This window comes from Callospermophilus lateralis, chromosome 12, assembly GCF_048772815.1.
Source record: "Callospermophilus lateralis isolate mCalLat2 chromosome 12, mCalLat2.hap1, whole genome shotgun sequence".
NCBI lineage: Eukaryota > Metazoa > Chordata > Mammalia > Rodentia > Sciuridae > Callospermophilus > Callospermophilus lateralis.
This window is the reverse complement of record NC_135316.1, coordinates 71,321,779-71,393,867: the sequence shown is the minus strand read 5'-3', so window position 1 is coordinate 71,393,867 and position 72,089 is coordinate 71,321,779. Positions and strand designations below refer to the sequence as shown.

The 72,089-nt window shown below is 37.0% G+C and overlaps 2 pseudogenes; both read right to left on the bottom strand.

Moving 5' to 3' along the window:
* Positions 1 to 43,318: 43,318 nt before the first annotated feature.
* LOC143388420 (serine/threonine-protein kinase Nek7 pseudogene) lies at positions 43,319 to 44,438 on the bottom strand (annotated as a pseudogene).
* Positions 44,439 to 46,978: 2,540 nt separating this feature from the next.
* LOC143388421 (thyroid receptor-interacting protein 11 pseudogene) lies at positions 46,979 to 50,284 on the bottom strand (annotated as a pseudogene).
* Between the last annotated feature and the right edge of the window lie 21,805 nt (positions 50,285 to 72,089).

The window sequence follows — 72,089 nt, the reverse complement described above, 5'->3', positions numbered from 1 at the left end:
ATAACAGCTCTATAATAGAAATAGGGAAACTTTGCTGTCCATAGAATTTTGGAATTGAAAGGAAGCTTTAAAGATTGTCTAAGTCAGTTCTCCCACACGTTAGACAAGAAAAGTGAGGTTTAATTAATTGTCAAGGCTAGCACGGTAGCAGCAGACAACTAGACAGGATACCCATTTTCCAAGTGTTTATGATATGAATTAGAAAAACTCCCTATTACAGATTATACTTATTATTTCTCAAAAAATGAAATACAAATCATTAACAAATATATGAAAAAATGTTCAACATCTCTAAGAGAAATTAGAGAAATGGCATCCAAAATAGCAATTATCAAGAATACAAGTAATAATAAATGTTGACAAGAATGTAGGGCAAAGGGTACACTCATACATTGCTGGTGGGATTGCAAATTGGTGCAACCACTCTGGAAAACAGTATGGAGACTCCTCAAAAAATTATGAATGGAATCACCTTTTGACCTACTTATCCCACTCCTTGGTGTATACCCAAAGAAGTTTAAATTAGCATACTACAGTGACACAGCCACAATATAATCATTAAATGGTTTGTCTTTGAATAGGAAACATGGGCTGGAAGCAGGTACTTAATTCCCATTGCTTTATTTCAGGACCTCATCATTTTCTTCCTGATTGGTTGCAACAAGAACATTTTATTTAGTTCCCTAACTTGCAATCTTACTCTACTTTCAATCCATTTTTCACATTACTAAAAGAATAAGCTTATTAAGACATGTATTTCATACACTACTTCCCTGATTAAACATTTTTAGTGGTTTTACAGAGATAACACAGACTCCCTTACTGTAATAACAAAACTCTTTATAAACTGGCTTCTGCATTCCACATTCATCTCATCACTACTTGGTGCTTTCACCTCAAGTACTGTGCTGAAGTAAGTAGTAAGAGTTCCCAAATGTACCAACCTTTTCTCAGTCTTTCCAGGGGGTTTTATCCTTCTCTGAAATGTTGATCCCACCTCAATTTTGTCACCAACTGTCCTCTTCCCTCCAGGCAACTTTCCTTTTAAGTACCCTGTGCTCACCTTGATTCCAGCATCTTGTCATATTTATTAATCTGCTTCTCTTTCATGACCATGTCTTTCATGACTGATTCCAACGGCCAATTTTGTAGGCTCTCACAGCCCCATTTGCCATCAGGCATATTAAATTTAATTTCAGATGCCTTCATTTATTCAAACTTTGTCCAAGTTCCTGGGAGATATAAGACAGCACAAGTGGAGGATTAATTCCAAATTATTTTAGTATGTAAACCTTGAAAAAAGTAACCTATTTTTATATTTTAAGGAAATTTCTTCTCAATTTTTTTATATGTATTAAGTCCCATAAAACCTGAACTTCCAAGGAAGAGACTCAATAATGTTGATGGAATTAATTAATGAATAAATTTTCAATGATATACTTATCTCTACATTTCCCAAATATGTAGTTCTAAGCTAATGTACTTTTTAAATCTGTAGCTTTCTCTGTAAGAGACAGAGACAGAGATGCATACTTAGTATATTTCATGTTGCAAACCAATAATAAGAAAACTCTCCAATATAAGAGTGTAATAAGTGTTATATCACATCTGGAGGACGGTGGATTGTAGTTCCAGATTAACAGGGTTGTCACTGAAGTATGGCTTTAGGGCACTTTGATTGGAGTTATTACAGATAGTGCAAGGAACTGTAGAGAAGACAGAAAACAGACAGAATTGTGTAGGTTCATTCATTCATTTATCTTATGTTTGTTTAACACATAATATATGCCATTAACTAAGAACTGAAGGCTGTGGTAAACCCTAGAAGCATACATTCAAATAGGGACAAAAATAAATGTTGAAATGGAAAACTTCAGACTGAGGTATCAGATAAAGTGGCAGAATTAAGTAGAAATGTAATCATTCAGGACACTAAAGGTCGTCAAAGAAAGTTTTATTAGGGTTATAATTAGAAAGTCATTGCAGGAGTTCAAACAAGGGACTGACAAGTTCTGATTTTTTGAATTATTTATCAATAAGAACCTTTAAAAATAAAATAAATTTGATGTGAAAGTGAAAACAAAATCTATTTACTTTAGTGGAAATGCTTTCCTAATTGTAGGTAAGAATAGAGATGGAAGACTAATTATCTGCTTATCTTGAACTAGTGAGTTCATAAGAGTTTGGACTAAGGTAGTGGAAGTGGAAATGGAGAAAATTGATTTTGAGATATACTTTAATGTAGAACTGACAGACTTTGGTAATGGCCAGACATGAGGTCTGATGTAAAGGCAGAAATCAATGGTGATTTTCAATTTTTTGACATGAGGAATGGGGATGCCATTTTATGAGACAAGGAAGCAACAAATAGGAGAAGTATCAGAGTTTGGTTAGATGAACCAGGCAAGTCTCATTGAGAAAAGCAAGGTTTCAAAATGCTTTATCAAGCTCACAGTCAATGATAGCACTTCCAATTAAGTCTACTCCTCATATGCCACGTGGAATATCTAGAAGGACAGCTCTTGAGGATTCTTTCTTCCATTTACTTCAATGTCTTTTTTAAAATATAGCTTTTGTACTGGGCTACAATTCAGCTGCTATGTTTAGCCATCCCATGATCTTTGGCATTTCACGTTCCATAATTTAAGTCCAACATTGTGTCTTGCTGATTTTCAGTTGTCTATAATTTATGTGTGAGATAAGTGAAATCGGATTCCTATAATGAACCAGGAATACTATTGATAGGGAAACTGCAGATGCATTCTAAAGCAATTAGCTGGGAACAAAGGAAAGCCATTATGTAAAAAAAGCCAAGATATTTATCTTTGGGTTATAGCTAGCTATTCATAGCAATCATTAGTTAGCACATGGAGAATTTTAAAAGTTTCTGTCCTTTACATTGTGTACGGATATTTCTAGTGCAACATATTTATAAACATACATGGAACCAACTGTTTATGCCATTCAGTACAATACTACTCTGATACTCGGATATTGTACAGTTAAGAGTTTATATGAACTATAAAAATATAAACTCATTATACGTGGTAAAGTGCCATGATAATGATATTGATAAAGGTACTAAGTTATTATAACAGTGATATTGCTGCTGATGATTCAAAAATATATATTTGCCCTCATCACACTTTTATACTAAAGCTTTAGCACTGTTGGGGGGGGGGAAACCCCTATGCTCCCAATATCATTATCTGACACAGAAAAGATAAGCAAAGAAGAGAGAAAAGGAAGTAAAAGACTAATTTGATACCTTTTCAGCATTGAAATATGGTGTGATAAATGAGGAAATTCTAGAAGGTGTCAATTGTCCTCCTACTACAGGACTTTCTGCTTATTCCTTCAGAATATTCTGTCTTTCCCTACACTTCATGTGTCTTTAAGACATTCAAATGTATTTATTCAGAATATTACAAAAGAGGCAAAGATTGAAAAGAGAATGAATCATAGTAGAATGTAGATCATTTCAGTATTGCCTGCTGGCCTCACTACTTGAACTTATATGAGTGTATCTTAAGTGAAAAGCTCCACTTTGCTCTGTCCCTTAACACTCTGTTGTCTCCTAGAAATTATTTTGGGTCTTGTTAAAACTAAAACAACAGAAGTACAGATAATATGGTCATCGTTAGAAAAAATTGTAATGTTTCTTCCTTGTCGCATTCCTAGTGACTAAAACACTCAGGGTCACTCCAGTGGAACTGGGTCTGCATGAAATAACCACACAAGAGACGAAGATACCTTTTTCTTTGGAATTCTGTGATGGCTCCTCTGATCTTAAGGGTCCACAGAAAGAGAGAGAGCTCCAGCCAGTGCTGAACACTTTTATTGAGGAGAAGTCATTCAAATGAGGCAAGGGGTCAGATTTCAGGGGGTTGAGTCTAGCTTCAGGATGTCTTGCTGTCCGCAGATTGACTGACATCTAGGAAGCCCACACCCAAAGACAGAGCAAGAGAAGGGGACACACAAAGGGTGTTTCCATGGAACATTCTATCCAAAACAGGGCAAAGGGAGTAATATCACAAAGAGGTGAGCATAGCTCAATCCATAGCGCTATATGCCTACATCTGAAGACACATTCTGCTACTTCAAGGATGGGACAATATCCAGGTCACTATGAAAGTGACCGACAGAGCCTCTCCGATCACAGGGAAGGAGTATGTGAATTCATTCAGACTGGCTGCCCACACTTCCTTTTATCAAACTCACCACAATTATTTACTTTTTTTGGGTACTTGTTTTAGGAAGATCGTATAAAATCAGGCATAAGGTTAGCATGTTGAATTAAAATTATGCTTTTGATTTTTAACTTATTATATGTATGGGAAAAAAGTATGAAAACAAGATTCCACTTAATGCCTTGGGTGAATAAGGTTGGACCTGTTAGAAAGTTCTTATGTTGATCAGCAGGAAAATAGACCAAAGTAATGGATTCAGCATTGTATTGAAGAGTATACTTTTGCTTTTTAACTTACTATATGTATGTGACACTTTAATTTCCTAAGTCATTCCTCTAGCATACAAAGGAAAAGCATATTTTAAATATTTATTGCATACTTAGAAAGCATGCTCCCATTTATCTCTTTCAATTCTTCTCCACTGATATCTAGTATCCACCAGTCTATTTTCCCTCCATTTTCTCTTAGGCGATTTCCTGAGGTCAGTCTGCTTCTTGATAGAATGAAGTCTGAAGTGAAGCCAAATAAACCAGATTCCATTGTTCTTGCACTTGTTTTTATACCAATTTTCTATGCCTTAAAGGTAAAACCTTCCACTTGTGACTCATTCTTTCTTAGTAATCCACCTTTTAACAATTTCCTTATCAAATGAAGCAGATGCAGTTTTGGGTGGTGACTGCCAGAAAGCTCTTGAGAGAATAAAAATAGACCATGCCCTTCTCCCAAAGCAAGTACTTGTATAATTATAGGACCATGTTCCTATTTGTGAAGTTTAATTTTAAAGAACATTGTTTAACTATATATTTAAATAAGATACTTTATCTATTGCTAAGATTATATATGTATATATAGTCTATATATATTTTTTCTAACTTTATATACATCAGAAAGGAAATTGTGTGTGTGAGTGTGTGTGTGTGTGTGTGTGTTTCTAAAGGTCTCTTTTTTATGCAGCCTTACTATTTAAATTTTACTTCAATGTCAGTATGCTTAAACTGATATAGTGTTAGAGCTTAAAACTGAGGTAAGAAAAAAATGATTTTCAATGAGAAGACCACCAATTGACTTCAGAAACATCCCAAATTAGTCAAATTATGTAGCATTCTTGCCTACAGAGACAAAATACTAAAATTATTTCTTTTAAAAAATAATGTCTTTTAAATCTCACCTGCCATTCTTTGGAATCTTTGCTTAAGAAACAAGAAATCTTTTAGAAACCATTTGGCTCCATGTTACTTGGTAGTGGGGTCAATGTCCAGCATCTCATTGGGAGTGTGGGGGGGGGGGACTTCTTCCTGCTGAAGAGGGAGTAAGCCACCTGAAAACTTAAAGTCTAAAATAACTAGTGAAGAACAAAAAGACAAAGAGTCAGAATTATATTTACAAAAGTGGAGCCCCATACATCCAGTCCACAAAAGAACTAGACAAAGGAAAGATGATTCCAGTGATTTATTTAAGGGGGTACATCAAAGGCAGGCTTCAAGGGCAGAGTCTTCCTTCTGATGTCTTGTAGTCAACAGGTTGATTGGCACATTGCAGGTCACACCTATCTCAGGTGCTATATGGGACATGGCAGAGAGAGAGAGAGAAATTCACCATGTCCCTGGGAAATTGACCAGAGAAATGTCCATTGGTCATTCCCAGACACCAGAGGTTTGTATCCACTAGGCTTTGATGCACAGTGACCCCCACACAACCCATGAACATTTCATTAACACTTGGAGATACTACAGGACTTAGTTTTCTCTCTCTCTTTCTCTTTCTCTTTCTCTTTCTCTCTCTCTCTTTTGCATAAGGAATTGAACCCAGGGGCACTTAACCACAAAGCCACCTCCTCAGCGCCTCCCCCTGCCTTTTTTTTTTTGTATTTTATTTAGAGATAGGGTCTCACTAAATTGCTTAGGACTTCGATAAGTTGCTGAGGCTGGCTTTGAACTTGGAATCCTTCTGCCCCAGCCTCCTGAACTGCTGGGATTACAGGCGTGGCTCGCTGCACCCAGCCAGGAACAAGTTCTTAAGCCTCCTTTATTATTTCTTTCAGTATAGAATTTTGGTATTTGAATGCCACCTACTTTTTTACTGACCAGAGGTTTCTATGAGGTTCATCTGGATTTTAAAAAAAGGGGGAAAAAAAACTCAAACAAATAAACAACAACAACAACAAAAACTAAAGCCAGGTGCAATGGTGCAAGTCACCAACTCTTGCTGAGGCAGGAGGATTGCAATTTGGCAGCTTCAGAACATAGTGAAGACCTAAAAAAAAAAAAGTTTGGGGATGTAGCTCAGTGGTAAAGTGTTTCTGGGTTCAATCCCCAATACTAAAACCAAACAAACAAACAAAAAATATACAAAGGCAAAAGGCAAAACCTAAAACATAAGAGCTAAGTAATTCACTTAGCTCCATAACTACATACAATGACTCACTATGAAAGAAAAATATTATTTTATTTATAGAAAAAAAAGTCAATACAGATCAAATCAGAAGGGAAATGGTTTTATATGTAAGAGAGAAGTCTACCAGTGAGTTGGCTATAATACGGGATAGGTTGTATTGTAAGATTGTGTGATTCTACTCAGCCCTCCGCACACACACAACAAGCTTAATGTTAACCTTGAATATGCAGGAGAGAGATGATGGCAATCAAATTCAAGGTTTTTGTTTTCAAAACTACCAGCCACTGGGTATTCATTGTAGTATTGCCTCCTCTACCGCCTTGCTCCCTCTACTCTGAAATACCTACAACTTAAATACTCTAATGTAGGTTTACTTTAAGCACTGATATTATCAATAATATTACATGATGAATGAATAACAGGAGAGAAACAAGCATGTCATCGTAATGCATGTGTAAATATGCACAAACATATTCTTAACAAACTAGGAACTGTAACTGGTCACGAGGGGGGTATAGTTGGTATTTGTAACTACCTTGTTCTATGCATTCTTTATTCCCTCTACTTTCAGCAAGGACTCTTTACAGGATTGTTGACAAAAGATAAACAAGTAAACTAAGATAAAATTGACTATCAGAAACAAGAAAACTGATCCAATTTTCCAATACTTGGTAAATACAAAATGATAACCAGATGAGGTCACTTTAGCTACTTCTAAAAGAACCAATAAAAAACTAAACACATAAAATTGTAAAAATAAAATAAAGCAATACACAATGAATAAAAATGCATTCTACCGTCATATATACCTAATTAGAATAAGTTAATTAATTAAAAAAATAAAGCAATACAATAGTTAGAGGAAAACAAGTATGAAAACAAGATTCTGAAAAACTAATGTGACTCCATTTTTAAAAATAAATAAATAACAATAGTTTCTACCTCAAGGCCTGTCCAAAGGAAGGGGCATGACCCTTGTCCTTGGAAAAACCCACAGCGCCCTCCTAAGTACATACTCACCCTGCTGAGTTGTTTGTCTGTAAATAACAGGAGAGGTCTGTGGTGCCAGGTGCCCCTGACTCAGTTAGGTTAGATGAGAACCCATAGCAACCCCCCTATCATCCTCCAATCAGCATGAGACAGAGAGAATACCTGGAATGCCAGATGACCCCCAAGTAGTTTATGGTGGTTGATAACAAGTTGGAAACCATGTAGTTTAGCATGTACACCCCTAAACAATCAGTTCAAATGAATCCCTCTCTTGTATTAACCAATCACCCCTTCCCAAATTGTTCCCGCCATTGAATGTGCTAATCAATGTTAAGAGTTGTTGTTTGAATTTCCCGCGGTATGGAATGATTTGCTGTGTGATGTTGTGACGCATAGAGTATCCCCCCCAAACCTATAAAATCTCACTGAACAAAGGACCCCGGGACTCACTCCCTGGGACCGCTGCATCAGGAACGGTTATGAGGCCAGGCTCAAGCTTGCAATAAAGACTCTTGTGTACTTGCATCAGATTCTGCTCCTGGAGGTCTATTGGGGTCCCACAAATCTGTCATAACAATTCCACTTAGGTGAATAAGTTGAACCTGATAGAAAATTCTTATGTTAATCAGCAGGAAAATAGACAAAAGTAATGGATTCAGCATTGTATTAAAGTGTATATTTGCATTCATGATATGCATGTGATGATATCTCCTAAGCATTTTATAGTTGATTTATAGATAGTAAAGTTTTGGGATCATTTTATGAGACAGCACTGATAGAAAATCAGCTTCAATATTGGGCTCCAATCTGAAGTGGAGGTATTTATTGGAAACTCCTATTATTTACTCCAAGAACTAAATCTTAACTGGTATTTATACTTGCAATGATGAGACAGTAATAATTATTTTACATCTGTATAGTATTGTACAGCATATAATATAGATGTATATTTTATCATCTCCCAAACTCTGTTATATTGAGATAAAAATTATTTATGACTTTTCTGCTAAATATTATAAAACTATTCAAAAAACAAGTATTTTTGTTTTCATGAGAAAAATCAAGCATAGAAAAAATGATAACTGACTTACTTCTGATTATGCAGACCAATAACTTATTTGGTTCTGACTATCTACCTAACCTCCTCCTTTTTTTTTTTTTTTTTTTTTTTTGCCTAGATTCAGAGACAGCAGAGAGCCCCAATGTTCTTTGTTGTTGTTTTTAGATATACATAACAGTAGAGTTTATGTTTTGACCTATTATTGTTATGCTCGAATTCAAGACCCCCAAAAGACCACCAGAGACCAAGATTGATTTAAGCAGCAAAGAGGTGTTTATTTCGAGCTAGCTCGGTCCTCCTCCGTATGCACACAGCAACTGGTGATGCTGAGAGGCCCCAAGCCCAGGGTTTGCAGCAGTTTTGTTCACTCTTTGGGGGAAGGCAGGGACTTCACATACATCTCTTAGAAAATTATCACACACCGCGGGAAAATCATAAAACAACTCTAAAACATGATTAGAACATTCACTGGCGGGAACAAGTTGGGTAAGAGTGATTGGCTAGTACAAGAGGATGATTCCTTTGAACTGATTGGTTTCAACCACGAGGGGTGTACGTGCTAAACTACATGGTTTCCCAACATGTTATCAACCACCATAAACTACTAGGAGAGTCATCTGGCATCCCAGGTATTTTTCCTGTCTCATGCTGATTGGTGGTTGCTAGGGGGTTGCTATGGGTCCTCACCTAGCCTGACTGAATCAGGGACACCTGGCTCTGCTGATCCCTCTTGTTACTTCTAGATAAACAACTCAGCAGGGTGGGTTTGTGCCTAGGAGTGCTCTGTGGGTCTTTCCAAGGACAAGGGTCAAGCCCCCTTCCTTGGACAAGCTTTGCTCTGAGGTAGAGGCTGGTTTGTCATTATATGTACATGGAGTATAACTTATTCTGATCCCAGGATTCTTAACTACTTCCCTAAGAAGTTCAGGGAAGGCAGTCATCATCTTTTTATTTAATCTTCTGACTAATATGTTGACTTACATGCTTATTCAAATGCTGGGAGATGATAGTATCCACACTTTATTCTTTACCCTTAAGGAATCTTTTCTACCTAGTGCTTTGGGCAATGGGCTGAATCCCAGCTACATTAAAGAACAGTGTGTCTTTATCCACTGGGGTGGAGAGGAAATTGCTGAATGTGCTTTAGGAATTAGAGTCTTAGTGTGAACCTGGTGGTAGTAAGTAATGACAACAGGGAAGGTAATCAGCACCACAAAGCAAAACAAATGGGAACCAAATTCTTCTCTTCATTCCAAGTCTTTTAAATTGTTATAAAAAGAAGGAGAAATTCCCTCCCTAGAAATTATCAATTGAAAATATTTCTTAGTGATGAATAGCGACCATGTTATGTTCTTATTTCTTCCAGAAGGTCAACTGCTTGCTTACGTTAATTTTCCATGAAAATCATTTTTTGAACTGTTTGCTGGGAGAAGTATCACTAACAGCTGTTGGACAAACCAGTTTTCAGTCTATGTGGTATCAAGACCATTAAGTTGTGACAAGTCAGTGACTCAGGAGGCTGAGGCAGGAGGATAGCAAGTTCAAAGCCAGGCTCAGCAAATTAGTGAGGCCCTGTCTCAAAATAAAAAAAATAAAAATGGTCTGGGAATGTGGCTCAGTGGTTAAGGGCCCTTAGGTTCAATCCCTAGTATCAAATAAATAAATAAATAAAAACAAAAACAAAACACCTGTGACAGCTACAGATTATTGAAAAACCAGCTTCTACCTCAGAGCAAAGTCTGTCCAAGGAAGGGAGCATGACCCTTGTCCTTGGAAAGACCCACAGAGCACTCCTAGGCACATACCCACCCTGCTGAGTTGTTTATCTACCAATAACAGAAGAGATCTGAGGAGCCAGGTGTCCCTGACTCAGTCAGGCTAGGTGGGGACCCATAGCAACCCCCTAGCAACCACTAATCAGCATGAGACAGGGAAAATACCTGTCTATGGTGGTTGATAACATGTTGGGAAACCATGGTGGTTTATGGTGGTTGATAGCATGTTGGGAAACCATGTAGTTTAGCACATACTTCCCTCGTGGCTTAAACCAATCAGTTCAAATGAATCCCCCTCTTGTACTAACCTATCACCCTTACCCAACTTGTTCCCACTAGTGAATGTGCTAATCATGTTTTAGAGTTGTTTTATGATTTTCCCGCGGTGTGTGATGATTTGCTAAGAGATGCTATGATGTATGTGAAGTCCCCGCCTTCCCCAAAGAGTGTATAAAACTGCTGCAAACCCTGGACTCTCAGTGTCACCTAACTAGCTCGCAATAAACACCTCTTTGCTGCTTACATCGATCTTAGTCCCTGGTGGTCTTTTGGGGGTCCGGAATTCGAGCATAACAATTATAATGTTGAGAGCAAGCGGAACCTTTGTGCTTTTCTCTTTCAATTTAGTTTTTGGTTATTTTGGCTACAACTTGTCTTTATTTGTAGATTTCAGGTTGGTTGAAATTCAATAGAGAATAGGCTCTCAGGCTTTTCATTTATGTGATTTTTCATACAATTTATGTTTCATGGACTAATGCAGAGTTCATGAAACCATTATACTTAAAAATTTTGTTTATTTGTTCTATTGAAACTACTATACTTTAAGAAATGATTCTCATTAAATGTTTATTAGACATTACACTGTTAATCAATTTCTAACAAAATTTCCAACTACTTCAAAGTTTGAAACTTGATGTTATCCATTTTATTGATCACATTTGGGAGGCAAATTTCTTTTACTTTATTACAAAATACAGACATTTTAATGTTTGAAAACAGTGATATTTCAAAACTTTTCACCATAAAGTTAGATAAGCAGTTGATAGGAGAGCCAGACATAGGGCTTAGAACAAAAGGTCAGTAGGGTGATATCTGTAGATTCAGTCCTGAATTTGCATAAGAGAGAGCTGTACACCACATTCTCTGAATGTGTTCAGGGCAAGAATTGTGTCTTATTAAATTCTGGACACCCAGAGCCCAAAGTTCTACTATTACATAATGCTTGCTTAATATTTATTAAACAAAAGAACAGATGTTACATATAAATATTTATCCTCTTTCAATGACTTTGAACATTATTCATAAAATGTATATTGGCAGTTTCTTATAAAGGCATTTGTCAAAGAGAAATGAAAAAAAAATGCAGCCAAAACTTGTAGATAAACTTGTTCATCATGGCTTTAATAATAATAGCCCCAAACTGAAAATAATCCAAATATTTACCAAAAGATGTATGGAAAAATAAATTGTACTTCTATATGATCTGCATCTTGACTGACAATTGTTTTGTTATGTTTGTTTAAGCTTACTGAATTATATATTTTAAAAATGTAGGTATTTCATTGCGTATACATTTCTCAATAAAGTTGATTTTAAAAGTAAAAAGAAACGTAATTTTTTTCTCTCTCTTTTGTTTTTGTTTTTGTTGCTGTTTTTGAGGGTTAGGGATTGAACCAGGATCTTGCACATGCTAGGCAAGTGTTCTCAAGTGATCTGCCACTGAGCTATAGCCCCAGCCCTCTATATCTATATGTAACAAATGTAAAATTACAGGGAATAATTGATATCTATTAATATCTTCTATTAATATCTTAATCTGTAGTTATGAGTATGAGTCATTTAACTGAAGCCAAGGAAGAAAAAAATTGGAAATATTCTTTCCAATAAATTTAGTGACACATAAAAAGCACATTAGCAGATACATATAAATGGGACAAGCAGTGTAATGTCTATTTTAAAATATCACTCATTAAATCATACGCATGACATTCTTTCTAGTGTGTTATTGCTTTGATGATGTGCTCAGCTGCTAAATACATGTAAAGACAGTCACTCTTTCCTTATCTAGGAGATGATTATCTGGAAACTTCAAAGACTTCTATTCTTACTTTTTTTTTTACTGAAAGCCCATTAACTATGTCATGCCTTGTCCCACAAGTTTCCTAGCACAGTAAATACAACACTTTACACCTGAATAATGCTAATCCTTTAGAATTGAAAGACGGGAATAAATTAATCTCTCTCTCTCTCTCTCTCTCTCTTTCTCACACACACACGTGCACACACACATGTGCACACACACAATTTTCTAAATTGAGAGATTGCCAGTTACTAAGAATAAAACTCAAAATATATTTATCAATTATATTTAACAGAGCACATAAACTAGGAGTTGACAACCTGGATGAGAACCAGTGACCCACTTAAAGAAGTGTTATGTTCATGACAAACTCCTCAAGAGAAGAGACAGGTCTTTAAAGGGTACAATTTTTCTTTTTTATAATGTGGATTTTAAAGTTAACTATATCAAGTTTGGCTCAGTAAAAATTCAAGGCTTTATTACTCATAAATATAATCATATCTTTAAAAATAAAACCATTCTTTTCTTTTTTTCTTTCTTTCTGCTTTTTCTTATTGTTATTATTTTTATTGGTAGTTGGGCACAATACTTTCATTTTATTTATTTATTTACTTATTTGTTTAAGGTCCTAAGGATGGAACCCAGGGCCTCACATGTGCTAGGCCAGTGCTCTGACACTAAGCCACAACCCCAGCTCCCCAACTTTTTTTTTTTTTTTTTTTTTTACTTTAAGTGACTGAAAGAAATAGGATTTATTTAAGTGAAAAGAAAAGAAACAGAGTTTTAGTGGGGGAAGAAGAGACCTGACACCAGGTTGCCCCTAATTAAAGCAACAAAATGACTACAAAAGTGTAGTTTAATTTGATTCTGGAGGGATAAAGATATACTTCTACCCTTAAACTAAAATTTAAGAGCATAAACTTTGGAGCCCAAATACCTGAATTTAAATCACATCTCAATAGCTAGCAAACTTGACTTTGGTTAAGTTTCTTGGTCTATTCATGCCTCACTGTGTTTTTCTATAAAATGAAAATCATAATAATAATATCTACCTCATAGAGTCAAATGAGTTAGTATTTGTAAACTTAGCATACTGCCAGGCACCACATAAACACTAAACAATATAGATTTTTTTGTCATTGTTGTGTTATGCTCGAATTCGGGACCCCCAAAAGACCACCAGAGACCAAGATTGATGTAAACAGCAAAGAGGTGCTTATTGCAATAGCTGGGTCCTCCACGCGCACACAGCAACTGGTGACGCTGAGAGGCCCTGAGCCCAGGGTTTGCAGTAGTTTTATACATTCTTTGGAGAAGGCAGGGACCCCCACATACATCATAGCATCTCTTAGCAAATCATCACAAACCTCGGGAAAATCATATAACAACTCTAAAACATGATTAGCACATTCACTGGCGGGAACAAGTTGGGTAGGAGTGATTGGTTACTATAAGAGGGGGATTCGTTTGAACTGATTGGTTTAAGCCAAAAGAGGTGTATGTGCTGAACTACATGGTTTCCCAACATGTTATCAACCACCATAAACTACTAGGAGGGTCATCTGGCGTCCCAGGTATTTCCCTGTCTTGTGCTGATTGGTGGTTGCTAGGGGGTTGCTATGGATCCCCACCTAGCCTGACTGAGTCAGGGAACCTGGTGCAGCAGATATCTCCTGTTATTTGTAGATAAACAACTTAGCAGGGTGGGAATGTGCCTAGGAGTGCTCTGTGGGTCTTTCCAAGGACAAAGGTCATGTCCCTTCCTTGGACAGGCTTTGCTCTGAGGTAGAGGCTGGTTTTTCAGTTGTTGTTGTTTTATCTAACCACTCATAACAATGTCCAGCATAAAGCAAGCACAATATAAATACTTATGGAGAGAACTGTCTGAAAGTATAAAGGCATGCAATTTTATGTTAGGTGGGAAGAATAAGGATGTGTCTATGAGCATGAAAGGCAAACTAAAGAGCTCGAGAGAAAAATCAGATTTGGATCTGTTAGCACTGATCTGGGACAGTTCTGTGTGCTAGGAAAAAAGGACTTAGAATAATGACATGAACAGAGTAAATGGACTCGCATCAGGGAAGACTTCAGGAAAGTGGTACATTTGAGGTGAGATTTGAAGGAAGTGACCTGAAGAGACAGGAAAGAATCATAAATTCTCAGGGGTGATTATAACAATCTGCTAGTAAGGCTCTCAGGCTTTCTTTTGCATAGTAGGATATTCTGCATAGACTTAAGTCTCCTCAGGTAGAAGCAATTTAACATTGTTTTTCTCTTTTTGTTTATATATCATATTTTAATCCTTTAAAACGTGTGACTAATACATGAGTACTTTGTTTATAATATTTAGGAAACATATTTAAGTGTTTTTAAACGTTTCTTAGCATGTGCCTTACTTTATAACATTTTTTTTTCTTTCTTTCCTTCTTTCTTTTTTTCTTACAAAGCTTGTAATCACTTGAGTACAATTTGGGAAGATGCACAGGTTCTATATAAATAAGAATTTTTTAAAAAGGATCAGTCATCTAAATAGAAAAATCCTTATGTTTAATGGGAGATGGCAACTTCCAATTTCAAAATTACTTATTGACATTGGATTCCATTTACATATCATAAAATCTTGAACCATTTCCTCTGCATAGGAATGGACAGGCAGATTTGGAGACCTTTTTTCCTAAAGCTGATAATGCCCTTACTTCTGCCAACTCAGCATTGTTATGTTGGAACAAGTTTATCTTCATCTTTCAATGGAGAAAAATATGTACTCCTTCATCTTATCAGTTACTCCTAAATCAAGTACATTGGCACACGATTTTCAACCTACTTGGGTCTTACTCTGACCAAAATAATACTGGGCAAGAGTGCTATTTCTCTACATCCTATATTTGTGGTAGAGATTGCTAAAGCATTCTTAGAACTGATTCTCACCAATTGTGTGTGTGGTTGTTATAATTATTACAACAGCCCTATGAGGGTGTAGAGATGAGGACACAGTGAATCAAAGAAGAAACTTACTCAAGGTCATAACAGCTAAAAAGCAGGAGAACCAAGATTCAAATACGGTTCAACTTTTCTTCCAAAATCTCTCCCTTACTCATTGTCTTTTAATTACTGGTACCAGTGGTGAAATGTCATTGCATTCCTGTGACATGTTTGACAATTTATAACAATATAGATGTTTTTGTAGGAGTAAAGAAGGTGAGCCAGACTGTGGAAAAGAGGAGATTACAGACAATGAGAATGTCAGGCACCAAGGAAAGGAAGAGTGAAGAAGTTCCTAAAGATGGTAATGAATCAGTCTTAAGAAATAAATAATTAAAAGAACATCAACAAAAAGTAGTACCAAAAGATAATTATGTTAGAAGGAATAATAAATTAAAGTAGAAGGAGGCAGTTATATTTCACCAGGAAGAAATGTACTCAGTGTTTAGAAAAGCCATAACAACCTGAAAATACAGGCCTATGTTGAAAATCCATCAGCTATAATTGCTATTGAGTTGTTGTGGTGACGCTATAGTATATGTGCAAGTGGTCCAGATAAAAAAAAATTAGGTCAATCAAAATATTTATACTCTTCCAGAAAAGAACAGTTGTGGCATTGCAGAAGACAGCTTTGAGTTGCCTGAATTGCCTGCTATTATTGCCTTTGATTTTGATTTTGTCTAGAATCAGGGAGGATTATCAATCCAAAATGTACTTTTCTTTTAAATCAGAAAAAAACACCTAATTTTTCATGTTCCAGTATAGAAACATAAGTGTCTTAAAATGTCTGCATTTTAAAAACATAAGTGTTTTTTTTTCATTTTAGAAACATAAGTGTCTTAAAATGTCTGCATTTAGTTTTTATCATGTACTTTATTCTTTTGTCCAGCTGTGGGCAAAGAAGATACATCATCATTAACTGAAGTTATAAAACAAGTTGCAAAACAACAACAATCACAAACATCAGAAATAGAAAGAAACAAAAAACTTCTGTTTCATTTACAGGTAACTTATTTCATATAATCCTTTAAATGTCTTCAAAATTTAATAGTGACAAAATTTTTTAAGAGAACTTCATATTGGGAATCAATTTTAATTACACTATACAATCAGTCAACAAATATATGAAAAAATGTTCATCATTGCTAGCAATTAGAGAAATTCAAATCCAAACTACTCTAAGATATCATCTCACTCCAGTTAGAATGGCAGCTATTATGAGACAAACAACAATAAGTGTTGGCGAGGATGTAGGGAAAAAGGTATACTCATATACTGCTGGTGGGGCTTCAAATTGGTGTAGCCAATATGGAAAGCAGTATGGAAATTTCTTGGAAAATTGGGAATGGAACCACCATTTGATCCAGCTATCCCTCTCCTTGGTCTATACCCAAAGGACTTAAAAACAGCATATTACAGGGACACAGCCACCTCAATGTTTATAGTAGCACAATTCACAATAGCTAAACTAGGGCCCACTTTCTATTGAGAATTTTGCTAAGCATTTTTCTCAACATTGTCCTTACCCTTGCATTGCTCATGATTTATTTGGGAAGGAGTCCAAGTAAACAAATAATTGCACTCATGGTGGTAGCATCAACAATAGAGGTAGGAGCCCAACATATTTAACACTGACGAATGAGTGATTGCAAAAGAAGTGATGTTTCAATCTTGGGTTTTAAAAGACAGTTGGAATTCACTGATTGATTGGGTATCTTGGCCAGTTATAAGATTAAGGGAACTGGGATAAGGAGGATGATATTCTAGATTAACAGGATCTGAGAAATTCACAGAAGCCTGAAACAGCTGATTACTGATTACTCTCTAAGGACCCATGCTTTTGCTAGGAGCCATGGACCCTGTTAAGAGGCAGCCATATTCTGACCAGTTGGGGGGCTGCCCTTAGACGACTTTGCTTTTTGGATTTCTTCTCTAGAAAATTCCTGCTTTTGACCTCAAATGCTAAACCAAACTGTTCTGACTTATCTTCTCCATTAGCCAGTGGTGTAGAGATGTTTACTTGGAAGTACACAGGGACCATCTAGGGAAGACAGTGGGGAGAACAAGGGGAATGCTGGAAACCCAGTCCATTTTTGATATGGTTCTAGACAGAGAGCAATGGTTCCCCAGGGAAGACTGAGGAGGTGAATGAGAACCTGTTTTCTCTGCAGCATAATTATTCCCAATGAATAAGTTATAGAAAGGATTTAGGAAGCTCCTGAATTCTTTCAGTAAATCAGAGGAACACCCAAGTTTCACCTTTATAGGACTGGTCCTACTTCAAAGTAGCAAAATGCTGGTGGGATCCGCTCTGTAGAAACTCTTTATTCAGGGTCCTTTAGAGGACTCTGCATGGTGTCTTAATGGTCTTAAGGGTGAAGTTGTGGGGACTATGGATCTCCCTCATCTGGTTCCACATTCTTGTGATCTCAGAATCGAATGAGGGTCCAACAGTCATGCTTCATCAACAGAAATAGATAAGCAGGTCATTTACCTGGGAGAGGGAAAGCAGCAGCATTCTGTATCTACTGGTGCCCAGTCATCTGAGACCCGAGGAAGCTACAAAAAAGAGCAAAACATATTTGTGCATTTGGGTTCCAGCAGCGTGCGAGTGCCTATCAGAACTGTTGGCTGACAAAGGAGGCACAATCACTGATCTCAGAAAGAACAAAGTCCCGTGAGAAGAAAAACATGTAAGTAAATAAATGACATCTATAAGAGAGGAGTCAAAAAGTAGTGATAAGATGCAGATGCAGATTTGAGCAGAGTTGACATTTGAAGATAATCAAATATGCCTAGCTATATGACTAGCAGATGGTTCAAGTGAAAAGAGATTTAAGATTTCAGACAATGTTTAGCTTGTCAAAGATGAAAGCCTTTGAATTGGGTGTTGCTTACAAGCAGCCAGGGGACAGAGTACCAGCTCAACTCTGACTCCACATCATCTGGCTGCCCTCAGCCACATCCGGGCCTTCACCATTTTGAGCCCCGCCCCATCCCTCAATCTTAATCTCATTATCTGCCTCTTAGTGGTGTAAACCTACCCAGAGGCAGACAGTTGCTTAGGTCTTAGATGCAGATTTTTTCTGAGAAGAATATTTAATCATGGCTGGTATTTCAAATAGCTTGTGCATTGTGATCATAAACCGAAGACTGGCTTTGGTTTTAGAGTTGTTTTTAGGTTCTCCACAGAGAGCTCCTACCATCATGGCCTGCACCCAGAGGAGACTTCTCCACAAGATTCTACTGCCATCTCTCCCACTTCTCCATTGGCCTCTGATTTTCCTTCCCTACATCCCTCCTGTGCCCCCATGACTTCATGCCACCCCCACGGCTTGTTCCAAAGTCCCAAGTTCAGTCCCAAATACTAGGTCACCCTACTCTCCAGTCTCTGGATGTTGCTGAAGAAGGTCACAGAAACAGGCTTGGACTTCTGTAAATTCAAGCTGATGAACTTCGCCTTGCTTCCCAGAAATACTTTTATTCAGTTTCATTAATTTCTGAGAGCAGACGTCCTCAGCCTGGGACCCACAGATGCTTAAATCACATGTACAATGATGCATACATGAACAAAGGGCCAACGTATTTATTCATCACCCCTTTAAGAAATCACTGACCCCATAAGGTTGGGCCCCTAAAGTCTGTCCTCATGCCTCGATCTTCTCCATCCTTCTACAAACTTTCCTGGTCCAAGATGCCTCTGGTGCCTCTTACTCACTGTGAAGAGCCAAGTGATGTGGTGGGCACCTCCTTATCTAGCACCCTCCAGGCTCACAAGATCCACCATCCCTCCCCTTCTAGAGGGTTCTTCCTTCTCCTGAGGTCACCGGTTCCTCCTTATGGTCTTAATCTTACCTTCTACTTCCTGAGATGCCTTGTGCCATTAATTATCTCATGTTTTTCTAGCTCCTCTACCTCTCCCCACTTCCTCTTCCTCACTTTCAGGACAAACCCCTGGCTCCTCTCTACTGCCCCCAACATACAGTGGGCTGGGGATGAAGACAACGGAGATGGACACAGTCCCTGGCTTGCTAGAATGTCCACATAGCCGAGGACATAGACATATAGAAAGGCCAAACGCCAGCAGTCTGCTCAGAACCATAACAGATGGAGAGTGGACGGCCAATGGGAACGCACAGTTCCAACTCCCACTGGGGGCCCAGGAGGCATGCCACATGAGCAAGGGAGGGCACGGTTGGGTGTAGATACCGGACCAGCCACTTAGGTCAGACCCCAGCTCTACTGTTCTTTTTTTTTTTTTTTTTTTTAATATTTTTTGGTTGTAGATGGACACATTATTTTATGTACTTATCTTTATGTGGTGCTGAGGATCGAACCCAGTACCTCCCACATGTCAGGCAAGTACTCTACCACTGGGCCACAACCCTAGCACCCTCAGCTCTACTGTTGTACTAGTCATGTGACCTTGGGCAAATTAATTAATTTCACTGGCTTCAGGTCCTCATTTAGAAAGAGGACTGACACATGCAAAAACTGAGCACCTGCCACATAGTAACCACTATGTGAGTGTGAACTAGCCTTTGAATATTTATACCAGGCTCTGGACTAGACCCCTCACATACATGATTTCATTTATTCCTCACAACAACTCTAGGAATTAGATATTATTTTTGGTTTTTCTTCCATTTTCAAATAATAGCCTTATTGAAATAGGATTCATATGCCATGAAATTCACCCTTTAAAACTACACAATTTGGTGGGTTTTATCATTAACAGAATTGTGCAACTATTACACTATGTAACTTTGGAACACTTTCATCATCCCAAGAAGAAACTCTGTACCTTTTAACAGTTACTTCCCTCTACCCTCATTTCCCAAATTCTCAGCCATAGGCAACCACTAATTGACTTTCTCATTCTGTAGATTGGTCTATTCTAGACATTGCATCCAAATGGAATCATAGAAACATAATATTTCATGACTAGCTTCTTCCATGTAGTATGTTTTCAAGGCCCATTTGCTAGAACTTTGCTCCTTTTTATAGAAGAACATACTACATTATATCATTGTTCCACCGGCTGATGGCCATTTTGATTGTGCCTACTTTTTTAATAGTATGACTAATGGTGCTATGAACATTTGTATAGACATATGCTTTCAATAATATATGTTTTCAGTAATTTTTTATGAAGGTAATACAAGTACAAAGTTTGGAAAGTCAGATATTTCTCCAAGGGTCATTATGAAACAATAGCCTCCTGACAACACCCTCTTCACCTGATTCTCCAGAAACAGCCATTTTCAATAGCGTTAGCTAGTTCTTCTGCTGTTTAGATCCACACTTCTAGATTCTATGCTTATAATATATATAGGTTATTTGGATATATATACACACATGTAGATAAATACGCAATACTTATATAATTAATATTTCTACTTCCTGCTCAGCCACCCAGCAACATGTACACACTAATCCTCCTACCATCCTCCAAAATGATTTATAACATCTTTTAAATTAAATCATCATTCAACTTTTACAATGATCAAAATACTCACAACTGAGTTACGTAGTACACTACATTTTTTTGTATCTTTTTTGTTTGTTTTTATGTACTTACTACTAACACTGGACCAAATTTTTGAACAGAGCTCAAAGAAATAAACACTTGCTCTTTCCCACTTTGGAAAGAATGCCCCGTGGAGATTTCTGTCCTCCTATCTGGTACTGTCCGGTTGCCATCTAGAATGTTCCTTCATCCTCATCCTGGGAAGCCCCTTTGTACCCTGCTGGGCTTATCTCCTGTTTCTGAACCACATCCCTTCTACTTCCTTGGTCTACTTCCCTGTTTCAATAAGCACATCCTCTAGTAGATTCCTGAGAAACAATATCCGGGACATAAATTTCTTGAGACATTTTACACCTGAAAGCATATGTAGTCTCCCCCTCTTCTTAGAAGCCCACACTTCTAGGAAGTCATCTTCTCTCAAAATTTTGAAGAAATTATCCCAGTGTGTTCTGGGTTGCAGCGTTGCTGCTGAAAAGTCCCGAGGCCATTCCCACTCCCCTGCAGGTCATTTTGGTTTTCTTTCTAGAACTGCTTAGGAATTTTTTTCTTCATACCTGGTGTTCTGAAATGTTTTGCTGACGTGTCTTTGTGCATGTCTGTTTGCCTCCACTGTGCTAGGTACTCAGGGGTCTCTTTTCATCTGGAAATTCAAGTCTTTTGGTTCTGGGGAAATTCTCTGTTTTCTGTGTACTTTCCCTGGCATTATTACATTTATTTGCATATTGTACCTCTTGGGTTAATGCTCTAGTTTCCTTTTTTTCCCCTCCTATTTGTTGCCTCTTGGCCTTCCTATTCTACTGCCAGAAGTTTTCAACATTTTTAAAAAAATTTCTACCGAATGTTTTATTTCTGCCATTATTATTGAAATTTCTCAGTCCATTTTGTGCTGCTGTGACAGAATGCCACTGACTGTGTAACCTGTAAAGAACAGAAACCTCATTGGCTTATATTTCGAGTGATTCGGAATTCCTAGGTTATAATGCCAGCACCTGGCATGGGCCTTCAGGCTGTGTCATCACATGGCGGAAGGTGAAGGGTGAAGAGCAAGAGGGGGCCAAAGGTGCCCTTTAGTGATGCATTAACCCCACCATGAAGACAGAGCTCTCAAGGCCTAATCACCTGTTAAAGGTCCCACCTCCTTATACTATTATAATGGCGACTAAATTTTAACATGAGTGTTGGAAGGGACAAACACTCAGACCATAGCAATAGCCCAGACTCTTTTTCTCTGAATGTTCCCTTTTCTTTTATAGCCGTTAGGGGGGTCAGGATGGGATGGGAAATATCTGTCTGTTCTATACGCAAACTTTTCACCAATCCTTTTTTTTTTTTTCAGCTCCATCTCGCACCCCAGTCTTCAAAAATATCTGGTGCCTCAGAGTCCTGAGCTTTGCTGAGTGTCTGTTGTGTGAACTGAATTTCTTCTTGCTGGTTTCTCTCTCTCTCTCTCTCTCTCTCTCTCTCTCTCTCTGTCTCTCCTCTTAAATGTTTTATCTGTTTTCAAAATTTATTTATTTATTTATTTTTAATTTTTTAGTTGTCAATGAACCTTTTTAAATTTTCTTTATTTATATGCAGTGCTGAGAATCAAATCTAGTGCCTCACACATGCTAGGCAATCGCTCTGCCACTGAGCCACAACCCCAGCCCTGGCTTCTCTTATCACAAGCCTAGGGCTCAGTTTGTTATGTGTGCTAAAGCACTTCTCAGAGTCCACCTACTTCATGGCCTCCAACATTCTGCTGACATCTCTTGGGTACTATTGCCTCCTTTGATACAGTCTCCCCTACTCGACTTGGAATTCCTTGAGGTCAAGGGATGATTGTTTTATCACCTTCTAAACACTGTACCAGGCAACTCAAAAACGTTTGTTGAACAAATTCATGAAGAGAACTAAGCTGATACTTGAAGGATGAGATGGCAAGAAAAGGTGGACACATTCTGTAAGCACAGGGAATGGCAGAGTTAAAGATCATAGGTGAGAGAAAGCAGCCATCAACAACCTGACCATAACCGGATATACTGCAGTCAAGAGGGCAAAGCTGGGGGATTTAGCAGAAGCCAGCTTTTGCCTGTGTCATGGAGCTTGGGCTTTACCCTGAGGATTAGGGTTTTGCAGAGAGGCAGAATAGAATGTGTATGCTTGTATGCACACATCTACAAATACATACATACACACATTCTCATACACACATACACACATACTCATACACACATACACATGTATGTGTATAAATGTTTCTGTATACACAAAGAGATTCATTACAAGGAATTGACTTATATGACTATGGAGGCTGACCATTCTCAAGATCTTTAGGTTGACTCAGCAAGCTGAAGGCCCCCAAAGCCCCTAGTGTAGTTCTAGTCTATAGGCCAGCAGGCTTGAGACCCAGCAAGAGCCAGTGTTTCAGTTCAAGTCCAGAGGGAGAAAGAACCCAATGTCCCACTTCAAAGGTAGGCAGTTTGAAGAATTTGCTCTTATTTGCTCTTATCCTTCTCTTCAAGCCTTTAATGAATTGGAAGAAGGTCACCAACACTAGGAGTTGTCCTCTGCTTTATTCAGCCTACAAATTTAAATATTAACTTCATCCATAAACTCTGGTCCAAAACACCTAAAATAATGTTTGATCAAATAAGATGGAAACTCATGCAATAAGACAGGAAACTCACGAGGAATGGTTTGGAGAAGAGGATTATTAACCTAGGAAATGCTACCTTATTTTTACATGAACTTTATTTAGAGTTGCTCTTCTTATTACTTTTCTGAAACTAGACTCCAAAGTCTTCAATGTCCTTGCCTTTGTAATACTTCATACTATTAAGTAAGCTTTTCTTTTTCAAATTCTTTTCTTGATGGGCAACTATTGATAAATTTAAGTGCAAAATTAACAATTATATTTTGAAATCCTTCTCTCATCCCAAGTATCTGAAACTGAACTCATCATTTCTTCAACAACTAGCAGTCCCACCCTCTCCCTTCTTTCTTTCATTCAGCCAGGACTGTACCTCTGACCCAGCAAGGATCCAAGGTACTCCTTGAATCCTATTTATTTTCAAAATTCCAACATATTGTCAAAATTACATTTATTTTTTTCCCTCAGAGTCTCCCAATTCTGCTCTTTATACCAATTAGATTTGCTTCCCGATTTCCCTATCTCCTATCTCATCACTCCTCAATTCATCCTATGTATCACCAACAAATCACTCTTGATGAAAGCTACACCCTTCTCCCATCCCTTTCTTACTTGCTATGCATCTGAAATTACTCACCACTTCCAAGATAATGTCCAAGCTCTGCCTAAATCCATCTTTCAAATCTCATACTAACAACACTAGCCCTCTGCTGCCCCTGAGCTGATCTGTCATTAATTCTCTGTCTGCCTGAAACATTTCTCATTATGCCTGAGATTCTTGTGCTCTTTCTGCCTGGATTCTCTCCCCACTCTACATTTCTATAAAAATGAGTCATTCTCTGAGAACCAAGAACAGGAACAGCAACATAATTTGGGTGCCCCAAAGAAAACCAAAAATGTAGAATTATGTTAGCTTTCCCTTGCTGTGACAAAATACCTGAGAAAATCAACTTAGAGGATGAAAGATGTGTTTTGGCTCATGGTTTCAGAGGCTTCGGTCCATGGTTACTCTGTTGTTTCTTGGTCATGATGAGAAGAACATGATGGCAGGGAGTATGTGATGAAGGAAAGGGGCTCTCCTCATGATGACTGGGAAGAAAGTTCGGGGGAGGGAAGGGTTCAGGATCGAAACACACCCTCCAAAGGCATATCCCTAGTGATCCACCTCTTCCAACTAGGCCCCACATCCTGATGTTTCCATTACCTCCCCAAAGCATCACCAAATGGGGACTTAGCCTTCAACATATGGGCCTTTGGGGACATTCAAGATCCAAACGACAGCAGGAATATTTTGCTAAAAAATTAAGAATTTTTAGATATTGACAGCTTAGTATTAAACCAAATTTGGGGCCATTCTGAACATAAGGGCCTCGTGAGACTGCAAGGGCTATAAGTCCATGAGTCTAGTCCTGACCATGAATCCTTCCTTGATTATCAGTCTATTCTTTCTTCTCCTAAAACCTTGAGTACTGTTCATAAGCCATTCTTGACATCTCTCGCATGCTACTTTTCTTTGCCAGTTAATATTTGTACAATTCTGTGTGTTCATAGCATCTTTATTCATTCATCAAGATCTTACTGGGAACATACTCTATGCCAGGGTCACAGAAAACAAAACTAAAAAACGTGGTCTCATAAACTCATGGAGTTTGCAATCCAGGATGTTACGAAACATACTAAAAATTATAATATCCTACAAACAACACTATAATATATAGAGATGCATAAAATACCAAAAAGGCACTAGGGTAGGATAGCAGGAAAGATAGCATCTAAAATCTATAACCACAGTAAGGTATCACCTCATGCCTGTTAGAATGGCTATTGTCAGCAAGACAAAAGACAATAAATGCTGGCAGAAATTGTGGAGAAAAGGGTACCCCTGCACACTGTTGGCGGAATGGAAATCAGTCCTGTCAGTATGGAAAACAGTACTAAGATTCCTCAAAAAATTAAAACTAGAACTACCATATGATTTTCTACTTCTGGTTATACAGCCAAAGGAAATGAAATCAAATGTATTGGTGACATAGCTGGATCTATTGTTTATTATAGTATTATTCACCATAATCATTTTATGACATCCAAATGCATACCAAGAAATAACTGGATAAAGAAATTGTGGTATGTATACACAATTGAATACTATTCAGCCTTTAAAAGAAAGAAATTCTGCTCTTTGTAAAAACACGTAGGAACTTGTAGGATATTACATTAAGGTAAATAATCTAGGAACAGAAAGACAATCACTACATGATCCCACTCCTGGTGAATATAAAAATGTTGAACTTATGGGAGCAGAGGGTAGCCAGGAACTGGAGAGATGGGGATATGGGGAGATGCTGGTGACAGGATAAAAAATGTTGGTTAAACAGGGGGAATAAGTTCTACAGCTCTGTTGTACAGCATGGAAACTCTACCTGCCCCAGTAGATGTCATGAGTGTTTTAGTCTAAGCCATTTCCTCCCAAAGGTAAGCCATGTCTTCAAAATTTGAATACATTCAAAATAATATATTTTATACTTGAAAATTACTAAGAAGGTAGATTTTAAACATCATCACTACAAAAAATGAGGTCTGTGAAGTGATGACTATTTTGATAAGCTTGATCTAATTATCACACTTACATCACAATGTTGTTATATACCATAAATTGATAAAAAATTTTTATTTGTCAATTTAAAAAAAGGTGATGATGATGTGTAACTGAATCTTGAGAAATACAAAGAAGTGGGCCAGGAAAACGACAGGGGAGAGAGAATGAACAACATATCAGTCAGAAGGACCAGCAGATATAAACAGTGTGGGGGATGTTACAGACATTTCCCAAACATCACCTTTGGGAGCACAGGAATCTCACCCTCCCACAGAACCTGACACAGTGCATCCTCCATGGACAAACTCAATACATACTTGTGTAGTTGAAAAGGCAAGCTGACTCCACAAACAATGTGGTACTTAAAAGTTAAACCAAAAAAAGCAAAAGTAACTACAAATTTTAAATATAAATCTAAAATTCACTCTCTATGATAAGTCTCCCAAAGAATTTATATATGCAGCTGCCACATAAGTGTTGATTTTACATCCATATGATAAGTTTACCATTCCTCTTAGATAACCAGGTAATAAAAACTAATTATAGCTATTATTGCCAGGAGATCATAAAGATAGCTGTTCTTCATGGTAAATTTTGTTTTCCCAAAATGTCAAGCACACAAAAATGTTCTCTCTACGCTCTTCCTTAAGTATTAAAAAGTGAAATTCAGCGAATGAGGCGGGCTCTGTCCATTTCCAAGGTAGAAAATTCTCCCACCTGTGGATCATAACAATTCCCTGTATCCTCATGGACATTTGCTAATCCACGTGCAGGCACAGCCATTGGAGCAGATGCAGGCTGAAATGCATGTGTGTGCTTGCCTTCAGCTTTCCACGCTGGCACTACCAGATCTCCTCCACTTGCAAACAAGTGGGGAGACCATGTTTCATACTCCCCCAACCACCAAGACTTCAAATAAAGGGGCCCAAAATTTTAAAATACGGATGCAGAAAAATGAAAGAAAAAGAGTGTAGATCAAGTATTTCAATGGAAAAAAAATTATGTAAAGTCATAAACCCTTTAACAATGTAAACCTAAAAAATAAATAAATAGGCATGCGATAAACTTATCAGGAAAATATTTGGGGGAGCACAGTACATGAGAAAAGTAAAAAGTCTGGAATTAGAAGATATTAGACACAAATTCTGATTCCAATGTACACTAACAGATCTGGGGTAAGGCATTCTCCTTTCCTTGGCTAAACTTATATGTATTTGGAGGAAATACCATCTGTTTCACAGGATGACGTCCAAGAATAAATGAGATAATATGTGTTAACATAGCTGACATAGGGTCATCATTAGGAGTGTCAAATTTTAATTGAGTCTGAATTTTATAAACTTTAATTTACTTAAAAAAACAAACAGAATTGGGATTGTGGTTCAGGGGAAGAGCGCTTGCCTGGCGCGTGTGAGGCCCTAGGTTCGATCCTCAGTACCACATAAAAAATAAATAAGTGAAAAAAATAAAGGTATTGTATCCAACTACAAGTAAAAAATAAATATTAAAAAATGTTAGTTTAAAAACAAATATTCCATTACATCATGAAGTTAATTCATTCTATCATTTTGTTTTAAGGCTCAAGCAGGATTTCTTTTGCATCCCCTAGATGCTTAGCCTGGGTGGCTTTACACATCATTTTTAATACTTCCAGCAAATCTAGGGTATAGGTCACAGTTTTAAAAATTTATCTTAAGGTAAGGAAACAGTCCCAGAGGAGAAGTTTGTGTCTTTACAGTTTATGTGCGGCTGCCATATGAAAACATCTACGATCAAGTTCCCCATTCTTTAAATAGAGATATGAATCAGCTGCTAATTCTCTACATACTAGGTCAAAGAATAGTTCACATAGCTTCTGTGAATTCATATGACACAGCTTCCTTATTTCAATTACTCTTAGGACTTATGGAGCAAGAATCCACCCTGCATAATGAGTGCTAAAGAAGATGCAAAACAAAGATAGCCTGAAAATCAGGCAATTCCATCAGTAGAGAGGGAGAAAAAGTGGAGCATTTTGGAAAATTAGTCTTCCAAGTAGCCAGAAACAAAAAAGTTAGGAAACTGGGACTACCGACAAGGGGTGAGGCAACATGGCCAGGCCTGGATTGGTGTTGATGGGCAAAAGGGACAAGAGGTACAGAGACTGATTGTCTTCTGAGGATAATTGAGAAGGATGAGTCAAGGGTAATCATCTAAGGATTCTGGGAATGGTCCTACAACGGACAGAACTATGGCAATTAAACAAGATAAAGATGAAATCCACTGGAGCCCCAGGAGGCTGAGGCAACATGGAGACAGCTCAGAGGGCTCTGAACAACTCGAGGCTTGTCCCAGCACAGGACAAGGTCAGGGCAGAAGATACAGATCTGAGCTCATCAGCACAGAGGTAACTAAAACCACGAGACAGAGTTAACTCTAGTAGGTAGCACTTAGGTGCAAGTGAGCAGAAGTGTAAGGACTGACATCTAAATTAGGAAGGAGAAAAAAAAAAAGCCAATTTAATCAATTTTGGCATGCACTATATTTTAGTAAGAAAAGAATGTTCTCTGTGCCCAGTTAATACCAACAAAGAACGAGGCATGTACATTTGAGATTCTGTCCATTTCATGAACACTCATACTCAGGGGAAGGAAATCATGGCTAGAAACAAAGCCCTTGGAACCAGATAGAAATATTAAAATCTCATTTCCAGTTCACCAGTGTGTAAGATCTGCTTCCATCAACAAAACCCTGGAAGTATCCAGCAAATCTGTCTTCTACCTGCAGTGACCACAACATCTAAATTCAATCTGTCCTTCCTCATCCATCCTATTTTCTGCAAGTTATCAACCACATACTGAGCATACATTAAGAGCAGATGGAGATACCTTCTTCTTTGTGGAGTTCAGTCTAGCACATAGCATCTGCATCCTACCTCTTTGTTTCCGATCCAAAGTATTCAGAATTGAACCTAAGTGGCAATTAATTATCTGTGCTTCTCATCCTTCAGCCATGTAGTTTTTATAGATGAAGGCTGGGTGTTCATTAACCAGCATAGGGATGTCTTCTTTTGAATGAATTTATGTAGTAGGCATCAAATGTGATAAATATGTGAATAGGTCACCGCACATTTTACTCAAGTGGTTGAGTGTTTCCCTGTGATCACTCTTCAGGGCCTGTCAGTGGTCTGTATGGCAGAGGGTTTCAGCCTTACGAGGCTTCCTAGTCCCTTATGAACTCCAGAGGAATTATTAGATCACAGGAGGGAAGGGGATTCTTCTCACCTTGTCTCCCTTCTTATCACTTTTTCAAAAGAAATGAAGGAAGGATAAATGAATGAGAAAATATTTTTTAAATTTTTAAATAAAGCAAGAGAATGAATGAAATGTGGACTCACTAAAACTATTTACTGAACCTATTGAACTTATGAATATTCATGTTATGAATGTTCAGAAATAAAGCATGATGCTTTAGAATAAGTGTGATAACTCTACCTGTGATGGAAAGAGCCATTAGTGTTTTAATCTTATAAGCCATCTCCTTGCTTGTGGTTTAAGTCATTCTCAGAACCCACAGGGACTCATCATCTAACAAAACTGAATGAAATGGGTTGAGTATAAGTGGCAGGACTGTCTCCTCCTGGAAAAGATATGCCTTGTCTAAAGGCAGAAGGAGAAAGAATGCAAACTTGTTCAAGAAAAATTAATAAATCGAATTTTTTCATGGAAAATATTTTTTAAAAATCAGCAAAGTGTTTTAAAAAATTAAATGTCAAGTTGGTTATTCTGTAACTGATTCATCCAGAAGTCACCCATTTACCACCTCTGGCCTATAGCAAGTTTGTTATTTGCATAGAAACCCAAACCTTTGTGGGTTTACAAACATTATTGACCTTATCACGCACACTAAATGCAAACAACTTGAAGATGTTGAAAAAACCTAAAAGAAGAGTCATATATTTATAATGTAAAAGAAGAGAAAGAGAGAGCATTTAAAAAATTAAGAATGGTGATAAAACAATGAATATTACTGGTGTTTGTGGGATGAAAGTTTGGATAGTAATAATGGCATTGAAAGTCCAATACCAAACCATGCAAGAGTGTTGAAATGGGCTGGAGCTATGCAATCATCATCATCATCATCGTCATCTTCATCGACATAATCATCATCCAGAACTAGGAGAAAATCTTTGGTGTGGACAATGTTAATTTGGGACATTTGGAATTTCAGCAATGAACATATCATATTGAACAACCAAGTTGTTGCAAGGCACAAATGATTCCAGTGATTCGGAGCCTTTTTCACTAAAGTTTGTGTTGGGTCCCAGTATGCGTTCACACACCTATTCATTCTTTCAACAAATATTTGTTGAGTACTTACAGTCTCAGGTACTATCAGAGATACTGGAGAGAGAACACAGCATGAATTAGACAGAAGTTCCTGACCTTCTGTAAATTCTATGAATTTACATTCCAGCTTGGAGAGAGAGACAATGCTTAAGATGACTAAATATTTAATATATTAGCTTATTAAGCCTTAGGTAGAAAAAAATAAGCAGGGGAAATAGAAATCTCTGGGTATATAGTGTACAAGCCTGGGAAAGGAGGAAGAGTGAGGTTTAACGAAATTCTAAATAGGGTTCCCAAGAAAGGCTTTCAAAGAAAGTGATATTTGAGTAGAAATATGAGGGGAGGCAGGGCTGACAGTGAGGTTATAGAAGTGGAGCAAGCCCTGAAGATATCTGGGATAAGAGATTTCCAGGAGAAAGAAACAAGTACAAAGGTTCTGAGGAAAAGTGTGTGCTGGTCATTTTCAAGGTCAATGTGATAAAGCCAAGAATGAGGGGTATGGTGGTAGCAGACTAGGTCAGAAAGGCCTGATCATGCATGGTATTGGCTTTTAAAACAGGAAACACTGGAAACTACAGCAGGGAGGGGGTCTAATTGACGGGGTTACAGAATCTGATATTTTAAAGGATCCCATTGTCTGCTGTGTCATTATTGAACCATAGGAGAGCACTGCCAAATGAAGTGAGACCAATTGGATGCTTGTTGCAATATGTGTAGGTAAGAGACAATGGTGGTCTGGAGAAATCTTAGAAAAGGAAATGGCAAGATGACAGCAGATTCTGAGAACATTTGACAATAGAGCTGATAGGATTTGCTGACAGATTGATTGCTTTGTGGCATATGAGAAGGTGAAGAGTCAAGCTTGAAGCACTGCAAGAGTGAAGTTGACATTAACCAACATGGAGAAGACTGAATGAAGAGCAAATTGTGGTTCATTAACTTTACTGGAGCCAGGCCTAGATTATAAACACTGTTGTTATAGTTATAGATAAACTAGAAATACTGGGGCAGGGGAACCAAGAGAATTTTAAAGAACTGAGATTCTAGATAGGGCAGAGGGGTAGGAGGGAAAGGCAGGGGGCAGGGGGTTAGCAAGAATGGTGGAATGTGATAGACATCATCATCCAAAGTACATGTATGAAGACACGAAGTGGTGTCAACCTACTTTATATACAACTAGAGATATGAAAAATTGTACTGTATACATGTAATAAGAATTGTTATGCATTCCACTGTCATTTATTTTTTTAAAAACAAATTAATAAAAAAAAGAACTGAGATTCTAAAGATAAAGCCATAGATTAAAAAATATGAAGACATGACAGGAAAACTTATCCACCAAAAAATGTATTTGTGATGACAAATAAATGTAAATATTGTTGTTCTTTATTTTTTTTGATTTTTTTTGTGCTGGACTAAATCCAGGGCCTTGTGTGTGCTAGGCAAGTGCCCTACTCCTGAGCGACATTCCTAGCCCATGTGAGCATACTGGATGTGTAGGCATTAATTACGGCTTGGGACTGCTGGAAGGCTATTCCCTAGTATAGAATTTTCATTGAGATTGTAGTTAGAAGTTTATTCATATGCTGAGTATCAATGATAATTCACTTTTTTAATATCACAGTTATTTCATGGGTACACAAACATGGCTGAAATAAAGTGAAAATGAAACCACTGAAACAAAGCAGTTTGAGAAAGAAAAGCAACTCTAAGTGAATGAGATGCCAGCTTCCTCTGGGACAGACCAGCCAGTCTAGTTTCCAGGCTTTGTGCCCCAGCCAGGCTTCTGTTGTGCCCAGCAGCTAAGGGCTTCATCTTTCCATTTTAAATGTATTGCATCTTTCTCTCTAAGAGCCAATGTTTTCTGCTATTAGATATGAGCAGAGGGCAGCGGTGGCTCTAAAACTGGGCTATAGGCTGTAAAAAAAATATGTGTGCTGTGCTCTGCCTGGAATGTGAGCAATAATTATATTGGGGAAGACCATTCTCATACCTCCATCTTCCCACCAGAAAATTCTGCAGAGGTTCAAATAAACTAGTTCTAGAAAATCATTCTAATGCCTGTCAGGCCTTGTTTCTTGTTATCATTTGAATGTCTGTTCCCTCTAAAACTCCTATTGAAATTTAATTGCCACTGTAACTATATTAAAAAGTCAGATATTTGAGAGATGATTAGGTCCTCAGGATTCTGCCCTCATGCCTGGGGCTAGTATTACTATAGAAGAGTAAATTTAGTTCTCTTTTGTCTCTTTGCCCTTCAATCTTAGGTGATTATATATATAATGAGGGCACTACCTGGAATCAGAATTGGTAGACCCTCTGGAGTCTTGATATTGGACTTCCCAGACTCCAGGTCAGTGAGGCAGTAAGTTTCTGTTCTTGACAAATTATCCAGTCCATGGTATTCTGTTAAAGGAGCACAAATGGACTAAGATATGTCTCTTTAATCACTTGTGTGAAACTTTAATTAAAAATTTTAATTTTGCATGTGTATGAACAAAAGAACAAACGTTAGTATTATTTTAAAATTCATATTCCTTAAACTGAGGGTAGAGATCAGTGGGCAGGAGCAAGGTTTGAAATAATTTCTGGAAAGCTGATCAGTAACAATGTTACTTATCACAACCTTGATATCAACAGGGCACAGAAAGGTGAGTTCTTTCCCTACCTCTCTGGGCAGAAACATATAAGAAGGTGGATGCAGTTAAGAAAGATACCCTTAAAAACAGACCACCAGGGCTGGGAATGTGGCTCAGTAATACAGCACTTCCCCAGTATGTGCAATGCCCCTAGGTTTGATCCCTGGCACCACATACACGTGGGACACAGCAGACAACTTTTCTACAAAGATTATTTCTTAAAAACAAAAACAAAATAAAGTCATTTAACTTCTCTGATTCAACTGCATCCTTGAGGAGAAGCTACATACCTGTGGGACCCATCCTCCAATGAGCAACCTGTGTCCCATCATCTGTTCCTAGCCCCTAAAGGCAACTGCTAAAGCTCTGCTTACTATGACTTGTGCTATTTACTCCCATATTTTGGAATAATATTTTATTTATTATTACTATTATTATTATTGTTACTATTTTATAGTACTGGGGACTGAACCTAGGGGAATTCTAACAGTGAGCTATATCCTCATCCCCTTTAATTATTTTGAGACAGGGTTGCCTTGGGTGACTGTGAACTCCAACCTTTCTGCCCTGTCCTCCTGAGGGGATAGGTATGCACCACCACACCTGGTTTATGTTATCTTTACTTTTCAGACATAATCTATTGACTTCCTACTATGAAAGGTAAGGATTATTTTACCTTTTCACCTCAAATACATATCATTTTTCCTCCTCTCATCTTTCTAATAGAATGGTATCATAAACAATAAAGATTAGTTATTTAACTTGTTACTACATAAGTATGATAGTATGCTTCAATGTGGAAAGAAATGTGTAATTATATACTACTATATATATATTTCCATTAAAATAATACACATTACTATATAATTAATATACTATTTTATATAGATATATATTACTACTACATACTTTACATTTTCATTTTCTCCACTAATCAATGTACTATTTAAGGACTCTTCATTAATTCATAACTCTATTTTATGTATCTATCTCTAATTGTTCCACAATTCTGCACCAAAACTGTGAGCTCTTCTCATGTCACCAGTCTGTCACATTACTAGTTCCTTTCTATTGTTAAAAAAGACATCCAACTGGGCACCATGACTCACACCTGTAATCCCAGGGACTTGGGAGGCTGAGGGGGGAGGATCGCAAGTTTGAAGCCAGCCTCAGAAACCTAGTAAGGTCCTAAGCAATTTAGCAAGACTCTGTCTCAAAATGAATGAATGAGTGAATGAGTGAATAGGCTGGATGGAGATCTAACTCAGTGATAGAGAACCCCTGGATTCAGTCCCCATACCAGGAAAAAAATAAGATATCTACTCTTTCTAGACCCTGTGTCTTCCCTCTTCATTTTGGAGAGGTTGTTTCCAGGCCCCCTGCACAGCTAGGACACTCTGTCACTATCTTAATGGGAATTTATTATATTTGCCTCTTTCCTGGTTAAAGCCACTCTTTGTACCCATGTCTTCCTCTTTGTGTCTACATCTTCTTATTGTATGGAATGCAAGTTGTTTTTTTTTTTTTTAAGATTTGAAAATTGGACAGTGTTTTTACAATATTTTTACTTCTCACACTTCAGATAGAGCCCTAAAATCCGGAACAAATTTTTACTCCTCACACCTCAGCTAGAGCCCTGATATCCAGAATATACAAAGAACTCAAAAAAATTAGACAATAAAATAACAAATAACCCAATCAACAAATGGGCCAAGGACGTGAACAGACACTTCTCAGAGGAGGACATACAATCAATCAACAAGTACATGAAAAAATGCTCACCATCTCTAGCAGTCAGAGAAATGCAAATCAAAACCACCCTAAGATACCATCTCACTCCAGTAAGATTGGCAACCATTCTGAAGTCAAACAACAACAAGTGCTGGCGAGGATGTGGGGAAAAGGGTACTCTTGTACATTGCTGGTGGGACTGCAAACTGGTGCAGCCAATTTGGAAAGCAGTATGGAGATTCCTGGGAAAGCTGGGAATGGAACCACCATTTGACCCAGCTATTGCCCTTCTCGGACTATTCCCCGAAGACCTTAAAAGAGCGTACTACAGGGATACTACCACATGGATGTTCATAGCAGCACAATTCACAATTGCTAGACTGTGGAACCTATCCAGATGCCCTTCAATAGATGAATGGATAAAAAAAAATGTGTCATTTATACACCATGGAGTATTACGCAGCACTGAAAATGACAAAATCATGGAATTTGCAGGGAAATGGATGGCACTAGAGCAGATTATGCTTAGTGAAGCTAGCCAATCCCTAAAAAATAAATACCAAATGTCTTCTTTGATTTAATGAGATCAACTAAGAACAGAGCAGGGAGGAAGAGCAGGAAGAAAAGATTAACATTAAACAGAGACATGAGGTGGGAGGGAAAGGGAAAGAAAAGGGAAATTGCATGGAAATGGAGGGAGACCCTCAATGTTATACAAAATTACATATAAGAGGTTGTGAGTGGAATGGGAAAATAAACAAGGAGGGAAATGAATTACAGTAGATGGGGTAGAGAGAGAAGATGGGAGGGGAGGGGAGGGGAGGGGGGGTAGTAGAGGATAGGAAAGGTAGCAGAATACAACAGTTACTAATAGGGCATTATGTAAAAATGTGGATGTGTAATTAATGTGATTCTGCAGTCTGTATTTGGGGTAAAAATGGGAGTTCATAATCCACTTGAATCTAATGTATGAAATATGATATGTCAAGAGCTTTGTAATGTTTTGAACAACCAATAAAAAAAACAACATTTGAAAATTGGACAGTGTTTTTACAATATTTCCTACCTGCACACCTGACTACTAGTGTGCAGCTAGATATAAACTCTAGGTTGGAAATGATTTTCCCTTTGACTTCTAATGCTGCCAAGAAGGCCAGTGCCATTAGGATTTCTTTCATTCATTCTTTCTTTTTTTAAATATATTTTTAGTTGTAGATGGACACAATATCTTTATTTATTTATCTTTATGTGGTGCTGAGATTCGAACCCAGTGCCTCACACATGCAAGGCAAGTGATCTACCACTGAGCTACAACCCCAGTACTCCCATATTACTCCCATTAGGATTTGAGAGATGATAGTTAAAATCTTCTACCACATTTTATATGACCTGTTTTCCACTGCCTCCAACTTTGAAGATTTCATCATTGCTTCATTATCTATGAGGCTCTAAAATTTCAGGTGGATATGCTTTCCCGTTTGTTACACTAATACCTGTTGTTCCATGAAATTTTCTGAAATTACTTTTTGTGTGCTTTTCTGCCCTCTTGTTCTCTTCCTAGAGTTCATATTAGATACAACTTCCCCATCTTCTTTTTTTCTATTTTAACTTTCTTTGGCTTTTGGAAGTCTTCTCTAACATCAATACCTTATGTCAACTTTTCTTAACCTTGTATCACTTTTTAATTTTCTAGAGATCTTCCTTGTTCTTTGAAGATTTCCTACATTAAAATATTATCCATTTTCAGTTTTTGATTTTAATGTATTTTCTTACCTCTCTGAGAATATCAATTGTCCTTTTGTGAAATGTTTTTCAACTATCTGTACCACCCCTATATTTCAAAGTTCTTTTTTTTCTGTTTGTTTTGATTCCATACATCATGTAAGAAGTTACCCATTAATATTTAAAATTACTTGTAAAAAAAAGTGACATTTTTGCACTAGGGTAGGGCTGGTGAACAGGCTAGTCTCTGTAAAGTTTTAGGGAAAGAACTCGATGGTCATCGTTATCCAAATTACACGTATGAAGACACGAATTGTTGTGAACATACTTTGCATTCAACCAGAAAATAAAATAAAATAAGAAGATATTCTATGTAAATCAAAAGAGAAAAAGAAAATTTTAAAAAATGGTTACTTTCTGCACCATTTTCTAAAGCTTTTACCCTGTATCTGGAAATAGCCAGATGACTTAATCTCTAAGAATGTGTTTACATCATATTTAAACTATGTTTTTCAAAAGAATTGATGGGAACTCTACTTAGAATGTCCAGCAACCTGTATGAATTGCCATTTAATGAATGAATTTTCTCTCACTAATTATTTAGTTTTCTGTATGCTCTCTGTGGACACAGATAGAAAGATAAATAAAAATTATTCCCTCACAGTGATAAAAGGTAATTAAAGGGTTGCTTAATTTTCCACTGCCTTCAGGAAAAAAATCTCATGACCTTGATAATATGACACAAGATTAGTCTTCCCCCTTTTCTCCAGCTTTCCTATACAGCCCTCCTACTGTATCTAACCGAACTGAGCTGCTTTCTATGATCCCCAAACTCTCTATCATAATTTCAATTCCGTTGCAATATATTTTACTTTTCTTCTCCTTTAAAAAAAATATATTCTTGCCTTGGGCACGATACTGTCCAAAAAAACTTTTGCTAATTTCCTGCCAAGAAGTGTATATATGTATACACACACACACACACACACACAGAGAGAGAGAGAGAGAGAGAGAGAGAGAGAGAGAGAGAGAGAGAGATGGCAGCTTCCTTGGATCCAAGTAAGGAAAGGGGTAGACTTTAACTTCATCTCTTCCTTGTATGGTCTCACTCCTGGCCTATCCTAAGCTGTAGGAGTCTCCATTATAGTTCCTGCCTTTTGTATGGTAGGGGAGTGCTGCTGTCCAGGAGCACAAGGTAGAGGAGAAAGCCAAGATACCTAGGCGGCCTCTTTACAGACTTTTAACTAATCTTCCAAATTCTTGTGCCACCCACACATCAATTTCCAGGGCTACCCAGTGCCTTCAAGTCCTAAAGCAAACGAAGGCAAAAGACTAAACAAGAAAAGTGAAGAAACACAGCACCAAATTTGACTTGCTCTTTACTGTTCTCAGGACTCAGTCAGGCTCAATGATGTATGTTTTGCTGTGTGTTTTTTAGTCTTCGAATTTGTCTTTAGAATAGGCTTAAACACTATAATCCTCTGCTGACAATGGTCCCATCATTGATTTCCTGCTTTCCTTCAAGTTGACAGGTTTAGGCAGAGGCCATTTTTTTCAATTCCATTTTTGGGCTTGACAAAACTTTCTCCAAACAGGATTACAAACAAAGGTTTCATTTTAACACGATAGATGATGAATTATGTAACTCATTGGGTCATGATTTAACAGTTGGGTATTTAGGTAGCACTCTCTCATTTTAATTTGCTTTGTTACCATGTAAGCAATAAGTATTCTGTAGCCCAATATTACCTAAATCCTATGTTTCTAATTTTTACTGTTTACTGAGGATTCACTCAGTGTCAGGCATTTATCATATATTTTTCTTATATTATCTTTATATTATGATTAGAAAATGAGGTTTTGAGGGCTAGGGATGTGGCTCAAGCGGTAATGTGCTCTCTTGGCATGTGCGGGGCACTGGGTTCCATCCTCAGCACCACATAAAAATAAAATAAAGATGTTGTGTCCACCGAAAACTAAAAAAAAATAAATATTAAATAATTCTCTTTTTAAAAAAGTAAAGAAAATGAGGTTTTGAAAGAATAATTCATTTGTCAAAGATCCCATACAATGTTCAAAAGGGATTTGAAACCTGGTATAACCACTCTGAATTTCATGCTCTTAAACAATATATATACTGCTTATGAATAAAAATCATAATTATGTTTGTAAATATAATGATAAGAAAGTTTCTTTCTATACTCATTGTGATGTGTTGACTATACATATTATGCACCAAATAAGTTCAGCATTGTAAAAATTGTAGAGCCATTGAATATGAAACTATTCATGGCATTTGACACCTCAATTTATAGTAGGTATATTCCTGAGTTAATTTACTTTCCTTATATAAGGAAAACTGCCTTAAATATTTTTTCTAAGATTGCCTATTTATTTATTTATCATGTTGCTCAACAATATGTGCTGAGGATATGGTAACATTCAGCATAATGATCTTAAAGCTTGTCATGAGAGAAGAGAGCTAAAATATTCCGGCTGATGATTTGAAAAGAAATTTCTCATGGTTAGGCCTTTCCTAGAGAGTGAAAGTTGATATTTCTATTTTTAACCTTAGTTTAAAAGTCTATAAACCCCACAATTTTCTTAGTTTTTAGGGATGTCAGTCTCCTTGTATGGCCCAAAAGGTTAATGAAAATACAGTTTCCCTAAAATCAAAAACTTGCTGATTTGCTTAAGGAGGTGGTTACTGATTTAATTTTAGTTCTATTTGACAATTTCAGATAATCCTGTTATCAATGGAAGCATTACTTCTGGAAAGAATGCAATATCAAGTGGCACGTTTTCTTTGTTCTGAAATACAATGGATATAAGAAAGGAGGCCCCTACACAGGAACCCAGGGGCATCATCTCACTTGAGGACAGACTTCTCTCCAATTCTTGGCTCAAACCAAGCTCCCAGTTCAAGAAGGGCCCTGCACACCTGCAACTGGTACAACTCTAGGCAACTACATTTCCCAGAGACAGCATGACACCATCTAGTCTGTGTTCTCAGGCCTCCCTTCCCTTTTCTTTCACCTCTCTCTTCCTATTCACATTCCATTGCCTTGTTTCTCAAAATCCTCGCTCTTAGGTAACTGTCATCATTCTCCTCAGGCAGTTGGTTGATAAAGACTTAATTAAGCCAGTGGCATGCTGGAGCCAAAGGGTACCAGCTTGTGAGAGATAACTGCTCAATATTCAGGAATTTTACAAGCAAACTTTGAACTTTTGGAAGCTAGTCATCAGCCTTGGAGGAAATGCTTATACCCAGGAAATGGGCATTGTTAACACTCCCTACTGGCCTGTGAGGAGCTGGCTTATCTGCACACCACTGGGTACTACACTGCTCAGGGGACTTGCAGTCTTAGTGGGTACTCCTGAAAACCTTAAAGATTCAAAACCAACTTCCAACTCTGAGATTTCTCTAACAGGGAATATTTTCTAACAGAGGTAAGTGATAAAAATAATAGAGCCATTGCCAAGGGTTACCACATAGGCACACCCCTAGATCATCTTGGTCCAAGTTGGCTCTACAGATATATATCACTAGGAGATATGGCAGGAAAAGGTCAGAAAGGCAATGCCTTTCTGGGTCAAGAAAGATTCCCAAAGATACATGTACACATAACCATTATATAAAACAATTCTGTAACACTGACCTGCTGAGACAGACTGTTTTCCGAATTACTGACCAAAACAAAGAATGAAGCATGCTTTCCACGAGAGGACCATGCTTCTTGCACCACCACAAAGGATGTGGAGGTCACTCAGTCTGTGCACTGAAAAACTAAGTTTACTGAATGCCAATTAAATAATCTAATGATTTCTAAAACTGAAAATAGGTCTTAATAGTCTACTGAGATCTTCAAAAGTCAAAACTTCTGGACTAGTGCCTAAAGAAAGGCCAACGTTTGTTACCTAAGTTGCATTGAACTGCACTTATTCATAGCCCCAGAATATTTTCTTTTAAAGAGGGAATAGATCAATGGTGCTTAATATAAATTAGTCATCTTTTCCATGTATTTCTTTCCATGCTTCTCTAAGAATTGATTGTGTGCTAACTCTGTACCAGTCACTGTCACGGCTATACACAAGAACATTTAAGTTGTAGTCCCACATTGGGTTTCAGAAGATTCTGTGCATTTCAAAAATAGATGGTGAAGGAAGTACTACTGAAAACCCTCATAGAGATTCTATCAGTAATATACAGAGAAATCACTTTCTGATTTGCTCACTATAATTAAAAATGACATTTGAAAGTTATAACCTTTTACCTTTTTGGCCCCACAATAATAGTCATCAAAAGCCTTTGAAAGTATATGATTTTATTTCTTTTTTTTTTACAGTACTCATTTTTAGTATATATTAGGATATTGTACAATTTTCAAAGCTAGTAACAGGATCTTTTTCTACGTGTATTTAAAGCTTAACAAAATAAAAGTATTTCACAAAAGTCCATATTACAGTACTGTTGAAATATGAGGCATAGACTAATTGTGTATTTATGGGTTATAAACAATACATTCATTTTAAAGAATAAACAATGTGAATAACATCTTGGTTAAAATAAATATCATGGTAAATGTTAACGGCAACACCTGAAGTATATGAATACAAGGAAGGTGTTTTGTAATAGACACTACATAGAATGGTAGAGCTTTCATGAAATGGCTGTATCTTACTAACTATACAATCATTGCACATTGTTGAGCATTTTATTTATATGGATACTCTTCATTCACCATTCCTAAACCTCAACATACAAAAGTTACTCGAGGCTTTCCTGAGTAACTGGTACCAATGTTTAAATAAGGTTTAGAATCGGATGTACCTTCTAATTTCTACTTTTCAAATCAATTCAAATGTTTAAATCTTAGAACATTCATAGGCAATTAGAACTTGCAATCATCTTAATTTTGAAAAATTATCTCACTCAAAATTAAATTTGATTTTACCCAGTGGTTTCTTCAGTAAAAATGGGAACACTAGGATGAAAGACATTGAAACGGAAGTTTGCATCAACAGAAAATAGTAACATTCTCCTGACCAAACTCTTCGTAGTCACTTTTTAGCAGGAAGGCTCAGAGAAGAAATCTTGTCACTGTAAGGGAATTAAGCTAATGAACTTTACATTCATGTGTTCAAGACTGCAAGGAAGAGGATCTCTTCCAACCAGAGAGATTTCTTAGTCGATTATGTTATATTAAAACAACAGTGACACTAATGGTCAATAAAACCCCACCTGTTCAGGCTTCTGGGGATAAACCTATTGATGCACAGTGTAAATGTTTCGAGTCATCAGAATCTGGGAAATACAATGCATCCAGCCCTCATTAAAAACACCAACCAGGTTTCCTTTGCCTATTCCTAGAAAACACTACCCTTCAGATATGTGCAACCTATTAAATTGAAAGATGTATACTGTTTGCCCTGTATATAGTTTGGAACTTTACAAGTTAGCTGAAAGTATTCAAATGAGCCAAAGAAAACTACGGTGGGGGAAGCCAGCAGTTGTATTGCCTGAACATAAGGTTTTCAGGTTGGCAAGATAATCCAACCCAAGACTTGGTGGTGGCATGCACAGCGTCCTTTAAGAGTGACTGCCACTCGGTGTCAAAATTCTGTAAAGAACTGGTTGCTACATTCAGGGAAAACACATCTCCATAACAGCATTTACTAAACTCTACCCATTTCCTTGAACTATATTAAGCATTACCATCTCTCATCTTCATGCTTACAGTACTCTGCTCAAGTTTCTCAACAGAAATATTAATGTCACAATGGCCAGTTTTCATTTCCTTGAACAGTTAGAAATTATAACATTGTCAAATGAAAACTATGTCAACATTCACAGGTACATTATAATACACATCCTTTCTTCCTCTAACAAAATACGTGTATACAAGGTGGCCCAAATTTTTTAAGTTTTCAATCTGAGAAATTGTTGGTATACTGAAAATTTCTCAAAAGGGAATTATGTTCTCAAAATCAAACACTAATGAACTCTAAATAAGAAAATAACTTGAATATAAAAATTTCTGAAGGGGAGCAGTCAGGACTTTAACAAAACATATGCTTACATTATAGTGTACAATGAGATAAAATGCCTTTAGATTTATAAAGAAATCTAGTACTGCAAAATTATTCAAATATGTTTCAAATGTACAAATATTAAAAACAAAAACCTTGAGCAAGGTGCAACTTTACACCAAACAAATCCTTAACCACTTTTTAAACGGATTCATTTATACCATTTAAATGCAGAGAATATCAGCGATATTAAAGCAAAACAAAGACTTTTCAGTGTCTGACTCACATTTCATCCCCAAATCTTTTCACATTTAATAGTTGCATTTTGAATGTCAAAGCTGAGTTTTAAATGTTTCTCAAAGTCTGTTTACACTTATTAGCATTGTAGCTTTCAGATATGTAATTCCAAGAACTAAGACACATACTTCAAATGTTAAAAATCACAAAAGTTCACAATGTTGTTCATTTCAATATCCATAAATGACTAAAAAGCAAAAGTCAAATATTCAGATACTTTTGATCAGGTTTCACACCCCTCCTCATGTGCGCCAAGTGCTCTTCCAATATTTGGCACTCAGTCTATCGGCAGAAAATGCCATAATTCTAAAAGCCTTTAGGTATGGGGGCGAAAAACTCACTTGCTTTCCTAACATGCATTTTCATAATCCTGAAGACATTCTGAGTTTCCATAAAGGTGATTTTGACTGGTACAAAATGAAGCTTACATGAAAACTGGTTAAGGATTCAAAGCACATTAGCTCTGAAAATACTAATCTTAATATCCAGACAAAAAGGGGAGAGGTATGATTTGCACAAAAATACTTTAAATATTTTCTTCATATTCTTCATGATCTTATGCGTGTTTAGCTGCTTGCAGTGCATGCGTGCATCCTCTTGGCCACATCATAGACATAGGTGATATCTGGTCGCTTCTCTGGATCCGGGTTGATACACATATTGACTAACTGTCGTAGTTCCTCTGAATAGTGATCTGAAGGAAGAGGTGGGTAGTCACACTGTTCTATCTTCTTACACAGTGAGTACAGATTCATTTTGTCACCATAGAAAGGACTCTGTAGGGCAGCCATCTCATATAGTAGACAGCCAAGAGACCAGATGTCAGATTTGAAGTTGTATCCATTTTCATGTATTCTCTCAGGAGACATATAATAAGGTGTGCCCACTAAAGAATGTGCAGCTGTGGTTTTTGAGCTGAAAAACCGACCAAGCCCAAGATCTCCAAGTTTTACCACGCCAGTGGCTGTAATGAACACATTAGCTGGTTTTATATCTCTATGCATGACTCTTCGAGAATGCATGTGTTCCAATGCACTGCACAGCTGAACAAAGTACTTCCATACCGTTCTCTCAGGAATTAGCCTCTTCTGTTTCTTAAAATGCTTTATCATTCTGGATAGATCACCAGCATCTGCTAATTCCAAAACTATGTTTAGTTCATTATCTTCAATGAATGATGCATAATATTTAATTACATTTGGATGGTTGAGTTGCTTAAGGAGATCGATTTCTTTGATGCAATCAGCACGTGCTTTGGCATCCATTAAATCAAATATCTGTATTTTTTTTAAAGCTACTGCCACTCCATCCAACAGACAGGCTGCTCTATACACTTCACTAAATTGTCCACGACCAATCTTCTTTTCTATTCGAAAGTTGGCTAATGTATTATAGCCCATATCCGGTCCTAAGGCCTTCTGTGGTTGAAACTGAGGAACATTCCTTGTGATTGCTCATCCATTGTCTGAAGCAATAGGAATTTCAGAACTCAGGAAGTTGAGAGTTTTCCATTCTCCCCCTCTCAAGGGACACCCAGTGAGCCCGCGGCTCTGCTGGGCACCTCGGTGGAGAGGCCCGCTGGGCCAGGGGCTGAGGCTGCGAGGGCAGGAGCCGATAGGCCACCTCCCGCCGCGCCGCCCCCACGGACACTGCAGGCTCAGGAACCCACCCTGCACCATGATTTTATTTCTAAGGAAAAATGTGATGTAGCTTTATAGCATTGTTGAGAGGAACAGAAATGTAACAAATTAAAAATATACTTTACAGGGAATATCATGAAATATAGCAAGAAAATTTTGGTTTATAATTAACCCATGTTTCTGAAAATATAGAGTCACATTTTAATTAAAAAAAAATGGATTTTAAATAATGGGTTCTAGGAACTGCAGTTGTAGCAACACTTTGATTTATTTTATACTTGTTTGCTATTGGAAAAACACATGTTTATGTCAAAGCACATCAAAGAATGTGCAGCTGTGGAGAGCTCAATAAATATCGTCTTGCAAGCTGTACTCATTTTAAAATATGATCAATAATGGAAAAGATTCCATGAGCTTCAGAGAAGAAGATAAATTCATTTCAGCTGTTTTGGGATGAAATAGTATGTAGATGTCTATTAGGTATATTTGATTTATAGTATTAAGTCAGAAAAATCCTTATTAATTTTATACTTGGATGACCTGTCTGCTGGTGATAGGGGTTCTTGCAAAGAACATTTAGTTGGATTTTGTTTTTTGATACAATCCATTAATCTGTGTATTTTAACTGAGGAGTTGAGGCCAGTTGCATTCAGGGTTATTGTGAATATGCGTTTGTAATTTTCTGATATTTTGGTTTGTTTACTACATTTAATTCTGTCTTAATTTTCATTTACTTGGTTGCTCTTCTCATGGTCATCATCTATTTAGGAGCTTTGGGAGTTAGTTTTTGGGTATATTTTTGTGCAGTTTATCTTTGAGTATTCTTTGTAGTGCTTCTTGGGTGATCATTAATTCTTTTAGCTTATCCATGTCATGTAAAGCAATTCTTTCTACATCAATTTTGAAAGAGCTTTGCTGGATTTAGAAATCTTGACTGACAAAATTTCTCTTTAAGAGCTTTCTTTGAATATCTCATTCTGGGCCTTGTTCTTCTTTAGGATCTGAGTTCAGAAGCCAGAAGTTAGCCTTTGTGGCTTGCTCTTAAAATGAGACCTGATGGTTTTCTCTTGCAGCTTTTAGTGCTCTTGCCTTCTTTTCTATGTTAGGTATTTTAATTATCGTGTGTAAAAAAACCAAAAAGTTGAAACAGAGAAAATTTTTAAAAAAGAAATAAAAAAGAAAGAAAAGATGATATATATTTCTAGCTACCAGGTATTTTATCTATCTTTTTGATTTTTGTAAATTAAGAAAAAAGATAAATCAAAAGTTACCAGCCCAAGCTAGGTGAAATCGGAGAAGAGAAAAAGCAGATCATACAACAAATAACTTTCTGACACCTGGAGCTTCCAAAACCACTAAGAACACTTTCATTAAAATTAATTGTATGAAGATTAATATTAAATTATGTAATGAATATTAATTAATCAGATTTATATTAAATTTTATTTAAATTCATTTCTTTACATTTTATTAAATTAATTTAAATAAAATTTAATAAATTTTTAAATATAAATTATGTTGTAATTGAATATAAATTAATTTTATTAAATTAAAAAGCAATACAAATAAAATTTTAAGTGCTACATCAAAAAAAATAAAGTTAAAATAAATGTAATAAAACTATCATAAAATTAATTATTAAAATAAATTTAAATTAAAGGTAATAATATTAATTTATATTTAATTATAATATAATTTGTATTTAAAAATGTGTTTCATACTAAATTAATTTTAATAAAAATGTTCTTAATGGTTCTAGAAACTACGGGTGTCAGAGAAGCAATTGCCACATAATCTGCTTTCTCTCCTCTCCGACTTTCACCCAGCTCAAGCTGGAAACTCTTGATTCATCTTTTATCTTAATTACAAAAATAAAAAGATTAATTTTAAATCCTTTTTTTGATAACCCAGAGAAGCGTTTAGATAAACAGTCCAGATTTTAATGATACATTCTTACAAACTAACTTTTCCATTGGAAATGATTGATGTATTAAGACTTTTGGTTTGACTCACATTTAACGTGTAGAAATCATTTTCCTTATGGCCATATTTAACACCTAGAAAATTGAATTTAACCTGAAGTGACTTTGTAGCCAATTGAAATAGTGAAATGGATCGGTTTTGATTAAAGAATTTTGATAAAGAGAATCTTAGAATTGAACCACTAAATTTCATATCTGGGCCCTCCAAGTGTAATTTTGTTTTAGTAGTTGGACAATGTTGAACAAAAAGTCCTGATAAAGAACTATTAAGCCTAGTTTGCTCCTCTGGTCTCAAGGGTATGTTGGGGACACTTTTGAATCTTCCCATTCAAAATGGCTATATTTAACACCTAGAAAATTGAATTTAACAATTGAAATAGTTAAATGTATACTACCAAATAATCCTTGTTCTCTTTCCATAATGAAGTCTGGAGTTGCTGCTGGAGGTCAAGGACATCCTAGGTGTATGAAACTGGAGACATTCTAGCACAAAGAGCTCCTCTCTCCACGTCTTTCTGCTGGATAATTTGAGTGAGTTTCTCAACCTCATATTTACACAGCTGATTGAACTGTTTGGTTAAAGATACATTCTTTGAATTACAAAGTTGAATCTCAAGGATTCGTCCTTTGATTCTTTTCACAAATTTTTCCATTTTGGCTTTACATATGGCATGGTTTTCACTCCCATTTTCTATATTAAGGCTTTTCACTTTTGTTTCTGGAAAACTATCAGCATTCTCTGTTTGAATGTCCTGTGTCTCTTCATGCCCCTGGGCTTTTATTTGTTCGATGGTTTTCTGCAAATTCTTAATTTCCTTGTCTTTTTTAAAAAACAATTGGGTATGTGCAGCCTTCATCTGCTCATACTGGTATTTGAATTTATCTGTTTCCTCCTTCTGCTCCTGTAGAGACTGAAGTAGTTGCTTTTGACTCTGGTTTTGATCTTCAATGACCTTTTGATGATGTGTAACTTCCTCTTCCAGACGATTCTTGATGACATTCAGTTGAGATACCTCAGATTCTAGTTCTGTGATACTATCAAGGGTTTGAGGCTCAGCCACAGCTCCAACTTGATTCCGCTGTTCCCTAAGTCTTTCCAATTCTTCTTGCAGATGTCTGTTTTCTTCTTTCGTGGAGCTATGACTTCGGTCTTTTGCCTCTATGGTCTGCCTTAAAGTTTCATTTTGTTTTAAGGCCTGAGAACACTTATCTAAATCCTTTTGCAGTTCTGAACTTTCTTGTTTGAGTTGGCCAATAAAAACTTCTTTCTCATTTATAAGTTGCATCAATTGCTTCTGTTCTTCTAAACAAGATGCCAATATTTCCTTAGTTTCTTTTAGATCAGTAGCCATTTGCTCAATATTCTTTTTGAGTCCTGCTATTTCAAAGTCTTTCTCTTGACTGAGTTGCACTTCATGCTCCTGTTCCAGCTGTAAGGCAGAGGTATTCCAATTACATACATTTGAGAGTTCCTGAATAGTCTGCCTGTAATTGTTTGCCTCTTCCAACAGTCTCTTTTTGGCCTGACACAGTTCTGCTTGTATCTGTTCTTTCTCTCTTTTCAGCGTCTCCATAATAGTGTCTTTTTCTAGAGAAATTTGGTTGTTACCAGCAATAGATTCTTCCAACTGATGCCTTACATCTTCATATGCTGAAATCAACTTGTCATTTTCCATTTTCAGATCAAAAGCAACTTTCTTTAAATTTTCATTGAGCTGTTCTACTTCTGCAAGATTTTGCTTCAAGTTTGTAATTTCGACTTCCCCTTCTTTAAGCAAGTCATCCTTAAAATTAGAGTCTTCATTAACAGCATGTCTTAACTGGTTCTGAACTCTACATAGTTCCTCTTCCTTTTGGCTAATGTACTCCTTAAGTTCCAGGTTTTCCTGCTGGATGTTTAAACTACTTTTTTGTGAACGACGTAGCTGACCTACTAAATCTTTGACTTTAACTTCAAGCTTCTGCTTGGTTAAATGCAAACCACAGAGGCTCAGTGCACTCTCAGTTAACTTGTCTTTCTGTACATGCAACGCTTTAGTTATCTCCATTTTATCCTCCTCAAGTCGATGAACTCTCTTTTTCTCATCATTCAGATCTTGTTTCAACTTCTTGATTAGACCATCTCCTTCATTTTGCTGTTTTGATAGCTCATCTATTATCCAATTCATGTGCTTTGTGGTTTCCCGGTGTTCACTGTACAGATATTCTAACTGAGCTATCAGCATTTCCTTTTCGTTAATACTCTCATACAGCTCTTGCTCCTTAGCCTCCAAGTTCAGTGTTAAGTCATGTATTTGTACATTCAAATTCATGTCTGTTGAAGCCGCACTTTTAATGACTTCATATTCCCAGCTCAGTTTGCAAAGTGATATCTGAAGTTCTTCCTTTTCTTGACTCAATAATGACTTCTCTTTTTCTAAAACTTGGACATGCATTTGAAGTTTCAGATTGTCTTCAGCAAGGCTGGTATCCTGTCTTAAACTACTCAGTCTCATTCTTTCAGCATCAGACAGGGCTTGCTGGAGTCTGAACACTTCTCCCACTGATGAACTCTGCGGAGAAATTGTTCCCTTTTCTGCAGCAGGATCACTCTGCTCCATCAGAGAAGGCTGCAATTTACTACATTCCACTTTCAGGGTTTCACACTCTTCAATTATCTGTCTCTTTTCCACACTGAGCCGCTCCTTTTCTCTCTTCAGCACATCTCTGTCGTGTTCTGCAGAAGATAATTTTTTCTTTATGACTTTGATTGTATCCTCAAGTTCTTTGATTCTTCTTGTGGACTCTAGTTTTTCAGTTTGTAGAACCTGAATAGTGTTTTGCATCTCCCAGACTTGAGACTCATTAGTGACTGTAACTCCTGAGTCACCTTGGTGTAACAGCTTTTCCAGTTCTGGGATCCGTCCTTCATAGTCATTTGACTCCTGTTGATGCTGGTGATTTAACTCTGCCAGTTTCTGTTGATGTGCATTCTGCAAAACGGACATTTCATGTTGGTGATGATCCATGTCCTGATTTCGGTTTTGTTCCAGGACCTTAATTGTATGGTGTAGTTTGCTGATTTCACTTTGATCTGAATCATTTGTTCCTTGTGCCTGCGTGTTACGCCTCCAATGGCCAACTTCACATTCAAGTCTTGAAACTTCATTTTTCAAACTGTTTATTTCCTGTTGTGATGAAATTATGTCACTAAAGTCCTTGGCATCATCACAAAAAGGCGACAAATGATGGCTGAATCCATAACCAAATGAACAAGGTGCGCTGGTTGCTGGTACACCACCCGCTCCTGAAGGTACTGATTGAGCAGCTGACTGCAGGCTCAACACCTGCTCCTGTAGTGCCATCTGGCTTGCTTGAAGATGGCTGATGTCTACCTCTTTCTGTTGCAGCTGATTTTGGTAAGTTGTAGATTGAAGGTTTATCTGAAGCTGTGATGCTTCATCCTTTTTTTCCAGATCAGTACAATACTTTTTAAGTCTTGTATTCTCTGATCTCAACCTTGATTCTGTGGTTTCAATTTTTTTTCTTTGACAACGAAGTGAACTGTCTTCCACAGCTTTGGAGACCTCCACAGGCCTATCTATGATGCAGTTGGAGACTTGGCCAGTGGGGGAAGCCAAGCTGTCTCCCACCTGACCCAAGGACTGGCCCAAGCCGAAGCCTAGACCTCTAAACCATGAAAACATTGCTAGAGCTTCAGAGAGCCCTCAGCTCTGCTCTAAAAACCGCTCTATGACCACCCACCTTCCAGCTGAATGTCCTGGAGCGTTGCAGGGATCAATTATGACCAAAGCATTCAGAATTCCGGGGAGTGCAGGGTTCCTGTCACCTTGCACTCTGCCTTAAAGGTAGAGGCCTATCCTGGACTCTAACTAGAGACTTGCCACCAGGGGCTCAGTCACCCCCGCGGGGCCTCTGCTCCCTCCCTGGACTTTCAGCCCTCTGGTTGGGTGACTTCTCCCTCAGAGTTAGTGACTCCCCCAGCTCCAGCTGGTCCTGCCACCTCCATGCTGGCCGCCAGAAAACCCCCATCTGAGAGCCTTTACCCTGTCTTGGAGGCCTGAAGTTGAAGTTCTGTCCTCAAGGACTCAAGTTTTCTATGAAATCTAATCTGTTGGTGATGGTTTCCAGTGGAATTTTTGTTTGTTTGTTTTTTATTATATGACAGCAGAATGTATTATAATTCTTATTACAGACATAGAGCACAATTTTCCACATCTCTGGTTTTATACAAAGTTTTTGCACATACATGTACTTTGTATAATAATGTCATGTATGCACTTTGTATAATAATGATCATCATATTCCACCATTATTTATAATCCCACGCCCTCTCTCTTCTTTTCCCACCCTCTCTAGCCAATCTAGAGTTTCTTTATTCCTCATATGCTTCCTCTCCCCATCCCATTATGAATCAGCCTCCTAATATCAAAGGAAACATTTGGCATTTGGTTTTTTTGGGATTGGCTAACTTCACTTAGCATTATCTTCTCTAATTCCATCCATTTACCTGCAAATGCCATGATTTATTCTCCTTTATTGCTGAGTAATATCCCATTGTGTATATATGTCACATTTTTAAAAAAAATCCATTCATCCATTTAAGGGCATCTAGGTTGGTTCCACAGTTGAGCTATTGTGAAGTGTGATTTGTGTCTTTCATTTTCATGAGTTCTGACTGGTTTCTTTTCAATACTTCTATTTCTTTATTGAAGTGATCTTTTATCTCCAATATTAGCTTTCTTAATTCATTGCTTAGATCTTCTTTTAGTTTAACGTTTTAATAATCATTTTTATAATCTTTGAAATTTCATCTTCTTCCATATCTGTGGTATCCTTTGTTGGGAGATTCTGAATTTTGGAGGAGATTTCTTGGCCTATTTCCTCATGTCTTCAGAGGTCTTGGTTGGACTTGTGCATCAGTTTAGATGGATTCTCCTTCCTCCTTTAAGTCCTCTTGTGGATAGTTATCTTTTTTGCTTTATGAATAGCTATCCAATGTGCAACCTGAGATGCTCCTCTGATTGTTTCTCCTTGAGACCTGTTTTTTTGTTTTTGTTTTTGGTTTTTGTTTTTTGGTTTGAGAGTTTTGTTTCCCCAATTCTCTGCCCTTGAAGTAATCTGAAGGATCAGGTGGGGCTAGATCATCATGTGTGGAGTGAGATTTGCTGTTACTTACTTGGCAGAATTGTGAGTATTGCTCCACAGTGAGATCTCGACTCTATGATCTTGAAATGTCCCGATCACTTCCCAGCCCCTCTTACAGCAAGTGGGAGCCAGGAATAGCACTACTGTTAGCAACAGATGTACAGTGTCTGCTGTCCACTTTGACATCTATAGCAATAATTGCCACCTATATAGGAATGTTGAGGTGAGCATCAGTACCATCAATACCAAAAATAAAAAATCACGAACTCAATCAAGAATTAAACAGCAAGTGTCTACTATGTCGTGTATTCTATCAATAATCACAACAACATGAATGGGGTATGAATTACATTAACTATCTAATTCTATTAGTCAGTTAAATTAAAGTTTCTTAAGTATAGAGAAAATAGGGTAGGAAGGGAAGAAAAGTTTGAAATATGTTAAGTAAACAAAAGAGAGTCAGGAGATAGGTAGCTGATGTTGACTATAAAGAAGGAATTACAAAAGAAAATAACTAAAAGTAATTAAAATACAAAAGAGGAGAGAGAGCATGAAAATTTGGTATTGGGGTGGAGAGAAACTAAAGAAGTAGGGTTAAGGACAAAAACCAATACAGAAACAAACAAGCAAATGTAAGATCAAAACAGTTCAAACCTGTATATAATTATATCCCACCTAAGTCAAAACAAAACAAGGCTAAATCATAAACAAATGCAAAAGAAAGCAATTAAATAAAAGTAAAATTACATAAATATATATTTTTTCAAATCTATCCACACAGTGAGAATACACACACACACACAGAGAGAGAGAGAGAGAGAGAGAGAGACACACACACCTCCAAACTTGCAGAATAAAAAGAAATAACATTAAATAAAATATAATAATTAGCCAACCACAGGAATATGGTTTATTTATCCCAGGTTATTAAGGAAAATGTGTATTATATGGTATAAACTATGTAATTTCTAATACACACATCACAATTTAGGGAAATAAGTCCAAGAACTCTAAACTCTGAAAGTTCATGCATTCTTTGAATCTGAATTTAAAATATAGCACTCTTCATTAGGGTAGGTACTAGATTGACACAAATAAAATATGAAAGTCAAGTATATATACATATGGAAAAAGAACTTATAAAAATACAAATAACCAATAGTATGAACTCATTGAATGAGTTAGAGAAAAAAATAGATTATGAAACATCATAAATAATATATTTAATTATATTTTTGACAAAGTAGCTATGGTTGAGTTTCAAAGAGCTGGAGATATTTAGCCATGTCCAAATCAAGCACTGTTTCTCTTGGCTAATTATTCCTGGTTCTTCTCTCATAACTTATGTGGCTTAAGTTCAAGCACTTTCACCATCCTACTCACATCTCTTTGGATATATTCTGCCAAAACATAATCCTATAGAAGATGAATAATAACAAATGATAGTTGAAGAACAGCCCGATTGGCCCATTCTGTTTTGTAATGGGGAGGCCGCTTTATAATAATACAGCCTAAGTTGAGAAGTGCTTTGTACAGTAGTCATATTGTATTGCTCACTCATATTAAACTCATTCTACTAATCTGAAAGATCACATTGACATACACAGGTACACTTCAGCATATGCTGGAACATGGAACTCTTACTGCCATTTCATAACATATTCCTACTTGCTCATCCTGGACCTTATGGAATAGTGAATAGAATATGACACTGAGAATAAAATTTGGTTTAGGATAGTGAATATTTTAAGTTGAAACTAAATATATTCTACATGGGAAAATAAATTTTGAGGATATTTTCATTATCATGTATGTTCTTTCTACAACATCTTCAAAAACAGAGAGAATATTCTTCAAAAAGACAAATTATACTTAGGAGGCTGAGTCACTAGGAGTCCATGTTCCAGAAAAAAGGAAAAAGGAAAATGGAGATGGGAATGTAGCTTACTAGTAGAGCATTCTTCAGTTCTATCATTAGTACCACAAACCACCATCAGCACAACAACAAAAAACAAGGAAAAAAAATCATAATTCTAAGAGTTCGTATTTATTGAGACTTTAGAGTGAGCCACAGTAACACTGTGAAGTAGATCACAAATGTATTTTAGAGATTATTTTAGATTACTTAATAAATAAGTTAAATTATTTATTTATTTATTAATAAATAATTTAGATTATTTTAGGAACTGATTATTTGCTGTGATTCTGACATAAAGAATTTTTTAAATTTATTTTTTATTTTTTTATTTGTTCTAAGTAGTTATACATGACAATAGAATGCATTTTGAACATCACACATAAGTGGAGTATAACTTCTCGTTCTTCTGGTTGTACATTATGTAGAATTACACCAGTCATGTAATCATATAGCACATATGATAATAATGTCTGATTCATTCTACTATCCTTCCTACCTCACCTCACTCCCCTCTGTCTAATCCAAAGTTCCTCTGTGCTTCCTTACCCTACTCCCTTACTGTGGGTTAGCATCCACATATCAGAAAACATTCAGCTTTTGGTTCCTTGGAATTGGCTTATTTCACTTACTATGATATTGTCCAGCTTCATCTATTTACTAGCAAATGCCATAATTTCATTCTTGTTTAAGGCTGAATAAAATTCTGTTGTGTATATATACACATTTTCTTTATCCATTCATCTACTGAAGGACATCTAGGTTGTTTCCACAATTTAGCTGTTGTGAATTGTGCTGCTATAAACATTGATGTGGCTGTGTCCCTGTAGTATGCTGATTTTAAGTCCTTTGGGTATAGACCAAGGAGAGGGATAGCTGGGGCAAATGGTGGCTTCATTCCCAATTTTTCAAAAATGTCCCTACTGTTTTCCATATTCGCTGCAGCAATTTGCAGTCCAGCCAGCAATATATTAGTGTACCTTTTTCCCCACATCCTCAACAACACTTATTGTTGTTTGTATGCATAATAGTTGACATTCTGACTGGAGTGAGATGAAGTCATAGAGTGGTTTTGATTTGCATTTCTCTAATTGTGATAGATGATGAACATTTTTTCATATATTTGTTGATTTGATAGTATATCATTTTCTGAGAAGTGTCTCTTCAGGTCCTTGGCCTATTTGTTTTTTGGGTTTTTTTTTTTTTTTTTTTTGGTGTTTAGCTTTTTGACTTCTTTACATACCCTAGAGATTACTGTTCTATCTGATGTTTGAAGGGTAAAGATTTGCTTCCAAGATGTAGGCTGTCTATTCATCTTACAGATTGTTTGTTTTTTTTTTTTTTTTTTTTTTTTGCTGAGAAGAAATTTTAGTTTGAGTCCATCCCATTTATTGATACATGATTTTACTTCTTGTGCTATAGGAGTCTTATTAAGAAGTTGGGGCCTAATTCCACATGATAAAGATTAGGGCCTATTGAGAGAGGGGGGTTCATTTCATTTTGTTGCATATGGATTTCCAGTTTTCCTAGCACCATTTGTTGAAGAGGCTATCTTTTCTCCAGTGCATGTCCTTGGCACCTTTTTATAGGAAAGGAAAGCTCATAGAAGATATAGACATGTTCATTATTACACAACTGATCATTGGTTGGAAAATAATCAAAGATCTGTCTGTCTCACCCAATTCTGTATTTCTTTCTTCCTGTCTGTTTTTGTTATTGAAATGCAGAATATAAAGGTCCAAAGAGGCCACAGATTCATAAAAGTGATTATTTTTCTATACCACCTAGAGAATAGTAGATAGGAAAGAAGGAAAGAGGAAAGGAAGGAAGGAAGGAAGGAAGGAAGGAAGGAAGGAAGGAAAAGGAAACAGTCTTGGACATTAGTTTTCCCACCACTGGAGGATTAATGTTTGGGCCATGGTGTGGGGAAAGTATGCAGTTGGAGACTTGGATGTATGTGTGTGTGGCAAAACCCTGGGGAGCCAGCTGCCTCCTGCAGCTCCTGCCATGGGTCCTATACTACCCCTTGCTTCTGGAGCCATGATAGTCTAAACACCAAGAGAGTTCACCTTTGTGAGGAAAGGGCTAAAACAGTGTTGTTGCCAGAGAGAGCACTTTTTTTTCTTTGATTTAAAAAAAAAAAAATGACAGCAGAATGCGTTACAATTCTCATTACATGTGTACAGCACAATTTTACATATTTCTGGTTGTATATACAGTGTGTTGACATGACCGATTCATGTCTTTGTACACTTAATTTGGATGATGATGTCTATCACATTCCACCATCCTTGCTACTCCCCTTCCTCCTCCTTTACCCTCCCACCTTTCTGCCTTTCTTCACCAATTCCTCTCATGCTCCCTCTCCCTACCTCACTATGAGTCAGCCTCCTTATATCAGAGAAAATATTTGGCAGTTGATTTTTGGAGATTGGCTAACTTCACTTAGCATTATCTTCTCCAACGCCATGCATTTACCTGCAAATGCCATGATTTTATTCTCTTTTATTGCTGAGTAAAATTCCATTGTGTGTATATGCACTTTTTTTTTCTCCATTTATCCACTGAAGGGCATCTAGGTTGGCTCCACAGTTTAGCTATTGTGCATTGTGCTGCTATAAACATTGATGTGGCTTTGTCCCTGTAGTATGCTGATTTTAAGTCTTTGGGGTATAAATCAAGGAGAAAGAGAGCTGGGTCAAATGATGGTTCCATTTCCAGATTTCCAAGGAATCTCCATACTGCTTTCCAAATTGACTGCACCAATTTGCAGTCCCACCAACAATGTGTGAGTGTACCTTTTCCCCCACATCCTTGCCAACACTTGTTGTTTGTCTTCATAATAGCTGCTATTTTGACTGGAGTGAGATGATATCTTAGAGTAGTTTTGATTTGCATTTCTCTAATTGCGATAGATGATGAACATTTTTTCATATATTTGTTGATTAACAGTATATCCTCTTCTGAGAAGTGTCTCTTCAGGTCCTTGGCCCATTTGTTGACTGGGTTATTTGTTTTTTTGCTGTTTAGCTTTTTGTGTTCTTTATATACATTAGAGATTAGAGCTCTATCTGATGTGTGGGGGGTAAAAATTTGCTCCCAGGGTGTAGGCTGTCTATTCATCTTATAGATTGTTTCTTTTACTGAGAGGAAACTTTTTAGTTTGATTCCATCCCATTTATTGATTCTTGGTTTTAATTTTTGTGCTATAGAAATTTTATTAAGGAAGTTGGGGCCTAATCCCACATGATGCAGATTAGGGACTATTTTTTCTTCTATTAGACAGAATCTCTGGTTTAATTCCTGGATCATGATCCACTTTGAGTTGAGTTTTGTGCATGGTGAGAGATAGAGATTTCATCTCATTTTTTTTGCATATGGATTTCCAGTTTTCCCAGCACCATTAGTTGAAGATGCTATCTTTTCTCCAATGCTGTTTTTAGCCACTTTGTCTAATATCAGATAATTATTGTTTGGGGGGGTTAGTCTCTGTGCCCTCTATTCTGTATCATTGGTCTACCAGTCTGTTTTGGTGCTGTTTTTGTTACTATTGCTCTGTAGTATAGTTTCAGGTCTGGTATAGTGATGCCACCTGCTTCACTCTTCCTGTTAAGAGTTGCTTTAGATATTCTGGGTCTCTTATTTTTTCCAGATGAATTTCATGATTGCTTTTGCTATCTCTATGACGAATGCCATTGGATTTTGATCAGAATTGCATTAAATCTGTATAGGGCTCTTGGTAGTATGGTCATTTTGATAATATTTACATTCTTTATCTAGATGCATATATTCACCATATGGTGTGGGCCCAGTTATTGGTTTCAGGGAGGAACCAAGTGTTGAAATTGGCTGTGGACATGGTGGTCTTCACAGCCTTTGAGGGAGAGTGTTTGCTCAGGGAGAGGAGCTGGCTGCAGGAAGGAGGCATTTGCCTCTGCTGCTGAATTTTAATGAATGGAATCTATCAACAGAGTCAGGACACTGTAAGGCCTAACAGGTTCCAGGCCCCTCCTTGGGCTGAGGTGAAACTGGGGATAGGAGTCTGACACAGAACTTCCCATACATACTATTAAAGAAACCCAAAGCCACAGCTTGGCCTCAGGAGGCCATTTCTTCTGGATACCAAGATTTGCAAGCTTTACTCGTGCCCTATTGTCAGATGCTACTGGGAAATAAAGGACACCTTCTTCTGCAGCATTGTATACATAATGTGCAACAAGTTGCTACCATAATTAGCAAACAAATGTCACATGTTATAAATTGTAAATACACAAATTCTAAATTGCATTTTGTCCTTAAAATGAAAAACAAAGCCTGTAGAAGGCAGGTTTCCTACAGCCCCAGGATACTACAGCCCAGACTACACCACACAGCACACAGCAGGCTCTGCTTCTGATCTGATCTAGTTGTGCACGGGTGGGAGCACAGGTAGCAGTGGTAACTCATTCAATCTTATTCCTCCTAGGGTGTCTCTGAGTCCAGTCTATTTATTTCACTGGCAGAAAGTATGTTTTTTCATCTGTTTGTGTCACTGAACCAACTGTGAAAAGGGAGAGCACAAGATGGATTCTATTCTTTGTGAATTATTGAAGCAAGTTTCAGCAACTATAAATCCTGATATTAGGTGACAGCCTCAGAAGCAGAGAGATATAGCCCAGTCTGTAGAACTTGGTGGAAAAAAGGTAAGAAAATCAGTTCTTCAATGAAAATCTGAAGAAATCTATAGGAGTTCTGTGTTTGGAATTGGGGTCCCTGATTATTTCATGGTGGTGGCATTCTTGGTGTCTGGAAAAGTTTCTATGCAAAGACATAGGATGCCTGGTTGCTATGGTAATGCCCTCAATACTAGAGTCTTATCAGCTTTCACCTTAATCTTAGACACATAACTCCTGGGAATAAAGGAACTCGTTTGATAACTGCAATATTTCACCAGGCTCAGGTGCTCTGAATCTGCCTAACAGTAATTTCAGACAACGGACTTTCTTGAGAACTACACAAAGCTCCTAACATTACATTTTGTAACTATACAATGTAACTGCACAATAAGCAACCTTACTGATACTCTAAACAATAATATGGTTATGGTACTAATGACCTAATGTAAACTATTGGTATAAATAAATGTGGCCGCTTGGACAAGGACCCACTCTGCCATCTTTCCTTCCTCTGCACCTTGTCTCTTTGTCTCCTCTTTATTATTATTCCTCACAGAAGTCCCTATTTAGATTTTGAATGTGGATCTTGATGTTCACAGTCAGCCCTAATCAAAAGTGAACAGGGGCTGGGGTTGTGACTCAGAGCTAGAGCGCTCACCTAGCATGGGCAATGCCCTGTGTTCAATCTTCAGCACCACATAAAAATAAAATAAAGATATTGTGTCCAACTACAACTAAAAAAGTATTTTAAAAAAGTGAAGAATAAATCCTTTTGAAAAATGGTTGGATGAAGTTTTACACTATTCCCTTTGGTCTTGTTCTTTAACATTTTATATGGTTGAGCTTAGAATGATCCAAAGTGATTTAAATGATGTTGCACAGGAAAATTTTGTGGTTATTTAATGCAGATATGACACACCACGGGAATGCCTTTCCTCCACCCAGGACCTGCATAGAATTGTCACCATCTCCCACCTCAGCTGCTGCAGAAGGCCAGCCAACAGGGCTGGATGCAGATTAGTCAAGGGTTTCCATTTGATTTTTGAGGAAAATCTTCCTTTGCCAATTGGCCATTTTGCTCCTAAGCTGCAAGATATCTCACTCCCTATCCAAACACATTTCCTTTAGCCTATTTCCACTATTCTCTCCCTCTGACCTCTTTCTACCTCTAAAAAGATGAGCACTTTATTTTTTCTTTTTTACTTCAAACAGGATATAGTTTTTCTTGGAGAAGTTGGATGATATACAGATCAATAGATCTCAAATAGATACTCTGGGATACTTGTCATAAAGCCCAAGGGACAGATGAGCAGTTTTGCTACCCACAGAGGGGAAAAAAATCCTATAAGTCAAGAGCAACCAACCCCTCTCCCACTACTTTTAAGAAATCTGGTTGCTGGGCTGGGGTTGTGGCTCAGCAGTACAGCGCTCACTTCGCATGTGCAAGACTTTGGTTCGATCCTCAGCATCACATAAAAATAAATAAGTGAAATAAAGGTATTGTGCCAATTGTAACTAAAAAACAAATATTAAAATTAAAAAAAAGAAATCTGGTTGCTTCTTTCTTTCCCTTTGTCAGACAATTCCATTATAAGGTACCTATAAAAGAGACAGGCATTCTTGCTTTGTGAATTCTGGTATTTACTTATTCATACTGTGTGCCATTCCTGGCCAACATTAATAATGGGCTGAATTCTTAGGGTTTGCTATATTTCCTACATCCCAGAAAGGCTGCCTGTCATATTTTTCTGAGGACCACTTGAGGCTAACTCAGGATATAGGAGAATACCCCGTGATGTTGTTCCAAATTCCCTGTAGCACTATCCATCTTCCCACCCTGTAACTTGCCAGTACTTGTCACATTTTAGAAACAACTTTAATGTAAGTCAGAGTAGACTATGGTTCCATGTTCATGGTTTTCTGTTTGTTTTATCTATCTTAATTCCTCTGGTGGATTATTGATTGTAAAGTGGATTAGTATAGTCTGTTGTCTCAATCTAACTCAGTTTAATAATCACTATGAAATCCTTGCTAAAGGTAGATATAAGGCTGCAGAGTTTATACAAAAGTTAAGACTTACCTCACATTCTAAATGGGTAGATCATCCAAAATAACACGGAATTTAACACAGGATAGAGTGATACAAGTGTCATAGGAAACAGAAAAATAATTCATTTACTACTACAGTGTTCTATGTATTGTACCAGAAATGGAATCCTGATAAGAAAACAGATAAGGAAAAAAATAATATGAAGAAGGAAAAGGGTTCTATCAAACACTCCTGACAAAAGATAAAAAGATAAGCCTAAGCCTTAATTCTAAGGTTTATGCTCTTCTAGCTATACTGGAATACTCTGAATAATATTATGTCAATCTGTTTTAGGGGATAAGTGCAGAGAATCCCTTACTTTATCCCAGAAAAGAGTGGTGAAAAGCAAAGAATACTGGGACCTCACAGGCCATCTGCCCTGGTCAGGCCAAGTGGATGTCTACCTTTCAACAAAAATTCTATTCTAGTTGGGAGAATGGTCCTGTCTCTAAACAGACACAGAGGTGATTCATTTATTTCTTTTAAAAAAAAATGTTTATTTTTTAGTTCTAGTTGGACACAATATCTTTATTTTAAATTTATATGGTGCTGAGGATTGAAACCGATACTTCATGCATTCAAGATGAGCACTCTACCGCTGAGCCACAATTCCAGCCCCTAATTCATTTATTTTGTCCTGATCCAGCAGCCCATTTATTCTTCAAACAACTCTGTTCAGCTTTCCTATAGCAAAGGAAATCTCCTTCCATGTGATTTCCATCATATGGCTATCTCGGCCCTTCTCCATGAAAGCCCCTCAGATGTTTGAAACAGATACAAAACCATCCATCTTGTGGCCCAATTTATCCCTCTACACCTTGCTTTTATGTACCTATATACCACTGCCTCCTTCAATAGGTGACTCCTCACAATCCTTTTATTTTATTAGAATATAAAAATAATCAGTGACTATTGTAGAAAATCTAAAAATGTATAAACAACCCTAGAAGTGTGTGGTCCACCTGGAAAATTGAATGTGTGACATAGACAATATCAGGAGGACAAAAAGTAGTTGTTTGAATGAAACTGGGTGAAAATGACATTGAGCTGACTGATGATAGATGAATGGAGGAATAACGTAAGCCTGGCCACCGAAGATGCTCCATGAAGAAAAGAGGTAGAAAAAGATACATGTTGTTTAGAGAACTGTGTGAGGTCAGTTTGGCAAATGGGTTATATGAAGGAGTGGTAAAAAATGAAACTATAGATCTAGTGGGGCAGGAAGGACCGTACCAGCAAAGGCATTTATTTCTGTCCAAAAAGTCAATACATGTCATTATTGTGTTAAGGAAAAAAAATAGGATAAAATTTTGTTGCTGCAATGTCATTCTGCTGGCAGGGTAGAAAAAGAATTGAAAGGAGCTGGGATCAAGAAGAGGTCACTGAGGAGGTTATCACAGAGAGAGACATGGTGAAAGCCAGAGTGGCAACAGTATGGAAATGAAAGAAAAGTACTCAGGAGACAGAGTCACTATACCTGGTGTCTGATCAAATTTGAGGGGTGAAAATTTCTGGGAATCCAGTGCCTGGGGCAATTTGAGTAACTTAAAGATACTCAGAGTGTTTGGAACAGGGGTTATTTCAGAAAAGAGCCAAGAAATAAGACTAGAGGTGGGACTGAGCCTGGTGCAGATCCATGAGAGAGGGGTAGAAGACTTAGAACTTCATTCCCAGGACAATGGGAAGGCTTTGAAGAGTGATCAGCCGAGTGCTCTAGATCAGGGCTCCATTACCAAAGAGCTCATTCAGGCCACACAATTGAATCTCTTGGCCACAGTGTGAACAAGGAATTGGAAGAAGGGGTGAGATGAAGACAGAGATAAGAGTATTGCAATTATCCACATGAGAGAACAGAGTGGCCTGGATGGATGTGATACCACTAGAGAGTGTTGTATTAGAAATATTCAGCATGAACTCCAACAAGATTTAGTAACTGATGTGATTATGATATTGTAACACAATATCAAACATCCAGTACACATACATCCTGGGCCTGCACTGTGGTCCTCAGTCTCCAGGGTTTGGTCAGATCACAGGAGGTAAGGTCATTTGAAAAGGAAGAGAGTTTCTACTTGAGGTAGGCGTATCCCAGGATGGTGGGATATACAATTCAAAAGTTCAGGAGAGGTACTGAGCTAGAGATTTAGATTTGGGTATCATCTACATACGTGTGGCAATTGAGACATTCAGAGTAGATGAGGTTGCAGGGAGGATGTCTATAGGCTGAGAGGGAAAAAAGATCTAGAGCCAAACACTGAAAAACAGAAATTAGTGACTTTTCTTGTTGAACTTAAACCTACAGCTGACACCTATTGTTTCTAAGTACTCACCTCCTAAAGATGATTGTCAGTAATTTTTTTCCAAATATTCTCACTAGGCCTTACTAAGAATTTCAAATTTGTTCCTACAACAATCATCCTGAGGTGGATCTACCATGAAACTAATAAAGCTTCAAATGTAGGGTTCCTCACTTGCACTGGCCTCTTCTGAAGTATTTGGTGGGGACTTAATAATGTATTAACAAGTCTAAGTTTTTATAAAGTTTGCAAAAGTAAAATACGGGCATATCTCTGTACTAGTGCATGTTTGGTTCCAAATCACTGCATAAAACAAATAAAGCAATAAGTTCAATCACATGATATTTGAGTTTCCCAGTGCAAATCAAACTTAGGTTTACACTATACTGTACTCTGATAACTGCACAATGGCATTGTGTCTGGAAAAAAATGCACATATCTTAATTTGGAAATACTTTATTGTTAATTTTAAAAAAGGCTAATGATCATCTGGACCTTCAGTGAGTCCTAGTCTTTATTACCTGAGTTCAAAGCTTCTGAAAGAGTGAGAGCATAAGAAGAACTGTCAGAAATTACAAGGAAGCTAGTGGAAATTGAATTTGAACTCACAACTGGAGGAATCTTTTTGGTTCTGATCTAGCTTTTTGCCAATTATGTCATCATCTTTCCTCCTTAGCTAAAAGTTTCTCAAAAAGGCTTTCTAGATGCCATTCATTTTGGCTTGACCCAACCCCTGGATCCTCTCCTACAGCACCGTTGACTCCTCCCTCAAAAACAAGCTTCACTCAGGGTCAGGAGTTGAAGGGTAAACAAATACTACGCAATTTTTTTTTTCATTTTTAAAATATGTTCATATTTTTGTAGGTTTTTCATGGTTAATGCCAGTTATTGTCCTTGTCATGCAATTTAATCTCTTGGTTACTTTTGCCTCCCTTCATTGAAGATAAATATCAAGTTTAATAAATAAGTCTGTGAAAAAATATATATATAATTTTTTCAGCTAAAATACAAGATGTAACTGAAAAGGATGCCATAGTAAATTGTATTTCTGCTCTTCCTGTCAAAGGCCTGAAGAGCTCTATGAAATGGCTTGCCATTCACTTAGAGAACCCCACAAAATCAAGCAAATCAAAAGGATCAACTCTTCATGTTCAATTGTTTTTAAAGAATGATATTCCTAATACAAGTTCTTACACACAACAGACACACAGTACTTTTTTTCCCTTTTATTGTGGCACTAAGAATTGAACCCAGCGGTGCTCTATCACTGAACTACATCCATAGCTCATTTGCATTTATTTATTTTGAGACAGGGTCTTGTTCAATTGCTAAATCTGGCCTTAAACCTGCTATTCCCCTGTGTTGGCCTTCTTAATAGCTGGGATTACAGCATGCACCTCTGTGCCTGGACAATACTCAGTTCATTTTAAAATTTGATCTTTATTATGATCATCATCCAAGGTTCAGCAGTAGGGCACTTGCCTAGGCTGAGCAAGACATTGCTTTCAATCTTCAGCACTGATGATGATGATGATGATGATGATGATGATGATGACGATGATAAATTAAATAATCAACAAATTCTAGGACTTGGGTAGAGACTATATAAGAAGAATTATATTCATGTAGTCTCAAAAGGAAGATCTATAGTGTCAGAAAGTAATGGAATGCTGTGTTTGATGGACATGCCTGTAATCCCAGGTACTCAGGAGGCTGAGACAGGAGGACTGCAAATTGAAGGCCAGCCTGGAAAATTTAGCAAGTCACTGTTTCAGAATGAAAAGGACTGGGGAATAGATTGCTGGCAAAGCACTTGTTTAGTATGACTGAGGGCCCAGCCTAAGCTTCATCTCCTTTGTGTATAAATTTCATCCTCAGACACTTCTCATGTGAAGCATTAGGGCACTGGGACCCAGATCCCTCTTTTAACATTAACTACACATTGTTTGGCACTTGATTCATGATTATCAGTCTTGTCTGCCCAGTTACATAGAATAAGCTCCCCAAGAATAAAAACCATGATGGGTATTCTGGTATTTCCCTGAACGGCCTACCTTGGCAGGTCCACAGTAAGCGCTGCACCAGAACAAGCTGGCTAATGATTTTCAAAGGACTCAAATATCTACTGTTTGTCCAGAACCTCTTGAATTCAATAGATGACAACTTGCCAATGACACAGCTTGGATCACCATCATCTCCCTAGGAAATAGTGGTTCATTAACCTTGCTGGAGCCAGGCCTAGATTATAAACACTGTTGTTACATAGTTATAAATAAACTAGAAATACTGGGCAGGGGGAACCAACAGAATTTTAAAGAACTGAGATTCTGACATTAAAGCCATAGATTGTAAATATGATGACATGACAGGAAAACTTACCAACCAAAAAAGTATTTATGATGACAAATGTGTAAGTATATATTTTGTTCATTTCCTTACATTTTTTTTTTTTTAATTCTGAGGGTTGCATGTTAGGCCAGTGCTCTACCACTGAGCTATACTCTCTGCCCATGTGATTATATTTAGATCTATGGACATCAATTGTTGCTTGGGACTGCAGAAAGGCTATTCCTGGCACAGAATTTTTATAGAGATTGTACTTAAAAGTTTATTCTATATACAGAGTATCACTAATAATTCACTCTTCAAAATGTTACATATGAATGCCAGTTATTTCATGAGTATAAAAACATGACTGGAATAAAATGAAAAATCATGGGAACAAAGCAGTTTGGGAAAGAAAAGCAACTTCTAAATGAATGAGATGCCAGCTTCCTCTGGGACAGACCAGCCAGTCTGGTTTCCTGGCTTTGTGCACCAGCCACACTTCTGCTCTGCCCAGCAGCTCAAGGGCTTTCATTGCCACTCTAAATATAGTGCACCTTTTTCTCTGTGAGCCAATTTTTGTTGTTGTTGTTTTGTTTTGTTGTGGTGTTTGTGGGGGTGGGGGGTGGTTTTTTTTTTGTTGTTGTTGTTGTTTGTTTTGCAGTTTTAGATGCCATCCGAGGGCATGAGTGGCTCTGATATTGGGCTATAGGCTGTAAAAGAAATATATGGGCTGTGCTCTGCCTGTAATGTGAGCAATAATTATATTGGGGAAGACCATTCACATACATTCTTCTTCCTACCAAAAAATTCTGCAGAGGTTCAAGTAAGCCAGTTCTAGAAAATCATTTTAATTCCTGTCAGACTGTTTCTTGCTATCATTTGAATGTCTGTTCTCTCTAAAATTCATATTGGAATTTAATTGTCATTGTAACTATATTAAAAAGTGAGACATTTGAGAAATGATTGGATCCTCAGGGCTCTGCCCTCAAGGGTGGGACTAGTGCTATTATAGAAGGGTGAATTTAAACCTTTTGTCTCTTTGCCATTCTATCTTAAGTCATCTAAGGACCTAATAAGGGCACCATTTGGGAATCAGAATTTCCAAACTCACCAACACCTTGATTTTGGACTTCCCAGACTCCAGAGCAGTGAGCCAGTAAGTTTCTGTTCTTGACAAATTCCCCAATCTGTGGTGTTCTGTTAAAGGAGCACAAATGGACAGAGATATATTTCTTTAATCATTTGTATGAAACATTAACTTAAAAATTAAATCATGTATATGCATGAACAAGAGAATAAACATTAGTATTATTTTTAAATTCATATTCCTTAAACTAAGGGTAGAGAGCACTGGGCATTAGCAAGGTTTGATAACAATTTCTGGAAAGCTGATCAGTAACAATGTTACTGATCACGACCTTGATATCAACAGGGCACAGAAAGATGAGTTCTTTTCTGACCTCTCTGGGCAGAAACATATAAGAAGGGAGCTGCAAGTAAGAAAGATAACCTTAAAAACAGACCACCAGGCCTGGGGATGTGGCTCAGTTGTACAGGACTTGTTCAGTATGTGCAAGGCCCTTAGATTTGATCCCCAGCACTCTCCACCCCCACCCCCACATGCAGCAGATCACTTTACCACAAAGAAAATTACTCCAAAAAAGAAAAGAAAGTTACTCCACCTCTGTAATCCACTCCATCCTTGAGAAGAAACTACCCACCTGGGAGACCTATCATTCAATGCCCTAGTTCCTAAGAGTTACTATTAGTTCTTGTTGTTGTTGTTGTTCTTTTTTTCTTCAATTCTGAAAAGTTACAGGCAAAATATTCTTGTATTTATTATTTTTAGGTGATTAATATAGGACTTGATTTCTACACCATTAATTCAGCATTAGGGTATATACCATGTGGTATTATTTCCTGACTGTTCAGGAACAGTCTCATTTCTCATCTGGACATCTTATTTAAGAGCATGTTAATGTTGTTGTTGTTCTTTTCAGATATACATGACAGTAGAGTATATTTGGACATATTATACATACATGGAGTATGATTTATTCTAATTAGGATACTATTTTTGTGGTTGTACATGACATGGAGTTTCACTGGTGGTGTATTCATATATGAATATATATGAGCATAAGAACATTATGTCCGATTCATTCTTCTGTCTTTCCTATTCCCAATCCCCCTCCCTTCCCTTAATTCCTCTTTGTCTAATTCAATGAATTTCTATTATTCTTTTCCCCACCCTCCCTTGTTATGTGTTAGCACCCACATATCAGAGAGAACATTCTGTCTTTGGTTTAGGGGGGACTGGCTTATTTCCCTTAGCACAATATTCTCCAGTGCCATCCATTTACTGGAAAATGCCAAAATTTCATTCTTTTGTAGGCTGAGTAATATTCCATCGTGTACATATACCACATTTTCTTTATCCATTCATCTGTTGAAGGGCACTTCAGTTGGTTCCATAGCTTGGCTATTGTGAATAGAGTTGTTATAAACATTGATATGCCACGTCACTGTAGTATACTGGTTTTAAGTCCTTTGGGTATATGCCAAGCAGTGGGATAGCTTGGTTAAATGGTGATTCCATTCCAAGTTTCTGAGGAATCTCCATGCTGTTTTCCAGAATGGTTGCATCAATTTGCAGTCCCACCAGCAATGTGTGACTGAACATTTTTCCCAAATCCTTGCCAACATTTATTTTTACTTGTATTCATGATAATTGCCATTCTGATTGGCATGAAATGGAACTCTGTGTGATTTTAATTTGCATCTCTCTCATTGCTAGAGAAATGAAACATTTTTTTCATATATTTGTTGACTGATTGTATTTCTTCTTATGGGATATGCCTGTTCAGTTCCTTTGCCCATTTATTGATTGGGTTATTTGTTTGTTTGTTTTGGTGTTAAATTTTTTGCGATTTGTATAACCTGGAGATTAATGCTCTATCTGAGGTGAAGGTGGAATAGATTTTCTCCCCTTCTATTGGCAAAGATTTTCTGCCATTTTGTAGGCTCTCTCTTCATGTTCTTGGTTGTTTATTTTGTTGTGAAGAAGCTTTTTAGTTTGAAACCATTCGATTTATTGATTATTGATTTTTAATTCTTGTACTTTGGGAGTCTTATTGAGGAAGTTGGTTCCTAAGCTGACTTGATAGAGACTTGGGCCTACTTTTTCTTCTAGTAGACACAGGATTGCTGGACTAATGCCTAGGTCCTTGATCCACTTTGAGTTAATTTTTGTGCAGGGTGAGAGATAGGGGCTCAATTTCATTCTACTACATGTGGATTTCCAGTTTTCCCAGCATCATGTGTTGAAGAGGCTATTTTTTCTCTAATGCATGTTTATGGCACCTTTGTCTAGGATGAGATAACTGTATTTATGTGGGTTTGCTCTGTGTCTTCTATTCTCTTCCATTGGTATTCATGTCTGGTTTTGTGCCAACACCATGCCATTTTTGTTACTATAGCTCTGTATTATAATTTAAGGTCTGGTATTGTGATTTATCCTGCTTTACTTTTCTTGCTAAGGATTACTTTGACTATTCTGGGCACCTTATTTTTCCAAATGAATTTCATGAATGCCTTTTCTATCTCTATGAAGAACATCACTGACTGGAATTTTAATAGGAATTGTGTTAAATCATTGTAGCACTTTTGGTAGTATGATTATTTTGACAATATTAATTCTGCCTATCCGAGAACATGGGAGATCTTTCCATTTTTTGAGGTCTTCTTCAATTTTTCATTAGTGTTCTGTAGTTTTCATTGTAGTGGTCTTTCTTCTCTTTTGTTACATTGATTCCCAATTTTTTTGTTGTTTTTTTTTGTTTGTTTTTGAGGCTGATTCATCATTGGTGTATAGGAACACAGTTGATTAATGGGTGCTAACTTTATATCCTGCTACTTTGTTAAATTCATTTATGAGTTCTAGAAGCTTTCTGATGGAGTTTTTTGGGTTTCATAAATATAGAATCATGTCGTCAGCAAATAGGTATAGTTTGAGTTCTTCTTTTCCTGTTCATAACCATTTAATTTTTTCTTTTGTCAATTGCTCTAGCTAGGGTTTCAAGGACTATGTTGAATAGGAATGGTGAAAGAGGGCACACCTGTGTTGTTCCAGTTTTTAGAGTAAATGCTTTCAATTCTTCTCTATTTATAATAATGTTGGCCTTGGGTTTAGAATATATAGCTTTTACAATGTTAAGGATTGTTCCTACCATCCCTAGTTTTTCTACTGTTTTGAGCTTAAAAGGATGCTGAATTTTGTCAAATGCTTTTTCTACATATATGGAGATATCATGTGATTCTCATCTTTAAGTCTTTGATTGATAAATTACATTTATTAATTTCCTATATTGAACCAACATTGCATCCCTGAATGAACCCCACTTGATCATGGTGCAGTATATTTTTGATATGTTTTTATGTGATTTGCCAGGATTTTATTAAGAATTTTTTGCATCTAGTTTATCAGGGATATTCATTGAAGGTTTCTTCAATGAATGTATGTCAGAAACATGCATTAGAGAAAAATAGCCTCTTCAACAAATGGTGCTGGGAAAACTGAAAATCCACATGTAGTAGAATGAAATTGAGCCTCTATCTCTCACCCTGCACAAAAATCAACTCAAAGTGGATCAAGGACCTAGGCATTAGACCAGCAATCCTGTGACTACTAGAAGAAAAAATAGTCCCAAGTCTCTATCATGTCAGCTTAGGAACCAACTTCCTCAATAAGACTCCCAACCTTTCTGGTTTTGGTATCAATACTAGCTTCATAGAATGAGTTTAAAAGGGTTTCCTCCCTTTCTAATTCATGGAATAATTTGAGGAGGATTGATATTAGTTCTTCTTTGAAGTTCTGGTAGACTCAGCTGATAATCTACCTGGTCTTGGGCTTTTCTTTGTTGGTAGGCTTTTGTTGGCATCTTCAATTTCTTTGCTTGAAATGGATCTGTTTAAATTCTATACCTTCCTGATTCAATTTGGATAGGTCAAATATCTCTAGGAATCTGTCAATGTCTTCATGATTTTCTATTTTATTGGAGTATAAATTTTCAAAGTAGTTTCTGATTATAGTCTGTATTTCAGTAGTGTTTGTGGTGGTATTTTCTTTTTCATCACAAATTTTAGTAATTTGAGTTTTCTCTTTTTATTCATTAGCTTGGCTAAGGGTTCATCAATTTAACTTATTTTTTTCAAAGAACCAACTTTTTCTCTTGCTGAGAGCCATAGCCAAGTAGGAATGACGCATGGCATTTTTGGTTGAAAGGTGACGCCAGCAAGCCACTGAGATGATATGATTATGTTAAGATCTGCATTCAATTGGATATTAGACCCCTGCCGTCCGCCTCGGCCTGCTACTTTGGAGCTCTAGCAGGACTCCCGGAGAGTTCCCATTGGTTGGAGAAATGCGGTAGGAGGGATTTCCGGAGGAGGGATTTTCCTGTTGGTGTAGTGTGACCCGGGAGAATGCAGCGTGTGTGGTTCGGCATATTTCCTGGGAGCGTGCGTGGTATTGGCGGGAGTTTCAGAAATAAAGTTTGTTCCTGCTTGAGTGGCTCGTGATTTTGTGCCCAGCCAGACTGTGGCATTCTCTTGTCAATTTTTTGAAATTTTTGTTTCAATTTTGTTAATTTCAGCTCTGATTTTAATTATTTCCTGTATTCTCCTGCTTTTGGTGTTGATTTGTTCTTCTTTTTCTAGGGCTTTGAGATATGAAGTTAGGTTGTTTATTTGATAACTTTTCATTCTTTTAAAGAATATGCTCACTGCAGTGAACTTTCCTTTTGGAACAACCTTCATTGTGTCCCAGAGATTTTTATAATTTGTGTTATTATTCTCATTTACCTTGAAGTATTTTTTTAAAATTTTATCCCTGATTTCTTCAGCTATTGATAGGTCATTTAATATTGTATTATTAGTAGAGTATTAGAGTAGTTTCTATTTCTTACTTCATCATTGATTTCTAATTTCATTTCATTATGCTCTGATAAAATGCAAGGCATTATCTCTTTTTTTTTTTTTTTTTTTTTTTTGTATTTCTAAGAGTTGTTTTGTGGCCCAAGATATGATATATTTCAGATAAGGATCCATGTACTGCTGAGAAGAAAGAGTATTCAGTCATTGATGGATGGAATATTCTATATATGTCTATTAGGTCTAAATTATTAATTGTATTTTTAGTTCTATATCTTCTTTATTTAGTTTTGTTTAGAAGGTCTATCAAGTTTGTGAGAGAGGTAGGTTAAAGTCACCCATTATTATTGTGTTGTGATCTATTTCTTGAAATTGAGAAGGGTTTGTTTAATGTATGTAGGTGCTCCATTGTTTAAGGCATAAATATTTGAGATTTATATCTTGTTGATGTATAGATCCCTTATGTAATATGAAATGCCCTTCTTCATACCTCCTGATTAACTTGGGGTTGAAATCCACTTTATCTGATATAATGATAGGATTCCCTACTTGTTTATAAGATACACTTTTTTACCATTAGTCTGTGGATATCTTTGCCTATGAGGTGAGTCTTTTGGAGATAGCATATTGTTGGGTCTTATTTTTTAATTCCAGTCTTCTAGTATATTTCTTTTGATTGATGAGCTTGGGATATTTATACTCAATATTATTATTGAGAAATTATTTTATTCCCTGTCATTTTGATTTATTTATGATTTTCAATTTTTTTCTGGATTTCAATTTGAGTTAGTTTCTCCTTTGATTGACTATTTTTCTAGTGTAGTTCCTCCCTTTGCTGATTTTCACTTTTATTTTTTATTTCTTCTTCATGAAATATTTTATTGAGTATATTTTGTAGTGTAGGCTTTCTTGTTGTGAATTCTTTTAACTTTTGTTTATCATGGAAAGCTTTTATTTCATTGTCAGTTCTGAAGCTTAATTTTGCTGGGTATAGTATTGTTGGATGCCATCTATTTTTCTTTTAGAGCTTGGTATATATCATTCCAAGATCTCCTAGCTTTAAGGATCTGGGTTGAAAAATCAGCTGAGACCAGGATTAGTTTCCCTCTAAATATGCCCCGTTATTTT